This window comes from Bidens hawaiensis, unplaced genomic scaffold, assembly GCF_021521415.1.
Source record: "Bidens hawaiensis isolate Kalapana, Puna unplaced genomic scaffold, B.hawaiensis_p1.1 tig00016564_1, whole genome shotgun sequence".
Classification (NCBI taxonomy): domain Eukaryota; kingdom Viridiplantae; phylum Streptophyta; class Magnoliopsida; order Asterales; family Asteraceae; genus Bidens; species Bidens hawaiensis.
The window spans coordinates 434,321-506,409 of NW_027492519.1; the positions used below are offsets into that span (position 1 = coordinate 434,321).

The window sequence follows — 72,089 nt, forward strand, 5'->3', positions numbered from 1 at the left end:
CTGTGGATTAGTGCGCATGACTCATTTTGAGTTCATGTGCAAAGCTCAGCGCGAGAAGCCCACCCCTCTGCGCTTTCAATTTTTTATAAGCCGAAAATCCAAGATTCTTGGTTCTCATTCACACCGCGCAGTCAGAAGGTTAAGTGCTGCACTGTTACCTTCAAAAGCCTTCATGACTGGGCTGAAAAATTCTTTTATGTCAAGGCTGGTGTTATTCCCATTCGTATGACCATGCGCGCGATTACTTCCGCGCCCGCGGATGATGATGTTCTTAAGAATCCATCTGGCGCGTGGGTTAAAAAATTAACTGCTGAACCATCCCCCGCCAAGAATATTTGTGAGGAAGCGTTGGTGGGGGTTGGTATGAGCAAGAGGTGGACTGACAGCGAGACTGAACCTGTCATCCATGTTGATGGCTCAGGTGGGTTGTTTGTTCATTGCATTAATTTTGCGCGAGTATAATTCGTTTTGCTGATATCACTTGTCTTATTCTATGCAGAAAGCAAGGAATACATCCACGCCGCCTATGACGAGCATACAGAAGGTGGCTCTGTCGCCCTAAACGCTGGGGAAGTTGCTTTCCCTGATCGCTTCGATGATACGTTCATCCCTGTCGACTTAGAATTTTGCTTTTACAGTGATGCGCCTGGTAAGCCCTTGTATTTGTGTTTAGGCCCTTAGAATACCAAATTTGGTTTTAACATTTCTGTTGCGCGTATTGTAGATGCGCTCGCTAATTATGAGTTGGAGCCTGTGGAAGAGGAAAGGGAGGAGGAAGAAGCTGAAGCGCGAAAACTCAAGCGCAAGGCTAAAGGCAAGACTGGCGCAGGGGCCAGTAAAAAACAGAAAAAAGATGATGCCTCTGTTGCCCAGAATCTTCCCCCTACTCAAGTGAAAGGACTTGAGAAAACCAAGGGTTTTACTTCCAAGTTTTCCTCGTCTTCTTTGCCTCAAGGTGTGGGCAGTCCTCCAGTCCACACGAGGTATGGTGCTGCCACCTCATCTCTGCGCGCGGCAGACAAGGGAAACGGTGCTGCGCTTGCTGTTTCGTCTTCTCCAACAGGTATACTTTGTTTATATTTTGTGGTTTTATGAGCGTGATTCCGATAGAGTTATTAATGAAGCTTTGTTCACTCAAATGTTTGTAGAGCCGGCAACGTTGGTGGCTCAACCTCAGGCGCAGCAAGGTGCCAAGGCTAGGCCAAAAATTGTTTTGAAGTCCTCTGCTTTGCCCTCAAAAAGGGGGAAAATGGACTTCATGGCGATGCTTAATTCGCGGACTGCGGTGCGCCAAAGTATTTATTGCGCTTTGATTGTCTGATTTTTTCCTTTAGTTCAAGTCATGAATCATTTCTCTTTGTTGGTTTTTTCATAGGAATTATAGCTGGCACACAAGCTGCTGGTGGCACTGCTAGCACTGGCGCCGTTAGTTCTGCTCCTGCTCCAACAAGTACTGAATCTCCCCTCATTGGGATCACTAAGGAGCAGGAGACTATATTTCGCGCTACTCTAACAGCGTCAAGACCTCCCTCACCTCCTCCTGCGCGCAGCCCTCCTCGCGAGACTATTTTTGATTCTTCCAAGTCGCAGGAGAAGAGACCTGTTATAGAGGATGACGAGGAGGTTAATTTTAAAAATTCTGATGGTGGCTGCGTAAGCCCTATAGCGCCACGAGATTTCGTGGCGCAGCCTTTTTCTCATGGGGCAGGCAGGAGCTCATCAGCTGGCGTTAATCTTTCTGCCGGTTCTCCTATGGTATAAGTTTATTTTGCTCCGCTGTGCAGACTTCCGAGTTAGTGTTTAGATAACTAAAACGTTTCTTTGCGTTGCTTTGTGTTTGTAGGGAGCCGATCACATATACCGCCCGAGCTGGAGTATCACTGAAGAGAGCTCATTCCAATCCTTGGGCGTATGTGAAGACTTTTGGGCTCACTCTGTTCCTCCAGCTGAAAGGAGGTTTCAAGAGGACCGCTCTCGCGTGGATTTGCTTAATGACCACCTTTTTGCTGGGTTTGCGTTTTTTGCTGCCTCCCAAGAGCTTTGCATTGATTATATAAAGGTACGTGACGCCCTTGCGGAGGCCAAGCAAGAGGCTAAGATTTCTGCTTGGAATCTTTTTGATGCCCGAGAGAAAGCTGAGAAACTCCAAGCAGAACTTAGCGAGAACCGGGCAAGTTCCAACGCTGCTTTTGTGAAGCGCGGGCTTGAGCTGCAAGCTGCGCGGGAGAAACTGCAAGTGGCAGAGGCAGATGCGGCCAAGTACGCGCGTCAAGCGCGTGACCTGGAGTTGGCAGTGGAGGCGCGTGACCAAACTATTGCGCAGGTTAATACTGAAAAATCTTTATTGGAGACTGAGGTTGCGCGCCTGAAGAAAGAGCTTGATGCTGCGCGAGCGGAAAAGAATGAAGCCTTGGCGGCAGCAGCGTCTGACAAAGAAGAGCTAGAACAAGTCAAGGAAACTGTTAAGTTATTAAACTCTCAAATCCCTGCTCTTGAGACGTCTGTTTCTTCCCTCGCGCAGGACCGTCAATGGCTGATTTCACAGGGTGTGACTCGTTGCGCTTATGCCATGAAATACTCAGACGAGTTTCAGACCCTTGTGATGGACTGTAATGCGGCGTCGCGCTTGGTGGGTCGGGCTGAGGGGTTTAAGGATGGTTATGAATATGGCATGCTAAAGAAGAATCCATCCGACTACCATTATCAGTTCGACGCTGTCTGCGCTGACATGGCTAAGGTGGGGGAGAAGTACTTGAATACTCCAATTCCCATCCTTGAGCAGGTATTTTCACCTTAATGAGTTTACTTGACTTATTTTCATAATCTTTTGTACTGATACTGTTTCTTGTGACTTGCAGATAGCCGCGCTTGCTGACCAGCCCGATCTTGGCGCTTTAAAGAAATTACTTGATGAATGTGAAAGGATTGGTGGCAATGATGATGGCGCAGGCAACGCTACCTCTGCCAGCGGCTCTGGCGTGGCCAAAGGACCTACTCCTGACGCTATCATGACAAAAGACGACTATATTCAAGACGAACAGCTTGATTATGGTAAGTTTGGAGATGACGAGGAGCAGGCTGCGCCAGATGCTGAGGGAGGAAATAATGATGAGGAAGATGAAGATGCTGATATTAACATAGAGACTTGAAAAGCCCTTCTTGTTTTTTTTTTTTTTTTTTTTTTTGTGTTTGTAGTTTTTACCTCATCATTTGTAAATTTGTAAACTTCTATGTTTCGGAATGAAATTTTGTTTTTCCCTTATTCGCATTTTGCGCATTCCCAATTCATCTCTTTATATTGCATGTGTGTGCTTGTTGAATATAAGGTATGCTTACACATTGAAACTTGAACAAGGTTGTAAGGAAATTATTTTTACTTAATCCTTAACAGTTGTCATATTTCAAGTTTTTTTTTTTTTTTTTTTTTTTTTTTTGCGATATTCTGAATATGCTGACACGTGCCTTGGCATTTCATTATTCCTCTTTTGCGCGACGTTATCGTGCATTTATTATAGGGAATTATGAATGAGTTTTTTAGCCTTTACGTGTCAGTATGTGTTACTCTGCTTATATCCATTATAATCCCATGCGCGGCCCCGACTTGAGACCTTAACAACTATGCTTTGGCATGTGCTTTGCCTTAGTTGTGCTTAGGTATTTTTATGGTCCAGCTGCGCAATACGTAGGATGGATGCTATGAGTAATTTGAGCTAAGGCTCATATTATTGGGCTAAGGCCCTGACGTTTTAGAGTTAAAACTCGTTAACGCGTCTGAGCTTGAAGCTCGCGCATGTATGTTTTACTTCGTTTTATTTTTAGTTTGATGTCAATACAATGTTGTCATATTGCTCAAAATTAATAAAGGGAAGTGTGAAACATGTATGCAAAAGGTAATAGAACGCATATAGAGCGCATCATTATTCATAATGGCTTAAAAAGCCTTGATTACAAACTTGACAACTTTTACATGAAACATTTTCTAAGTTGTGCTGCGTTCCATGTGCGCGGGATCTTCTTTCCATTTAAATCTTTTAAAGCGAATGCGCCTTTTCCCAATTCTTCCGAGACTTGATAAGGTCCCTCCCAGTTGGGAGACATCTTTCCCGGGGGTATTGCGCGACTAGCTTCATTGTTCCGAAGGACAAAATCATTCTTCTTTAAGTGGCATTCTTTCACGCGCTGATTGTAGTATTTTTCTAGCTTTTTCTTGTATTTGGCTTCACTGATGATAGCCGCCTCTCTGCGTCCCTCAAGCAAATTGAGATCCAACCTCCTTTCTTGCTCGTTATCCGTCTTACTCATCATGAGCACTCTATAGGATGGGCATCTAATCTCTGCTGGAATCATAGCCTCCGTTCCATAGGTTAGGCTGAACGGGGACTCGCCATTACTGGTTTTGCTTAATGTCCTGTGCTCCCACAGGACATTAGGTAACTCCTCGACCCATGCCTGGGACTCTCCCTCCAACCTTTTCTTCAGCCCATTCAGCAAGCTTTGGTTCGCGCGTTCCACTTGACCATTCCCTTGAGGGTGGTTTACTGAAGTGAAGACCTGATTAATGTGCAATTCCTTGAACCAACTGGATATCTTCCTGTCAGTGAATTGTTTGCCATTGTCGCTCACGATTTCCATGGGCAGGCCAAAACGGCATACGATGTGGCTCCAAATAAATTGCTTCATTGCCTCGGCTGTAATTTTTGCCAGTGGCTTGGCTTCAACCATTTTGTGAAATAGTCTACTGCCACTACCAAAAACTTTACTCGCCCTGGCGCTTGTGGTAAGGGACCCACAATATCGATTGCCCACTTGTGGAAAGGCCATGCAGAGGTTACCGGAATCAAGTTGTTCTTTGGCCGCATGGTATTTGGCGCATAGCTCTGACACGCTTTGCATTTTTGGATCTCTTTTAACGCGTCCAAGTACATGCCTGGCCAATAGTAACCTGCGTTCATTGCCTTGGCGACCACCATGTGCGGGCCAGCATGTATTCCACAGATTCCTTCGTGTATCTCTCTGATCACATAGCTTGCTTCCTCAGCGTCTAGGCATTTCATGAGTGGTCCAAGATAAGAGCGTCGATATAACGTACCATCGAGCATTTCATAGTTCTGCGACTTATGTCTTATCTTCCTCGCCTGTGCGCGATCGTCTGGTAACTTTCCCTCCTTCAAAAATTCCATTATTGGAGTTATCCATGATGAAGGTGTTGTATGAATTACAAGAACGGACTTCGTTCCCACCGACGGGTTGCTCATTACTTCCACCCTGACATCTTTGCCAAAATGATCGAAGCTGGTTGATGCCATCTTGCTTAGCGCGTCGGCAGACTTATTTTCACTGCGCGGAATGTGTATGATTCTGAAAAAGTCAAATTGTTCGGTGAGTTTCTTCGCCTGCTCTAGATACAGAGGCATGGTGTTCTCCTTGGCATCATAAAGGCCATTGACTTGTGCTGCTACCAGGTATGAATCTACATGAGCCTCTAGCTTTTTAACTCCGAACTTGTGCGCGATGCGCAAACCAGCCAGCAGGGCTTCATACTCAGCTTCATTGTTGGTGCTCTTGAAATCCAACCTGATTGCGTAAGTATAATCATGATTTTCTGGATCCACCAATTTGAGGCCTGCGCCGGACCCTTCGTTGTTTGAAGCTCCATCAGTGAATAATCTCCAAACGTTTTCTTCATTATTGGCTTGCGGAGGGTCTAATTCGCGCTGAGTCTCTTCGACTTTTCCTTCAGGGATTTCTGCGATGAAATCAGCTAAGACTTGTCCCTTGATTGCTGGACGAGGCTTATAGGTGATCGTGTGCTCCCCTAATTCCAACGCCCATTTTGTCAGCCTTCCTGAGAGCGCGGGACGTCGCAAGACTTGCTGGATGTTGTAATCAGTCAGGACTTCAATAGGATGACCATTGAAATATCTGTGAAGCTTGCGCGACGCATGCGTTAGTGATAAAACTAACTTTTCTATGATGGTGTAGCGCGTCTCAGGATCTGTCAGCACCCGACTTACATAATAAATTGGTGTTTGGATTCCCTTGCGATCCACCAATAATACTGCGCCAATGGCGCGCTCTCCTGCTGACAGGTACAACGTTAAAGTTTCACCAGGTAGTGGAGCTGTGAGCGCAGGCAGATTTATCAGACATTCTTTTATCTCACTGAAAGCTTGCTCGGCCTCAGGCGTCCACTTGAATTGGCTTTTCTTTAAGCAATTTCTCAGTGTGTTAATGAATGGGGTAGATTTGCTTGCATGGTTTGCTAGGAACCTGTTAATTGATACCAATCTACCATTCAACTTTTGAACTTCCTTCATGGTGGATGGTGAGGGCATGCCGAGGATAGCCTCCACCTTCTCTGGGTTCACCTTTAAACCATCCTTGGTGACCATTACACCGAGAAATTTCCCTTCTTCAACACCGAATGTGCATTTACTCGGGTTGAGCTTCATGTTTACTTCCTTTAGGCGCCGAAGGGTTTCTTCGATGTCTTTGAGCATTTGTTTTTCCTCCCTGCTTTTAATCACCAAATCATCCATGTAGACTTCTAAGTTTTTTCCAATCTGCTCGTTGAAAATTGCATCCATGAGTCTTTGGTAAGTGGCTCCTGCATTCTTCAAACCAAATGGCATTTTTGTGTAACAGAAAACACCCTTGTCAGTTTTGAAAGCAGTCTTGTCTTCATCCTGTGGTGCCATTTGAATTTGGTGATAGCCCTTTATAGGTATCCAGGAAACATTTGAGCTTAAATGGCACCACAGAGTCCACCTTCATGTCAATGTTTGGGAGGGGGTAACAATCTTTTGGACACGCCTTGTTGAGGTCCTTGAGATCAATGCACATTCTCCATGACCCATTGCTCTTCTTTACCATCACAGGGTTGGCTACCCATGTTTGATATCGTATTGAGCGAATGATATTCGTGCGCAGTAGATCTTTTACTTGCTTATTCATGGCCTTTGTCTTCTCGTCTCCCATGACTCTTTTCTTTTGAGCAATTGGCTCCACGGACTTGAATGTGTTGAGAGAGTGCTGCGCCAGGTCTCGCGGAACCCCAGTCATATCAGAATGTTGTCACGCGAAGACTGACATATATGTTGTGAGCAATCTTTTCATTCTCACTCTTGTGTCATCTGATTTCGTAGCTCCGATTGTGATTGTTTGTTCTGGAATTTTGGGTTGAGAATCCATTCCTCTGGCGCGTTGTTTGCCACTGGAAGCTTCATTCTTCCCTCTCGAGGTATACTTATTACTGCGCATAAGTGATCTCGGTACACAAATGTTACTCCTGTTGGTGTTGGGAACCCCAACGCGCCATGCGCTGGTGACGGTATGGCGTTGAATTGGGTAATCGTTCCTCTACCCAATATCATACTATGGCATGAAGTGGTGGGCAAGACCAGGAAGTTGACAATTTCAGCTCGCTTGTGCTTCTCATCCCCCATAGTTAGTTCGAATTGTATCTGACCTAGGGGGTGAATAATTTCATTTGAGACACCCGAGATTGGTGCACTCACAACTTCAAGCCTTGCTTGGTCTTCTGGATCCAACTTCCTGAAACATTGCTCATACATAATGTCTGACTCACTACCGGTGTCCACCAGGACTCTTGACACCTCATAATGAGCGATGTGTGCAGTGATGACTAGAGGGCTGCTGATAGACGGGCCTCCTCTGATTCTTGGAAAGATTACTTGTTGCTCGCGCCAATCCCCTTGGATTTGCGCGCTTCTCTTCCTCGATCTTTGCCCTTGCCTTCTTCCTTCAGCTACACAGATTCTTTTGAATTTTTTACTGGCTGAGGCTCCGTCTGGTTGTTCGTTCTCTGGTCTTGGATTTTTTACCAGGTGAGCTGTAACACCCCGTAACCGCAGCGGAAACGTAAACGGGATGCAACAGACACCTCTGATATCAACCACATTGTTTATAAAGAAAACCGAATGCATTAATATACTTCAAAATTACATTATCTCATCTTTCATTACCGTCTAGGTGATACACACATCATACAATACGGTTCATAATTCTATCTGTTATAATGTATCCTAACGTCCAGCACGCAAACCTTACACACATCAAGCACTTAGCACGTAATCAATCACTTTATCTTAGTTGTACCTGAAAAGCATGTGAGAAAACGGGTCAACTACGAATAGTTGGTGAGTTTCACAATTTTAGTAAACCATGATAATTCCATATCATAATATAATATTATATGGGGACACTGTTAACCCATAAACACATTTAATAACCTCTGGGGACATTGTTGACCCAGAACACTTCAATAACCTCTGGGGACACTGTTAACCCAGAACACTTCCACTAACCTCTGGGGACACTGTTAACCCAGAACACTTCCAATAACCTCTGGGGACACTGTTAACCCAGAACACTTCCAATAACCTCTGGGGACACTGTTAACCCAGAACACTGTTGCGGGACCTTTCAATATAAACAACTCAGACAATTACCATTTTAATACATTACCGTACGATTCCCGTACAATAAACATTATATAAATACATTCATTTCCATGCGATCAGCATGTACTTAAACACTTTAATAAAAACATGTTTTCCGCCCCGGGAAAATATTTAAGACAGTTCAATAAAAAGGGGCTCGTGAAACTCACCTTAGCACATGCAAGCAGGTAACAACAATCATTATCAATTAACACGTCCAATCTGTAATATGATCCCTAAGATCGTTATTATACACTTATTGTTTATATAATCTTTTAACCGTATCGGCTGGTACATCTGGAGACACTGTTAACCCAGCACTGTACCCGTTCTGGGGGCAAGGTTAACCCAGAAACACTTCTCCGGACTCAGAATGTGATGTCGTTTAGAGTTCCATGGTCACAACTACTATTAGTCGTTTTTCTCGTTTTGCGTGCCTAGCACGGTTATCCGTTTTTATGTTTCAAAAATGAGTTTGGTCACACACGACCCGAAAATAGTGGTTGACTGATAATTTAATTAAAGATGTGAAATTATAGCTCGGTTTAGACGTCCCGTTTGGCCGCGGGACCCGTTTCCGTCTTTGGCGTACCGGAAACTGTTAAAATAGGTTAAAATTACTCAAATCATCCGAATTACTTTTGGATGATTTATTTTTACTTGTTTAACTCGTTTATATGAAAATCGTTCATTTTTAGGGTTTTTAAACACCAGTCAGCTCGCTTAAGCGAACTTCACCGGTTTACGCGTTTTAACTTTAAAAGTTTGATAATTAGCACAAATACTTATCCGTTTACTCTCGGATCTTGAAATTTTGCACAAATCACTTTTTAACAGTGGGGAATTTTATAAAAATATTTCCAGAATTAATTCTATATTTAAAATTTATTTATCTATTTTTAAACACCATTTAAACACTAAATATGTCGTAAATACCAATCGACCTTAGAAAAATCCCAAATTTGTCCTGGATGTCCCCTGCCATCCACATAGTCCCCTGTAATTTTTCCAGAACCAAAATCTTCTTTTACATGCCCTTTTTCCAAAACCGAGCTAGAAATCCCTAGAACTCGTTTAACCAAAAAGCCTACTTAGACTTCTCCAACGGACCTAAACTTTTGTGTGTGACTTATACATGATATGAAAAGCTTATCTAAAATTTTCCAGAATTTTTCATGATATTTAACTATTTTTAACCATTTTTGGCCAAAACCGAGCATTAAATTCACCAAATATTCATCCTTTATCCGAAAATTACCAAAAATTCACAGAACTCATATTTTCATGTGTTTAACACCTATGTAAAATTTCATGACCTAACTCTAAAGCATCCACAATCTGTCCAAATTTCCCAAAACCGAACATAACCGAATATACCTTTCGTTTTCCGCCACTACAAGCTACAAACTCGTCTTTCCGCCTTATCGACCACTAAATACAGAGCCTACAAAAAACATACCACAATACCAAGCAAGTTACACTCACGATCAAGCCATTTCTTTCATGGTTACGGTTATGATACTAAAACAAAGATTTAACCGTAAAAATTCGTTTTTGATTCGTTTAACTCCTTTCTTGGACCAAGATCCTTTGTATAACCCGTATACATCACTTGATCATGCAAGAATCGGTTTTCATCATTGAAACCTCATTTTCTTGCAAACAAACTCAAGAAACGAAGATGAAAACGTATATAATTCGATCTTACCTCGGTTTTTCTTGCTAGAATCTCGGGTTTTAGTTCAAAGGTTGAGAGGAATTGAAGATTGTTGAGTTGTGTTGGATGAAAAAAAGAAAACAATAAAGGGAATGAGGACCTATGGTCCGATCGGTCCAAATGGGGAGGTGGGGTGGGACCCATTTCTTCATTTCTAGCCACTCATTCCGATTTCCGTAATCTGGATAATGTTTTGGATAATCTGGTCCAGTTCGTTCTTCGGTTAATGTTTAATTCGGCTTAAAACGAGGCTAAAACGGTCGTTTTTCGGCTTAAAAATGAAATATATATAAAACCGATTTAAAAACTTAAACCATGACATTTATTAACTTAAAACATCATAGTATTAATAATTGTGCATCTTTTTCGGCTTGATCGATCGTCTCTTGCTCGGTTTGGTAATAAAGGTTTCGTTTAACGTACCGACGTACCATTAAATCGAAATCCTTTTTCTGCGCTTTAATTCACTTATCCCGAAGCTTTAATACTTCGTAACATCACTAAATATCATATATCTCGTCTATAATTGAACCCTCGATTCATTCGGGTTTCAATAACTATCGATCGATTGATCGCATATTCAATACGGTGAATTATGTATTCACGTACAATCAATACAATGAACCATGTATTCTCGTATGATTACTATGGTAATTCATATATCCGACATTAAATATGACGTAACTATTATCTACCAGTTAGGGTATACCGGGTTTCGTCGGAATCGTTACATGAGCCAACTTGCCTGATTTCACATCTTTTTCGATCGCGTCATTCAAATGATGGCATGCATCAGTGTTGTGCCCTGTGGATTTGTGAAACTCACAATATTTGCCACTGTTCGGTGGTCCCTTATGGAGTAATGGCCTGGGGTTTTTAAACTGGACATTCTCTGTGCTTAACACTTGCGAAGGCGTTTTGGTGATGGGAGTCCATATTCTTGGTAGAGGTCTGTTAGGCTCTCTGCCGCCTTCCTTCTTGTCACCTTCTCCGCGATTAAGAATATCTTTTTGGGGTTGGGGTGAACTTTGTTGCGCTTGCTTTTCTGTAGGAGAATAATTGGTTTGTTGCAACCTGGACCATACCGAGTTTTGTTTGCGTCTCTTTTCATTGTTGCGTGGTGCTTCTGTTTGATGCCCTTTATCTCTTGCTCTGTCTTGGGCAATTTTTTTTTCATTTCGCGCGAAGACTCGCGATGCTTCCATAAGCTTAGCCCAAGTGGTTGGCATGCCTTCTCTGCTCACGAGAGCTCTGCGGAGTTGATCACTGCGCGCACCTTGTATAAAGGCCACGCGCAAGAGTTGTTAAGTGATGCCTCCAATTGCAAGAGATTCCTGATTGAAACGAGTTATGTAGTCTTCAATGGTTTCATCATTCCTGCGTACGCAGTGCATGATGTCATCGGGGTCGCGCGTGTGTCTGCGCTGCTGTACAAAGTGAGCCTGGAACTTTTGCAATAGCTCTTCGAACCCATCGATTTGTCCTGTCGGCAAGCTTTCGAACCAGACACGCGCTGCGCCCGTGAGGCAGCGAGCAAACATGTGACACCATGTTGGCATCGTCCAGCTTTCTAAGTTTCCAGTGTTATAAAAACCTTGTAAGAAATCATCTGGATCTGTTGTACCATCGTACTTGCCTAAACCACTTGGCATCTTGGTTTTGTGTTGAATGGGAGCCTTCGCAATGCGCTCAGCGAACTTTGAATGTTTTACCAAGATGGCTGGCCTATATGGTGTGGTTACGTCCACTTGCTCTTTCGCTTGTGGGTTGTATGGTGTGTATAAATCCATATCAGCTTTGGCTCCAGGTGCTATGTACATGTGTGCGCGAAGCTGTGAACCTCCTGCATGAGTATCTCGCGTCTTCTTCATGCTGTGCACCTCTTCCTCATCACTAATATCAGCTTGTTCGGTGTGAACAGAATGACCGTCTTCCAGCGCGCGCGTCTTTTTTGTTGTTCCCTGAATGGTTTGTTTATCAAATGCGAGCCTTTGTGTTAAATCGGCTAACTTTTTGTGTTTTACCAACTCATTGTATTTGTCCATTAAACGCCGTTGTTCGTTTATGAGCCATTCTTTAGGGTCATTGGTTTCAACTTCCGGGCCCATTGGTCCTTTTTGTCTTGCACCAGTCAGATTTTGGAACGTGAGATCGTCTGGGGGAGTTTCAGTTTAACTATGAGGTGTTGTGTTGAAGGGATGGTTACTGGTGGTGCGCGCAGTGTCACGCGGCGCCCTCAGAACCTGATGTCCCTCATTAACATCCTCAAGCTCATTATCCTCCAGAACTTGATCATTGTTTCGAACACCGGAAACCATGGTGAAGAGAAAATTAATGAAATAGTAGTTTTGTTGCCGTTGTAACAGGTGATGGCGCCAATGAAGAAGCGTGTATCGACTTACTTGTATACGATCAACGTTCCTCGGGTACGAGTGTGCTATATCACCGATGGTTTTCCGAGATACGAGTTCTTCCACCGACAAAACGAACAGCACCGTGAGCTTACCCCTTAGAAAGGGACAGATGGGTCCTCTTTGGGGTAACCCTCCGGTGTGAGAATCAGGTATTGTAGGAGAAGATAATCAGGATGTAAAAATGAGTAAAGGACTTATAATATATTTTCTTGCCTCCCTTTGCACTGTTGAGGTGGTGTGGTATTTATAGTATTAGGGTTTCCAATGATTGGGCTCAGACCCAATTAGGGCCTTTTTGGCCTCCTCCTATTGCTTCGCACCACGTGTACTTAGGACACCTGGTGCTTTTTTATTGATTATTCTCTGACCAAGGTATTTTACCTGACCCATGTGCCATCACGTGGTGGCACATGGGCTTTGCTGAGTTGTCCACCCTTCATTGGCAGCTGTCAACATCAGCACATTCTTTATTCCTTAAAAGATACCTTCTGGAAGGTTGTCTGATGAGTACAATCATGGTTGTCCTTATCTTTATTTGGATTAGACTATTGTCTCATTTGTTGTGTGTCGCTTACGCGCGGCCTTTATGCGCCTATCCCGGGGATGCGCAAGGTCTTCTCTTTATTCTCACAGATGTTTCATGCGCTTGCGCGTATGTGATATACGCCACGCGCAGATGTTTCATGCGCTTGCGCATAGGTTTTGGCTTTGTGTCTTCATGACATCCTGATTTCAAGCCTCTTGTCTATATCTTGTGGGTTGACCCGCCCCGCTCGATGTTAAGGCGGGTGCATACCCCTTCAATATGCAACGCCCCAAGACTGTGGAATTTAAACATTGTGGTATGTATACAAGAAATGATGTCAAACAAGTCTTCAACATTTGGTCAAACATTGTCAAAGATAGTTACAGATCACTGCTAGAAAATTGCTCCACTTCCTACGTCATTTTCCGTTGGAAATGCATAGGAAATCATTATTTCCAACACATTTCCAACAAAAATGAGCATGTGAAAAAAATTTATACGCATTTCCAACTTGTTTTTCAACACATTACCTACAAAAAAAGAAGTCGTTGGAAGTTTACAACCCATTTCCAACACAAATAATTAAAACATATATTTTTATTTTCTTACAAATTTCCTATGCATATTAATATACTTTGTTACGTATTTCCAACACAATTTTATTATTTTCTTTTTCGTTTTCTTTATATTTTGCTACTCATTTCCAATACAATTTTATTATTTTATTTTTTATATTTTTCTACCCATTTCCAACACATCTGAATAGTCTTTGTTTTATTTTTCTACACATTTCCAATGCAATTTATCATTACTTAAAAAAAAATCATTTTCAACCGGTCAACCAATTGATCTACTATTAGTTTATTTTTTTCTACAAATTTCAAAAAAAGAATTAAAAAACAAACCGCAAGTATGTAACTAAAATTAGTGCAAAAATAATAAATAAATATAAATAAAAACATGTTTCACAAATCACCATAAATACAATAACTTGTATCAAATATTTCACAATTAGCACCGGTCTTAAGAAATTTTGATTGGAGACTAAAATTTTTTAGTAAACGTTTCAAAGTTTAACATCCTTTCTTCAATCTTCATGTTCCATATGTACATTTTTTATTTGTTTCTTTCGATGTTGAAATTATTCTTTTGCCTTTCAATTCTTTTCCAAATATTCTTTCATTTGGGCTTGAACTACGTGTACCTACTAGGCTACAAATTTGCGAAAACATATACGATAATTAATAAGACTAACAATATACAATAATAATCATACTCAACGTCAACCTGAAGAAAATACTTGATATGTTAGAAGTTGGAAGTAAAAGTTTTTTTCTCTACTTCATCTTCTCAAATAGTGACCACGATCATAACACAAAAAACAATTACTTGCACTAAGCTTGAAATTTAGCAAATAAACAAAATCTAATATACTAAGAAAGGTTACTGATTAGGATTTTCACAAAGGTAATTAAAATTTGTGCACATGATTTCATCATCGGTATGATTCTAATCGTCAAAATAACCAATAAAAACAGTATGAACAGAGTATGGAAAACATTTTTATGATAGATGTGTCTACTTGATATTATGAACAGAGTATGGAAAACATTTTTATGATAGATGTGTCTACTTGATACTAGTATTTCAAATCTATTAGGTTCAACACTTTTTATATTAAAATAATAAGCATACTGATATGATATGATATTGGCTAACGCTAGTTATGAATTCTTCTTAATTAGATTTGGAAGATAATGAAACAATTACCAACAAATGCAAACATTATAATTTGGAGGACAATTCACATTGTGATTCATGCTTCTAGCATGCAAGCATATGCCTTATTTTAACACCTCTAATGAATTGGATAAACAACAATAGATTATTAGACACAAATAAACTTAACCTGCAAAAGAATATTACATCAAATCAAACGGATGTGTAAACTCAAGTTATGAGGTTTTTAATATTTAAGCGAGTTGATATGTTCATAATCTGACTTCGAGTGGGGAGTCGGGTTCTGAACAGTACACTCAAAATTTAACGAGGAGCAAAAAAGTCTTCTGGCCCGAACACTAGTTTTTACCAGAAGATTGAGTAATAAAATAGTCAAAGAATTTGACTATTATGCCTTTAAACGAGCCGGAAAGCAGTTGACCGACAAAACCACATCAGTCAGTGAAATTGATTTAGGGCTTTTGTTATTTAGATAAAAACCAACATTTTTCAAGAAGACAACTTACCCGGAAAGATTACAAAACAATAAGAAAACAGGAGTCAATGCATCTTCAAGCTTGAAAGTCAAACGATATAACATAGATTATTGAAGAAGAACACCAATGGAATACCATATGAATGAAATTGAGATGGAGGCTGATGTTTACAGATTATTTTAGGGTTTAGGAATAAATTTTGATTAAGTATAATACATCAAAATTGTTTATTTGGTAATAGTTCGTTTAAAGAAACTGAATAATCAATATGACAAATCGGGTATAATAGCATTGGGATTTTGACTTTAACAACAAGAAAACGAGTTTAGACCTGCTATAACATTTCTTGGAGTTTAAGTTTCGTTAATTTAGTCGAAAATAGGAAAGATTTAGCAAAATTAGTCCCTTTACTTCCATAAACGCGATTTGTAGCTGTTTTAACCGATTTTTAAAGGTTGTTTAACATGATTAAAGGACATATTAATATAAAATGAATTTATCACCAATAATTACTAACTAAATGCGTGTTTTAATGATAATGAAAGATCCGAATAAAATCCCAAATTGGGTTAAACATAAACGAATTCAAACACGAAAAATCCAAGATGTTACACACATACACACTAACACCTAGACACATGCATGCGGGCATGCATTGGTACGTACACATACGCATGCAGCTTCATATACACACATATACATACAAAGGCACGCACAAATACTAAAACGTACACACACATACACACATGTACAAACACAAATACACATACACATGTACATACATACAAATACGCACATACACATACAAATGCATATACATACACAAACTTACATGTATACATACATACAGAAACGCGGACACACTATTTAGCATAATTATCAAAATGCCATCATGTTTTTTTTTCATTCGCTTCGAACAAAATATCTCCTATGTATTAGATCCAATTCCTATTACATACATACATACATACATACATACATACGTACGTACATACATACATACACACGCACACATACATAAATAATAGTAGTTATTTTTATATTAATCGTATAGTTACTACAATAATAACAAAAAAAATTAAGTTTTTTTCCAACAAACACATATCATTTTTTTTCTCTTCTTTATTCCTACGCGTTTATGACAAAATTTTATTTTTTTTTAAACTTAAAAAACAAAAAATTAAGATTTTTTTCATTAAAAAAATCATAACCTCCATAGTTAAAAATTAGCATCAATAAGATTTGTGTTGGAATATTTTCTACGCATTCCAACCAAATCTGTTATTTATTTAATTGTTTTTTTTGTTACGCATTTCTCATGAAAATGTTAAGTAAAAGCGTACGATAATCTTTTTGTTAGAATTGTGTTGGAATATTAGCTACGCATTTACCACACAATTAATTTTAGTCACTATCTTGTCACAATTCTGTTACAAATTTATGGTTATCTTTTCTTGTAGGAATTTTGTTGGAAATGTGTAGGTAATAGCGCTCGTATGAAATGCGTTGGAAATTTTTGTAAGAAACATTACTCTTTTCTAGTAGTGGATTACATATGCATGGTTCATTATTTAATGAGTTAATCAAGTGTTCAGTGAGGAATGGAAGGTCGGTGAGGTTTTGGGTCAATACATGGATGGACAAGGGGAGATTGATGGATACATTTCCATCTCTTTTTAAGTTGGAAGAGAGAAAGATGTATTTGGTTTATGACATTTTAACTCGGGAGGATATGATTACTTCGGTTAATTGGTAGTGGAAAAAGGCTCTAGAGTCGGAGATTGAGTTAAAGGAATCGGAGGAGTTGATGAAGGTGATTCGATAGGTCTCTCTAATCAAGTGTGTAGATGATTGGAGATGGGGATAAAAAAGGGTGGTTTTTGGTTGCTGTGGTTAGAAGGTGGTTAACCGGAACTAATGTGGATAATGGAGATGTAGTGTTCGAGTGGTGTTAGTGGTTATCGAATAAATGTAACATCTTTATGTGGAAAGCTTTGTTGGATCGCCTTCCTACAAAGTCAACGCTAAGGAGAAAGAATATTCACTCGGATAATGCATTATGTGTTCTGTGTGAAGATGGTGAGGAATCGGTGGATCATATGTTTACCGGGTGTGGATTCTCTATAGGGGTGTGGGAATGTATATTAAGAAGGCGTGGTCTACCCATGTTTTTTTTTGCTTTTAGCTTAAAGGATTTGATGGAGATACATAATATGTATGGCTTGTCTACTTTTCAGAAGGATATTGTGAGAGGGATGGCCATTGCGTGTTGTTGGAGGATCTGGAAAGCTAGAAGCGAGCAAAATTTTGAGAACAAACGATGCAAGGTGGTAGAGATTATAGCAGATGTAAAGGCTCTTACTTTCTTATGGTTTAGTATTATGGTTTAGTAACAGGCACAATAATAACGATAAAGATTAGAAATCATGGTGTAATTTGTATTTGATGTAATGTTGTAGGTGGCCTTTTCTTTCAGTCTTAAAGATTAAGTGGTTTTCGCTTGTGGTTTTAATGAAGTTCACTTAAAAAAAAAGAAGTTTTCAGCGTCCTTCAAGATCAGTGGGGATTTGTACAAAGTCCAAGTAAAAATAATGAGCGATGTAATCTATGTATGTATTATAATGTATCTATAATATCTATAATATATATAAACGAAACCCCTAAAATTCTATGTGTCGCGATGTGGTCGTTCCCCCCTTTTATGGAAGCCAACAAATTGCTTAGTTTTTAAATTGAGACCTCTCATTGATTTAACCCAAATTTATGGGTATGGGTCTTACAAAAACCAGATTGCTCTTAAACGGGTTATAACATCTCATTAAATTAAAAATTAATCTTACCAATTATTTGATATGAAAATCCTATAAAATAGGGATATACTAAAATTTAATATCTATTTATAATTAATAAACAATTTTATAGTAAAAACCATAAGCGGGTCATGGATCACCAAATCAAGGTAGCTTTTAAACGAGTTATAACATATCATATATTTATGAAACCCTCTTATCATCAAACCATAAGTATATTATTAACTTTCTTACAATTAAGAAAATTAAAATCCAAAAACCAAATATTAAAAAAACGAAAATGTAAAACAATCATTCTCTCAAGCCATCAGATTGTTTTATTTGTAAATGAAGACTTCTCAATCATTTGACCCGAATTCACGGGTAAAGGTCTCACCAAACCCAAATAACTCTTAAACGAGTTATAAAATCTAATTATATTAAAAATTAATCTCATCAAATAGTTGATATGAAAAACCTATAAAATAGGGATATACTAAAAATTAATATCCTATTTTATTTAAAAAAAGATATTATTTATAATTAAGAAACAATTTTATAATAAAGAAAATAAACGAGTAATGGGTATCACCAAACCAAACCCAGATATCTTTTAAACCGGATTATAACATATCATTTATTTGGGAAACCATTTCATCATCAAACCTCAAGTATATTAATTATTAACTTTCTTACAATAAATAAAATTAAAATCCAAATATACATATATAAATATTAAAAATAAATAATGTAAAACAACCCCCGTAATACGGGGGATAAAATCTAGTAATGTGAAACCCCTAAAATCCTACGTGTTGTGATGTTGTCGCTCCCCCCTTTTATGGAAGCCACCAGATTGCTTGATTTTTTAAATAGAGGCCTCTCATTGATTTAACCCAAATTCATGGGTATGGGTCTTACCAAAACCAAATAGCTCTTAAACGGGTTATAACATCTTATTAAATTAAAAATTAATCTTACCAATTATTTGATACGAAATCCTATAAAATAGGGATATACTAAAATTTAATATCCAATTTAAAAAGAAAAATATATTATTTGTAATTAATAGAAAATTTTATAGTAAAAAACATAAGCGGGTCATGAGTCACCAAATCCAGATAGCTTTTAAACGGGTTATAACATATCATTTATTTATTGTAACATCCAACTTTTGTTAAATAATACGTAATAGAAAGTTTGTTATTAACTGTGTGTCGTTAAGTTAGTCGTGTGTTAAGTATTTGGATATTATTGGGAGTAGGAATTGGGAATGGGCGGTGGGACCCATGAAACCCCCTCTATATATACCCAACTACTTCTTCCTTTCTTTTCTTTTCTCATCCAAACACACACACACACACTCAAGAAACACACACATACTCTCTCTCTAGCACTCGGATTTAAAATCCAAGGCAAAGAAGGGTGGAATCTTGTGTTTAACATCATCAAGCAACAAGAATCACGTCCAGATCCTTTAGTTGTCAAGATCTGAACTCGAACCCGCAAACAAAAGGTGGGTTTTAGTTTAAAAATGGTTAAGTTTTATGGTTAGAACTGGCATGCAAACAGATATAATAATAGATCGGTTTGTGAAATGTAAGAAAAATATAAAGTTGGTAAGTTATAACCTCTTGGGTGCACTTTAAGATAAAAAGGTGGTGTTTGGACTTTGAGAGATGGGTTCAGGATCAGGTGCATGGGGTCAGAATGTGTCGAAAGGTGGGAAAGAGTAAAAATCAGGTCCTGAGGAGGAGCCACAAAGTAAAATGGCTTTAAAATGGAAAAAGCGAAGAAAGGAAGGCATTTCGCTTCGCTCAGCCACGAGAAGCGAAACAGGCATTTCGCTTCGCTCGGCCACGAGAAGCGAAACAGGCATTTCGCTTCTCGGCCACGAGAAGCGAAACACGAGAAGCGAAACAGGCATTTCGCTTCGCTCAGCCATGCGAAGCGAAATAGTTTCATGCGAAGCGAAACAGTTTCACGCGAAGCGAAATTCCATGCATGCCAAAGCGAAATTCTTCCATGCGAAATTTTAAAATGTTGTAAAACGTGACCCGATTCATTTTTCTGATACGTTTTTGATAAAAGACCTATTAATGAAAATAAAATTTTTCCGAGCTAACCTGGCAGCTTAACCCCAGCCAGGGGCGCTGCCCCTTGGACCCTGCTAGGGGCTGCCGCCCCTAGACCCCGCTACCAGGGGCGCTGCCCCCGGGCCCCCGTTAGTTGAGGGTGTCATTGACTTAGATATAAGAAGTAGTAGTAAATGGATATTTGACACTCGTAATGCGTTAAACAGTTAGTCGTGCACAGCTAAAGAAGGGCATTACTATTAACGGCGAGAGAAACCGACTTCAGGTGAGTTTCTAGCCCCTTTATCCGTTATGTTTTTGGGGCTGTGTGCATACTCCTTTATGATAGTTGTTAATACACTTAACTTAAGTGGTAATTGTATGATATGTGTATGTTATATGTATGACTAAGTATTGAATTTTATTATGGAATGTTTATACGAATGAATATGTACATATATGTATATACATGACCAGAAGATATGTAAAGTATGCATGAATGAAAATGAATGTATGATCGAGTGACGTGACAGGTATGGTTATTGGAGACAAAGGGACCAGACCCTAATAATATCTGAGACAGAAGGGACCAGACCCTGATAATATCTGAGACAGAAGGGACCAGACCCTGATAATATTTGAGACAGAAGGGACCAGACCCTAAAAATATCTGTGATGGTAGAGATAGAAAGCCTATGGTAAATTACAAGGCCTTATGAAAGAAAGTATGTAAGCGCGTGTGCATGTATATAAAGTTGTATGAAAGAAGTAAGAGTAAATAAGGTATGAATACGTATCTTAGGATACGAATGAGTAAGGGTATGAATATATTGTATGTTAAATGATTAACTAGAACTCACTCAGCGTAGCTGACTTTTAGTATGCATGCAGGCAAATAGGTTGAGGCAGCTGGCTTAAGGAGGGACACAGGGCATGGACTGAAGAGACTGGCATCCATGGTGAAGTGTTATGACTGTTTTAATTAATTAAATATGAAAAGACAATTTGTATGTTAAGACAAGAATGAATGTTTTGTAATGTGATGTTTGAAGTCTTTAATTATTCCGCAAAGTTTTAATTAACTCTGATTTTAGGACTTTGTTTATGAGTAAATCCAACACCAAAGTAGGGTTACTGGGAACGGGGCCTCACATTTATGAAACCCTTTCATCATCAAACCCTAAGTATATTATTAACTTTTTTACAATAAAGAAAATTAAAATCCAAAAAATAAATATTAAAAAACGATAAATGTAAAACAACCATTCTCTCAAGCCATCAGATTACTTTATTTGTAAATGAAGGTTTCTCACGCATTTGATCCGAATTCATGGGTAAAGGTCTCACCAAACCCAGATATCTCTTAAACATGTTATAACATCTCATTATATTAAAAATTAATCTCATAAAATATTTGATATAAAAATACTATAAAATAGGGATATACTAAATATTAATATCCTATTTTATTAAAAAAAAGATATTATTTATAATTAGGAAAAAAATTTATAATAAAGAAAATAAACGGGTAATGAGTATCACCAAACCCAGATAGATTTTAAACCGGATTATAACATATCATTTATTTATGAAACCATTTTATCATCAAACCTCAAGTATATTAATTATTAACTTTCTTACAATAAATAAAATTAAAATCCAAATATGCTTATATAAATATTAAAAACGAATAATGTAAAACAACCCCCGTAATACGGGGGACAAAATCTAGTGCCTAATATAACTAATATAGGTGATGAAGGTAATATTATACTTACAAATAAATCACCTCATTAATTATTCATGAAATTTAATCTAATTCCTTTTAAGTAGTAGTATACGTTTGACAAATCCACAAGTATCGTATTTTGAATTTTGAAGATGTAGTGACAAAACTACCTTAGTTTTGAAAAATCCATCAAATAACTATAAAGATTCCTCCGCTGAAAACCTAATCCTAAACCGCCGCCGCCGCTATTTTTTCCGGCGAAGGTTGAAGGATCCAAATGGCAGGTCAGGGTCGGCCTAGGCCGGAAGTTTGGTATGATGTTCCTGTTAGGAGGGGGAGAGGAAACAAGGGAGAAGGAAAACAGAAGACGAGAGAGGTTTTTACGAAATTCTTTGTGTCTAATCTGCCGGAAAGATGTGCCTCCTCAGATCTGATTGAGGTTATGAAGGGTTTTGGGGAGATAGAAGGTACCTATATTGTCCGGAAACGTGATAAACTTGGTAAACAGTTTGGTTTTGTGACATTCCGAAACACTAGAGATGTGTCAAGGTTGGAGTCCGAATTAAAAGATATTTGGATTGGTAGTTATAAACTGTTTGTTGTTCTAGCAAGATTTTTCGATGGAGAGAAGATGCAGAGGTATCAAGAAAGGAACCTAGATCGGGCTAAAGATCGTAAACAAGGTGTCGTCAAGGAAGCAGAGAATCAGGAATATGATAACATGGGAGAAAGAAACTAGAATGGAGATGATGGGATGACCCAGAATTCCTCGAGTCCAGTTACGGGAGGTGGTAAATCATTTAGAGATACAGTTCTCAATATTCCAAAGGAGGTGAGATATGAATCGATTAATATTGACAATAATGTGGTTGCGTTTTCAAATTGGTTTGAAGTGGCCCTGGTTGGGAGGGTGGTGGATTTTGAGACTCTTACAGGGCTGAGGAACATGGTAAGGGCTAAGGGGTACACAAAGATTGAAATCAAATACATAGGAGGTTATAATGTTTTGCTGGTTTTCATGAACCAAGATGAGGCAAAAGAATTTTTAGCAGACAAAGATACCTGGAATACATGGTTTGAGAAGCTATGTAAATGGGAAGGGCAAGTGGTGGAGTTTGAGAGGATTTCTTGGATCAAAATATATGGAGTTCCTTTACACCTAACTGTTGATCCAGTTTTCAATATAATTGGAAACCGGTATGGTCGGTTGGCTCAGCCGGCAAAGGTGAATGAAAAAGATTATGATTATTCATTTGTTTGTCTCGGGATTTTGAGTAACAAAGTTGATAGGATAGAAGATAAGGTGAACTTATCTTGGAAAAATATGAATTTCTCGGTAAGGATAGAAGAAGAAGTTGGTAATTGGGTTTCGGATTGTGTGGAGGAATTTGAGGTCAAGGAGGTAATTTTGGACAGAGAGGAGGGGGAGTGGAGGGACGACATGGATTTTGGTAATGAGGTGGAAGACGAAGAAGGAGTGGAAGGTGTAAATCCGATCGGCGAAGGTCAGGTCGGCGGTGAAGCATCTAGTGAAGGCATTAATTCGGAAGGTATAAACGGAGAAATGGAAAGGGTTGACAATTTTGCATGTAATTCAATTTCTGGCGGGATGATGGGAGGATCAAAAAGAAAAAAAGTTTTTTAAAAAGAAGGTTGGTTCTAGGAATCGGAAGTCTGTATCGCCCCAAGTCCAGGAACGGCCTAATAAAAGGCCTAGAGAAAATGAGGACCCTTTTGATATTGATAGGTTCATAGGCATTTTAAATGGGGGGCCCAAGTAAGGAAAACATGGTGAATGGTACGGAAGGCAGCCCAAGAGATGGTTACAATCTGGACCTGAACAACGATTTTATATCTGAGGATAGAGGGGAAGAAATTTCTATGGATAAAGTGCGATTGGGTAGACAGAATTTCTCTAGGGCTAACGATCATGTGGAAAAAAACCGGAATTTTGAGGTGTTCGAGACGGTGCAGCTGGGTGTTGCCTTAGGCGCTAATAATTTAGAAGACTTTCAAGCTAACTTAAACAAGGTCATTGATGATGAAGGTTTTCAATTAGGTCCGAAATGAATTTGATCTCTTTAAATATTCGTTGACTAGGAAATCAAGGTAAAAAGGACTGGGTTCGAAATCTACGGGCTCTTCATGAGGTTAGTTTTATTATGATGCAAGAGATCCAATTTGCGTCTCTAGATGGTGTAAATCTGGATTGGTTTTGGGGGGGAGGATAGGGGAATACCGTAGTGAATGGGTTGAAGCTACGGGTCGATCAGGAGGTTTAATTTCCTTGTGGGACCCGAAGTTGTTTAATATGATGTCAGTGGTAAAGAATAGATATTATTTGTTAATTTCGGGTGTTTGTAAAGGCAGTGGGGAGGTGATTAATTTTCATAATGTATATGCTCCTCAGCAATCCGCAGTAAAAGAAGATCTTTGGGTCGAATTGTCAAGATTGATAGCGGGCTCGATGGGGTATTGGGTGGTGGGGGGTGATTTTAATTGTGTTCGAAGCAGAGATGAGAGGAGAAATTCTAAATTTAATGTTGTTTCGACTCGTGAGTTTAATGATTTTATTGAAGATGTTGGGCTCCATGAGTTTGCGCTTAAAGGTAGAAAGTTTACTTTCTGCTCAGGTGACAAGCCCAGTCGTATTGATAGAGTTTTAGTATGTTGGAGATTTCTGAATGATTGGCCAAATGCTGAGTATATAGCTTTTGCTAAGGAGAAGTCAGATCACTGCCCTATTCTGTTAAAAGTTGTGTCAAGGAATTTTCGCCCGAAGCCGTTTTGATTCTTTAATTCTTGGTTAGGAAAGGAAGATTTTGAGGAGGTGGTGATTAAAACGTTATCAGATTTCAAGGGTGTCGGGCTGCTGGATATTATGCTGCTTCAAAAATTTAGAAGTCCGCGGAAAGCGATTATTGAGTGGAGGAATAAAAAGAAACGTTTGGAAATTGAGGAAGAAGTGAACTTGAAACAGGAGATATAAGAATTGGAGGCGGTAATGGAAAATAGAGATCTTACTGAAATTGAAGTATGGGTTTTCGACGAATCAATGAAAAAATTATCTGAGTTGGAGGAGTTTAAGTATAAAGATTTGAAGCAAAAGGCGCGTGTGAAGTGGGCGAAGGAGGGTGATGAAAACTCAAGGTTCTTTCATGGTGTTATTAATAAAAGAAGGATCAAGAATTTGATCCCGGGTCTTTTGGTTGACGGGCGGTGGGAATCTAAACCTAGAAACAACAAAAAAGAGGTGTATAATTTTTTTAAAAACAAATTTGTGGAGGAGTTGGTAGTTCGTCCGAGATTGGATTGTTTTGGATTAAAGAAAATTGGCTTAGTGGATGCGGAGGGGTTAGTGGCGGTGTTTACAAAGAATGAGATTAAAGATGCGGTGTTTGAGTGTGGTGATGATAAATCCCTGGTCCAGACGGCTTTAACTTCCGGTTTATAAAGCATTTTTGGAGGTTTTTTTCGGAGGACTTCGGGAGAATTTTTAATAATTCTTTTGAGTCGGGTAGTATTAATCGAGGAGTGGGATCGTCGTTTATTACATTGGTGCCGAAAGTTAGTGATCATGTCACGCTTGGAGAGTATCGTCCGATTAATCTCATAGGGGTGATTAGTAAGACCATTTCCAAAGTCTTGGCTAATAGATTGAAGGGGGTTATGGGTGGTATCATCTCTGAGTCACAATCGGCTTTTCTATCGGGTAGATATATTTTGGACGGCCCTATGATGATCAATGAAATTTTGTCTTGGGCAAGTAGGACGGGGAAGGAATTATTTATGTTTAAAATTGATTTCGAAAAGGCTTATGATAATGTTAATTGGGAGTTTTTGTTGTCTATTATGCGACAAATGGACTTCCCTGAATGGTGGTGTAGATGGATTTTTGGAGTGGTGTCTTCTGCTAGATCCTCAATTTTAGTTAATGGCGCACCTACATTTGAGTTTGATTGTGGTAAAGGTTTACGGCAAGGGGACCCCATTTCCCCCTTCTTGTTTATTATTGTTATGGAGGCGTTATCTGGTCTTATCAATAAGGCGTGCTTGATTGGGGCTTTGAATGGGGTGGTGCTAAAGAATGGTGGTCCAGTCCTGTCACATCTTCTGTACGCTGATAATGCAATGATCATGGGTGAGTGGTCCGATTTTAATTTTTTGAATATGAAGAGGATCTTGAGAATCTTTTACTTATGTTGGGGTTTAAAGATAAATATTCATAAGTCAACTCTGTATGGTATTGGTAAAAGTAAGATTTAGGGGAAATTAAAAGTGGATATGTTGGGGTGTTGCTTTGGTGAAGCCCCGTTTGTTTATTTAGGGATTAGTGTGGGTGCTAACATGAATAGGGTATCTAATTGGGATCCGGTGGTAAAGGTTTTCAAAACCCGACTTTCTAAATGGAAAGCTATCACATTGTCTATTGGAGGTCGGGTTACGTTAATAAAATTAGTGCTTGAAAGTTTGCCCACGTACTACTTTTCAATCTATAAGGCTCCGATTGGTGTTATTAAGAAGCTAGAGGTGTTGATCAAAAAGTTCCTATGGGGGGGTGGTGGTACGGAGGGGGATAAAGTTCATTGGCTCGCTTGGGATAAAGTTACTCTTCCAAAGCGAAGTGGTGGGCTGGGTCTTAGTACACTAGATTTGTGTGATAACGCTCTCTTACTAAAATGGATGTGGAGGTATCGAGACGAATACGAAGCGCTCTGGAGAAAGGCTATTGATGCAATTCATGGTTCTAAAAGAAAGTGGGACACGGTTCCATGTAATAGAAGAATACCAGGTACATGGAGTAGGTTGGTGGCTGCTGTTTACAGGCTGAAGGTTCAAGACGAAGATGTTTACAATATGTTTCGCGGGATAGTGGGGAATGGAAGAAGAATTCGTTTTTGGATTGACTCTTGGGTCACCCAAATGCCGCTAAGGAGTTTATTCCCGTACCTATTTCGCCTCGAAAAAGATAAATGGTGTTTTGTAGCTGATAGAATTGGGCTAAATAATGATTTAGTTGTTGTGTCTTGGTCTTGGAACAGGTACCCCACATCGGATGATCATTGTCGTGAGTTGGTGGAGTGTCAAAGGTTGGTCGATGGCATACGTTTGTCTAATAAAGAAGATGGGTGGAAATGGAATGATGGGTCAAACGAGATCTTCTCAGTAGCTATGGTTAAAAAATGGCTGAAGGGTGAGGAATTGGTAAGTATTAGGAACGTTTTTAAATGGTGTAAATGGCTCCCACATAAGTGTAACATATTTATGTTGAGGGCCTCTTTAGACCGAATTCCAACTAAGATGACTCTTTGAAGGAGGAACATTGATGTAGATGATTCCTTGTGTGCTTTTTGTGGCGAATATGAAGAGACAGCGGATCACCTTTTTTCGACTTGTGCGATTGCTATTGGGGTTTGACAAGGTATAGCGGCTTGGTGTGGTATTCAATTTCCTTTTCTGTTCTCGGTCAAAGATGTTTTAATTATTAATAGCCAAATGATGGTCCCGAAGGAGAAAAGAAGGACCTTATACGGCATTGCTATATTAACGTGTTGGCAGTTATGGAAAGCTAGGAACGAGTTAATTTTCTCGAGCAAAAGAAGAGGTGTGGTTGAGATAGTTTCGGATGTTAAATCTATGGGGTATCTTTGGTATAGGAGTAGAGTAAAAACGACTTTGGTAGATTGAAAGGGTGGTGTAACTTTAATTGTTTGTTTGTTTGTTTTTGGCGTCCCCTATTTCTTTCTTGAAGATAAGGCGCTTGGTTTTATTGAAATGAGTTTTTCAAAAAAAAAAAAAGAGCTGAAGTTGTTAAGTCATTTTGTTTTTACTCATACCCTCATAACATAAATTCAAAACCTCTTAAATTGTATCGAACAATCGAAGTTCTTTTCAAATTGCTGATTTGATATTTTTAATAATGTACCACACCAATGCATTTGAGACGTAACACATGCGTTTGATTTAAGAAATTAAAACAAAATAAATCTTATGAATTATATACTACCATTAACATAACTTACAACAACATATTCATATCAGAAAAGGGGTGATTCTTTCAAACTTTAGTGGAATTTAGAGTAGATCGTGTTCTGAAAACCGGAAAGCCCATTAGGGATACAAAAAAAGGCGAAACCACGACAATGATGATCAGTCATATACAAGTCTCTAGATCTCATGTGTTTTAAGTGTCACGCCAAATTATGTTAATTTTCAACTACATGCGATGGTTGCCAAGAAAGTGGTTAAAATCATGATGTTGGACGCCCAACTGTCTCAACCACGAATCAGCCACACTCGCAAGTGAAACTAGCTTCTTTTGGTCATTACCTGACATCCAAATGTCACCATGCATCCGATAAGTTGCCAATCCAAACGGTCTAAGGCAGATCCCTTCTCCTTGTTTACTCTTTCTGATTAATGATCCTCCATTTTGGTCTTCAATATCCAAATCTACATTCATCAATATATTAATCAAACGATAGTTATGATGTTACAAACATCGATCGACCATGTTGCGTACCTTGAAATGACGATGAGAGGGTGTGGTATGTTAGGAAACATGTAGACAAGTCTTTTATTGTCTTTCCCATGGGAATGTGATATATTGGGTACCTTAAACACATCAGTCAAACATTAACTCTTTTATTAATTTTATTTTGTTGAAATTGAGGTTAACTTAGATTCACTCATTTAACATACCAAGCAACCGCCATCCATGAAGCCGGTGAAAGATCAACGCTTCTTAGTGACATGAGTCCAGGATACTTTTTAGATAATGAACATACCTTAAAAACAGGAAAATACAAATTTTAGAAAAAAAGGGAGAGAAGATGAAGACTAGGTGGTTAAATGATGTTCATAGCATACTACAGGGTGTATAAGAGCATTCTCATCACACCCTCTATCTAACTTACACTAAAACTCACTTTATTTTCTCTCTTTATTTCAATTAAATAATACTTTTTATACATTTTATCAGTAGTTTTTTTCTTTCCTTCACTCACAACCAATTTCAAAATATATTAAAAAATTGTAGGGGATGAACAGTAACTTTTCAAATATACAGTAATATCATTACTTTTTCTAAAATATAAAAACTTTTCACTCACAACGCCCTGAATCACTCTCTAAATTATAAAAACACACCTCACATAATATAAAGAGTTGGATGAGAATGTTTTAATAAAACGAAAATAATAATAATAGACACATTATATAAATAAGTTTTTCAAAATAAGCATTGATCAAATAATAAACAATAGCTTTATCGGCCACATCGTTGGCACGTCAGCATGGTGAACGCTGGAAAGTGGAAACTACCCTCATTTCATATGTGATCAGACAATACAAGCAAAGCAACAACCAACAAGTGAACAGTTCAGAAGAAAAACGTGTGCACTTGAAATCATGGACGCATGTCTTTAAGAGGGCAAATGGGTCATTTACTTCATGACACCGAGGAAAACTAAAGAACGTACTTCCAAAAATGTACCCAGGATGATCATGATATTAAAAACCACGGGCCGATGGGCGTTTTAAAAGATGAAGTGATAATGTAGTTAAACTGTAACTTGAACTTTATGGCAAACATATTCCATATTTGTGAATTAAATGTACATGTTGAAAACATAACAAGAATATTTTTGTCACACAATGAATTAAAATGCCAAATTTGTCAATTAAAATGCTCATGGAGTTCGTTACACACATATCATTTATAGTTGCGTATTAAGAGCATCCATAATAGCTGGTCCTGAAACAGGCTATACGCCACCGTTTTAGGAGCGCGCATTCTCTCACTACTCTCACATAACATACTTTATTATTTCTAAAGAAAAAACAATCCTAAGAAGTAAGACCAACTAGATCATTTTCTAGTAAACCAAATGAAACAAGGACATGTAAATACCTTATCCACTAGGGGAACCCTTCCATATGGAGTTGATTTATCAAAGTACTGAAAGTAAAGCTGACCCAACCGATGATCATGAAACTGCGTATCGTGATTGAGCACACCTTCGTCCGATGAACACCCGTCCCACCTCGACACCTTCTCACTCTCACTCTCCTCACTAAACGTATCACTGAACGAATCCCGTGTTTCTGAATCCGTTTCTTCCCTATAATAATAATAATAATATTCTTAACATAATATTGGTTCTGAAAACACAAGGCATACCGTGAATAGTTTAAGGCTGAATTGGTTGTAAAGATTTGGATAGCCGAGAGGTACGGAACATAATACTGAATAATGGTTTCATCTTGTGCATCATGGACCTTAATCGGAACTCCGGCTCCATAAGCACTCCATTCATCAAAACAACTCCATAGATCTCCCAACGTGAAGAATTCCACCATCTCTCGTTCCCATGGGTGCCATAGTCTATTAAGGTTCATAGCCTCACTCTAAAACCAAACCAAACCAAACATTAATAATCGAAATGACCGTTTCATTAGATCGGTGATAATTAAGAGAAACTAACCTTTGAAAGAAACTGAGAAGGGACTATTGGGGTTGTGGAGTCCAGAAAGCATTGAAGGTTTGATGATCTAGTTGGTTTTTTGTATACAACCATTTCTAAAGACACAAATGAAGTACATATATTTTTTTCCTTGTAAAAAGAGAGGATGCCCTAAAAGACGAACAATAATATATATATATATATATATAGAGAGAGAGAGAGAGAGAGAGAGAGAGAGAGAGTTTTATAAAGTTTGATTGACTTAATGCATGTGTGGTGTAAATGGAGGAGAAAAATGGTAAGACTTTGTAATTTATATCTTGAACTAGAATAATAATGTTTAGAATATGTTATACTTTTATATTGACTAAAACGATAGAATCTTGGCCATTAATGAAGAAGATGAAAATCTAGTTGTTGTGTCGGTGACGGGATGTCGCCGGAAACTGCGGACTCCGGCGAAACGGAGATCTAAATTTAACCGCAACTTTCACTCCAAGAAAGAAAACAAAGAAAAACCTGGCGAGAATTGAAAGCTAATCAAAGCCCCCCAAATTCAGCATAGAAAACGACTGCCAGCTAACCGTAATCCCGGAAATGTTGCGGAAAACACTCCGATCGGAAATGATTCCCGGAAGGTGAAGGTGGGATGGACGCGGGTGATGGGAATTCAGCAATTGAGATTTGAGTGAAGGTGGATGAGTAATATGGCGTCTTATATATGTGGAGAGTTTTGTTAGTGCCAAGACGATGTTTGTTATGGGAAGCAGTAGTCAACATAATACGTTAGTTTATTTCAAAATAACGTGGTCCTCGTTACTTATTTAATTTGTTATGTTAAATTTAGTGAAATGTGTCAGTCTAGGCTTAGTTAATGTTTAATAGGTGTCTTAATTTTAGGGGTAAAAAAACAGTCTTTTTATGCGTAATTCTAAATCATACGACTCCAATTTACTTTATCAATTCTCCCTTTTAAAACACTTTGTTTCTGCTGCCACAAAAAGCTATATGATATATGTTTGTTAATCAAACATAGGTGCAAGGGATGTAAAGGAATAAAGTCATTCATGATTCACTTAATATCACAAGTTAGAGCTTAAATTGGAGACAAGTTAAAGAATGACCAAATTGTAACATTTGCTATTTTTAATACCCGAAACTTGACCTGTATATGTTTTTTTTTCTCTATTATTATTCGAACGTCCGTTACTAAATAAATTATCGCTTTCGTTTAAGTATAGTATTTATTTTATTTACTTATATATTTATTAATTATTGATATTAACTATGAATTATGTACAAAAACACCCCCTAAACTAACATTTTATCACTTTTCCACCCACCACCTAAGTTCAAGAACTAATTTGCAAAATAATCATAAACCAAAAACTCTTTCCTTCTCTTCTCTCCCGTCGACAGCCCACCCCCTTTTCTTGAACCTTAATTTTCGGCTTAAAATCACAAAATTGATCTTACCAAATCATTGTTTGACCTTAAACACGTCACACCTACACTTCAATTATAGAAAACAATATCGAATTGACAGCTAAGTTGATTAAATACGAACCGCAGCTAACCTTGGACTCGTTACCCTATAAATACACAATGAAAATGCAATTAAATTAACCCACACACTCCTCTCAGCAACGCCAAGCAAATTGATAAAATTTCATGTATAATTGGATATTATCCTTCTTTATCATTGTATGTTTCAATTTTCGTTTCTTAACTGCGTATCCGTTCTGTTAACCGTTTTACTTCTAATTGGAATTGATTCCTGTTAGAATCCCTAATTGGTTGTTGATTGATTTTTTATTATAATTCACATTTGCCGATTGATTCTTCATCTTCTTCTAAGTTACAGAGATCTTTTTTCCCTTTCGACGTGGGATTGTTTCTAGGATTCATATGGAGGAAGATGCAAGGAAGCTCATTAATCATTATGGTATGATTTGCTGTCACTATTTGTATTAACATCACTGAGATAATTTGTTTGTAGGATTTCATATTCATGATCTTGGTGTAATGGTATTTAGACATAATTACTACTTTTGAGTATTTGTTCGATGATTTTTTCATTTAATAAAAGAACGGACATGAAAAAAAACCTTTTGTTCATTTTGTTAACGAATGAACATGAACACACATTTTATGTTCATGAACATTCATTCATGTTCGTTAGTATACATGTGTTTAAGTTCATTCGTTTTTTGTATTCCTATATAATTCTTAGACCCACTTCAACTTAGTCGAGTTTTATTAACTTTTACGCATGACGATATCATCAAACAGCTTGACAAATAGGGACGGTTGTTTTTTTGAATTATTACTAGATGTTAATGTAATGTTAATATTAGTAAGATTAGTTATTACATATAGTTTGTGTTCACTTTTTTTTATTGGTAATCCTTATTTGGGTAACACTAATCAAACATTTGAGTATTGACGCTGCTATAATAATATTAATTATTCAATAATTTTTTAATTAATAAAGTTTAATTCAGATTAATTCTTATCTTGAGACTTTATATCATTATTTAATCATCTTCTTATATTTGGAAACACCTAAATGTAACTTATAAATGATTCTAATATATATATATATATATATATATATATATGTATGTATGTATGTATGTATGTATGTGTGTGTTGAAATCTTGAATCAGTCTATATTCTATAATAAATTATCATTTTTATATATAATTACAAAATAACTAAATTGTTATACTTATAAATCAAATTAACATAATTGTAAAGCAAATAATGGTTGATAAAATAAAAATACGTTTTTGCCTTAAGTCCTTAACTTATGCATATTATTACTAAAATTGAAACAGTTGACTCTTATTTTTCCTTAATTTATGTTTATTAGTCTTAAAATCAAATTATGTTTCAAATAATTTCTATGTTTACCAAGTTTAACAAAAATAAACTGCTAATTACATCACTATATAAGATCACACGATCAGAACATACTCTTCATCAATTCCATCATTTCTATCGATGTCAGAAGCTACTATGTGAAAGTATGTAAGTTCTTCAGCTATTTTTTCAATCATTTAATGATTAGTTATTCAATATGAAATACCATTAATTCTTATAGAAATCGTTTCATCTTTTAGCATGTCAATGGAGAATCAAAACATCACAGTGCTTAATGAAATGGACGTACTTTGAACATCTCCATGCACAATTAAGGTTCGAATCTAAAGAGTGTGGATCGTGAAGGATCGTAAACATACCGGTGAGGACTACTGTATTGAAATGGTTTTTATGGATGAATCACTAAGATTTTTAATCTTGGTTTTTTTATTTTTTTCTAAGTTTTTATGATCCTTTTTATGATCCACACACCTGTTAGTTTCCATTTACCCCTTTTATAAGTTTGTTAATAATTTTTTGATAGAAAAATAACTTTTGGTTCAATATTACCACAACTTGTGCATTTATTTGAGTGTGACGTTAATCTTTTAACCCATAATATTTAATGTCTAAATAAAATGGTTATTATGACTTTAAAATTGTAACCCCTAAACATTAAACGTTTAAAAAATGGAAATTATTTTGTAGTTAAATGGTTATTATGAGTTTAAACTCCTAACTACAAGTTTATATGTTTAATATTTTGATAACTTTTTTTATTTTCTTTTAATGTTTTTTGTTAAATAATTTTTGGAAATTATTTATATAAATTTGAAATTATATAGTGGTAGGGCAGGTTTGGTCCATCTATAATTGTGTTTGGTTGGTAACTGGAGGTATTGAAATGTGAAATCTTCCTTCAATTAACGGAATTCACTTTCCTTCCATTATGTGATTGAATTATAAACATTCTATTGGAATATGGTATGAATATTTTTATTTTTAAAATAAATCAAACATGAAGGTTTGGTTTGCAACTTAAAATTAATAGTGTATAAATAGTTAAGTATATCAAAAACTTATTAAAAAATTCATAAATACAAATTATTATATGAAATAACTGAATTTACGTATTACATATAATATTTTTTTTACTTTTATTATATATTCAACCGTGTGTAACACGGGCTTTAACCTATTGCATACATATAGAAACATTGAAGAGGAAGCAAAAATAAAATTGTGTCATCGGAGCTTGAACTTGCACGGATCACAAAACAAAGGCTATTTAGGACACCATCAGCCATTAGACCAAGTGAATAGATTGTTAAGATTCTAATGTTAATTGCTTAAAAGGTCAAACATAATATCCTAAAAATTTGTGACATAGTCATTTGATTTTTATCTATATAGATATTTAAGATAAAATTTTAAGGAACTGAATTTAGTATTGTTTTTGTGTTATTTTAGTGGAAGCATTTATTTTTCACGCAAATATAATTTCGAAGTGCGGAGGAGGTGATCAACTAGCCCGGCCCCTATGTTGAATAATAAAATTCAGTACGTATGCTGAATTAACTTCAATTAAGAAATACAAATATCTTCTAAGTTAAATAAAATATTAAATATGTTTAAACTTTTAAATATCTTCAAGTCGTAGGTTTCATCAAGCTCAGATAGCTTTTAAACCGAGTTATAGCATCTCATTTTTTTAAATTATCAAATCCTAAGTATATTATTAACTTTTTTATAATAAAAAAAATTAAAATCCAAAAAAATATAAAAATATTATAAACTAATAATGTAAAACAACCAAGAGATAAATGCTAGTATATATATATAATCAAACATAGGTGCAAGGGATGTAAAGGAATAAAGTCATTCATGATTCACTGAGTATCACAAGTTAGAGCTTCAATAGGAGACAAGTTAAAGAATGACCAAATTGTAACCCCCCCCCCCTCCCCTCACACACGTGGAGGGATTGAACTCTGGCCTCTCATGGATTGACACACACGAGGGATGAGCTCGACCGGTATCGATCCCGACATTCGGAAATAGTTGGTACCGGTATCGAAATGTTCGGTTCGGTTCGGTACCGGTATTTTGTAAAAATTTCGGGAAATACCGGTACCGGCGGTACCGTACCGATACCGAAAACTCAAAACTTGGTACCGATTCGGCACCGACAGTACCAAATCGGTACCGGTAGCAATCGGTAAGCGTACCGAAAACGCTAATCCCTAACACACGCACATCATACACATATGTTATATGTGTGTAGAGATTTCCAAATAAAATCACCTTTAGCTTGAAAACTTGTGAAAATTTTGTAAACACTATTTTTTTTTAGTTTTATTTTAACGTCTTATTAATCTTTCCTAAAACAAAAATAAATGGGAAAAAGATGTAGATCGCCAAAGTAGTGAGATAAATATATGTAAATTACGAATTACATAAATGTATTTTCGTGAGCTACATTTATATTTGTTTATTTTTTTATTTATTTTGATAAAGATTAATAGCATAAAAAATAAAATTAAATAACAAGCGTTTAAAAATGATTTTTATGAGTTTTCAAACATTTTAATGGTTTTTATTTGAATCAACTGTGTATGTAGCCCGTGGCAATGGACTTGGCGTCATTCATTTGAGAAACGAGAACAGATTCATTAGAAACTCCAATTTGGTTATGATACCACAACGACAAGAATTGATGTGTATGAAATAATTAGGAAAGTAGTTGCATTTAATCGACAAATATTAATAAAAAACATATATATTATCATGTATAAGTCTATATTGACTCCATGAAGCAACTTATCAACAATCTACATCACATAGTTAAAAGTCAACTTTAGCATTTAAGAAAACCAAACGGTTGGCTATATGATACTACTAACAACCACCAAGTACATATGAAGTGATAAATGATCAATAGACGTATGTTCAAAGCTTTCTATGAACCATTTATGAGGTTAGTTGCTTAGTTGATTGAAACGCGTCTATATTTTCTTCTTCTTCTTTTTTTTTTTTTAAATTTCCATCTACCACCAAAACCACTTTTATTTTAAACATAAACATTAATGGTGTGTTTGGTTCATGAGTTGAATTTAGGTTTCAAATAATGAAAACGGTATTCATTATAGATGTCTACTTATTTGGTTAGTAAGTTTGGAATGAAGAGATAATAGTATGATACCCATAGACTCTTAACAGTCAACAGCATGGAAGGAAGAGTATGTCCCATGACCCGTTCCTATGTTTACATACTCTCTCCTATGATACCCATGACAATAATTAATATTTATTAGTACTTGTTACTAATAAATAAATAAATTAGTAATGTGTCCAAAGAGTAAAGATGAATGCGATATCGATAGTTTAAAGTGTGTAGCTTATAACTTGAACATTTGAGAGCCGCTTTAGTATTTTGGTGGTTGGACCAGGTACTACGACAAGTGTCAACGTGAGGAACGACCTTGTGACAAGTGTTGGTTGACCTAATGAGTCAGCACGCCATGTGTCATGACCAGGGAGTCTGTGTGCCACAGCATGCCATGTGTCTTGACTGAAGTTGAGTCAACATGTCAGGTGTCATCTTCTGGTGGCCTGCGCACCACACGCTGCCACGTGTCTTGTGACTCATCACATGAGTTGCTATATATAGAAAGCTCGGGTGAGCAGATTTGGACACCGGAAAAAACCGAGACCTAGTAACATGACTACGAATTCGGTCACACAATCAACCATTAATTCTCGAGATTCGTTTCCAGCTTTGAGATCCTGAACTCTCGTTACAAATAAAGTTCGGGTGCTAGGGTAATCTCGGCAGTACATACTGCTTCGGCTGTTGTACCCTGGGAAACAGACGGGCTTGCGGAGGTTTCCCGATATCTGTTTTAAGAGACCTCTGTTCAACATAAATCCTCAGCAACAACCGAGAACCACAGCTTGTTCAGTTTTGCAGCTAGAAAGGTGTAGATGCCTTCGGGTGACCAAGACAGGTTAACCAAGCGAAGGGGTGTACAAGAAGACATGACTCGGATGTGATTCTTGGGTCTCTGTAAATACGAGCTAGATGACGTGAGCGCGGTTACGGTGCAATTTCAACACGATGATCAACTCGGCTCCGGTCCGGTTTTAACTCGTCAAAGAATCCGGCGTTCGAGCACAAGTTAGGGAGTTAGGGACTTCGGTATGAATCAAGACATGTATATATGTTATATTTGTTGTTATTCTCGTTTAAATTTGTATACGATATATGTACTACTATTTCCCAAATTTGTATAAAGAGATTACTTATTTATTTTATTGATATTGTATAATAAAATCGTGACACATGCCCTACTTTCCTATGTTATATGAATTGTTAAAAACAATGTGTTGTTTATACATATAATCACAATTGCAATTTGCATCTTTTGTGGTTATGGGTGGACCATATTGCGTCGCTCAAAAGAAAACTGAACCAGTTGAGTCTTTGTGGTTTATGGCCTGACCAAATGCGTCTCTTCGTCAAAATTCCATTATTGTGTTTATTTGAGGGGCGGGATGGACATTTCACCCTATGTTAAAACCCTTCACCCCTTCATCTTTCTCGAAACAAGCATTCTGCATCCCTACGCTTTCCCTCTTCCTCTTGCCCCGCTGACCACCACCCCACCACCATCACCTCTACCACCCTAATTTTATCGATGTCATTACACCAAATTTTGTCAAATTCCCCCTAAATTCGTTGTTTCCTGTCCTCTCGATTGATTAGTCAAACACTCATTTCGATGTAAACCTCTTTGTCTCTTCAATTTCACTATTAGGTATTCTGAAATTAGGGTTTCGGGATGATAATCAAGCATAAAATGAAATCAGCAATGCCAAGTTTGAAGCGGTGTCAAGTTATTGAGTCTGTAGGTGGAAACGAGAACGACTCGACTTGCCAGAAAAATGGAGTAATATGCTTCAGTCCGAAGCAAAGCATCAGTCTTTTTTTTACATATTTAATATTGATTTTACCACTTGGCGGTGAATCTCTTCATGTGGATTTCACAATGCGTGGATCTTAAAACTAACAATTTACAACTTTATTATGGAGTGCACACTACTTTATGTTAATCTAGCATCTCCAAATCTCTAATCCTCTTTTTTATGAGCGACCCACATGGAATTTTGGACTTTTCCAAGAACTACCGATAACTCTATAAACGCGTACATGCTTGGAAACAAGGAAAGCATTTTTACGAACTGTTTCACAAAAACAAATTCTCAAATCTATTAAGTTTTTACAACAAATTGCTTAAGAAACCACTTAAACTCGATATTTTAACGAGTCTACATGATACAAATTGGTTAGAAACTACCTAATATTAAAATTTGAAGGGGAAGATTCTTCTTTTTTTCATTATTGTATATATATAAAAAGATGTAAAAGAGATAATTAGCTAAGTTTCTTTCGCCATGGATTAATAGTCATTTCCGGAGACTCTTTTAGCTCAAAACCATGTTTCTAGTGGTGGCATTGAAGATGTAATTGGGTTGAATAATGGAGGGACGAAAACCCATGCATGCAAAGGGACACAATTACATTATCATAAAAGGGCATAAAAGCCTTTTCAGAAGATTTTCGCACAGAAAATAGATGGAAGGACTTATAATGATCCTTCCCGAAAACCAAAGGACTCAAATCGCTTCATTTTTCTTTTACGAGACACAATGCCCCCCCCCCCCCCCCCCCACCCCCCAAAAAAAAACACACACACAAAATAAACCATCGGGTCACACATTCTCTAATCTTAATAAACAATGATGTTTTTCAACAAGAATAAGTTTTGATTAAATACAATTTTAATCAATTAATTCAGGAAAGAATAAAAGCAGGAGTATGTCTCATGAATCATGTGCAACACATAACATCACATATCTTACCAACTAATGCTGATTAGGCTGGTCAATTAGGTGTCTTAATTAATTTCCTTACAATCATAGTTTATGCAGTGTATTTTCGATCTCTAGTCATCCAACACTTTAATAATGTACATAGATCTTGACAAAGTCCTAACACAACATCAATTTGGCACTTCATGTACTCTTCAATGAATAACACAGGGGTCTTCAACAATAGAGACTAAAGATGACGAATCACGAGTTAAGAAACCCTGGATAAGGATACCCCTCGTGTCCTTAACCTCAACCACCTAGTATTTATGCATAAGCTCTTCACTCAAGTTTATTTGGTGTTCTTTTCCATTTTGAGTTGATTGATTTTTTCTCTTGTGTATTTGCCCCATGTACTAAAAATTTATGTATTTGCCACATGCAATTGTGTGTATGTTTACGGCTATTTGCACACCCTCTAAACATACTTTAAAATCTACATTAGTGTCCATTATGAGACTATAACCCTCAACCACTTGGTGGAAAACATATTTACTACACACCTTGATATCGTTAGACTAAAAACCCTTTAGTAACAAGCATTATAATTCACAAGTTTATGTGTTTATATAAAATATGTCATTATATATTGATGCATGGATTAGATGTTTGATATGGGTTAAATTATATATAAATATATAAATATTTCTTAGACTTTTAAGTGCTTTTGAGCAAAGTGTTTATTGAATATTATTAATATTTGGTTCATAATATGATTTTAATGTTTTTAAAAAACAACGAGCTAAAACGATAAGCCATCAAATTTCTTAACATAAAGTTGCGTATTATAATTGTCACCCTAAATCAATATAATATAATAATAATAATGAATAATAAGAAATCAATTAGAATCTGTGATGTCACGTGAATATGAACCAAGTTATATAATTTAAATGAAGTTACTTTGACCTTTATTTTGAATTCTTTCAGAGTTACAGTGAACCGATCAAAAAAACAAAAAAAAGGTGGGCTCCCCTAGATAAACAGGAAATCAAGAAATTGTAAGCCCATGTTGAAACGAGAATTAAATCATGCCATTAGGGGTTTTTTTACCCTACTGCCGTGCAAAATATATAAAAAGGACAGCCGTGAACAGAGAGGAGGAGATAACAAGGCAGCCGTAAGAAGAAAAAGAAGAGTGAAGTACGCGTTGGTTCCATTAGAGAGTGTTGGGGCTCAACACCTACTCATTCATAACACTATTTTCTGGTTTGAATTTATTATTTTCATTATGAATTCAGTGTTTGAACCTAATTATTATGTTTTATTCTTGAGTATGGTTGTTGGCTAAACTCCTAGCTACCTAGGTTTTGGATGAATACTTTATGATTTGAGGATTTTTATTGGTTTATGGTTTCTAGTGTTGGATAATACTAAAGTAAAGAATCTTTTTATAATTGATTTGATATGTTTGCATATATAATTTTGATTTATTATTTATCTTTGTTCCGTATGTGTTTTGTTGAAAGTCTTTCAGTTATAGACGCATATTTAGGTCGCTTACTGTGTGTTTGTGATTATTTTATGGTTTTACTAAACGTAGTAATCCATAGGAACATTTATTGGTGATTTATTAAGATTTTATATTCTACCTATCTAGAGACTGAGAGGTAATAGATAGCCGGGTTGTCGTTGGGATTAGGTGTTTAGGCTAGAACACTCTGACAGTAGGTTTTTCTAGATTTCCCTAGTTTCATTGTAATTCTGTGTCTTATCGATTGTTCTTAGATTACCCCTTGCACTTTAGGGTGTATTGAGATAGTGAGACTGACAGGTAATCTATCTTTTAGGGTACTTTAGCATTGTTGGAGAGACTGAGAGGTAATCCAACCAACCGGTAAGTTTACACGCCCCTTAAGGTTTCCTTTTAGGTCACACCCGGAGAATGATCAGGGATCCATAGGTTGCCTAAGGGTGTCGTATTTTAAGATCCCGGTTCCATCATAGTTTTTAATGCCGAGTGTAAGGCCCCGTTCCCGGTAACCCTACTTTGGTGTTGGATTTACTCATAAACACAATTCTAAAATCAGAGTTAATTAAAACTTTCGCGGAATAATCTTAAAACTTCAACCATCACATTACAAAACATTCATTTTTGTCTTAACATACAAATTGTCTTTCCATAAACATTAATTAAAACAGTCATGACACTTCTTCGTAGATGCCAGTCTCTTCCGTTCATGCCATGTGTCCCTCCTCAAGCCAACTGCCTCAACCTATTTGCCTGCGTGCTACGCTGAGTGAGTTCTAGTTATTCAATTAACATACATAACATTCATACCATACTCATACGTGTCCGGAGATACGTATTCATACCTTATTCACTATTACTCCTTTCATACATACTTTACATACATGCACACGTTCTTAAATACTTCCTTTCATAAAACCCTATGGTATAACATAGGCTACACCATCTCTACCATCACAGATATTTGAGGGTCTGGTCCCTTCTGTCTCAGATATTATTAGGGTCTGGTCCCTTCTGTCTCAGATATTATTAGGGTCTGGTCCCAACTTCTTGCACCGATATCGTAGAGTCGGCCACTCTATTCTTGCCCAGGTATTAGAATGGCCTGCCACCCTGACTCTTACTTCACATTCCTTTTAGTTTCTTACAAACATGTTAAGTTAAACAACCAACATATACAAGTTCTAACCTCTTTCTTTCATTCTTTCATTAATCACATAGATAAGTATCTTCCTTTCATTCTTGCATTACTCATTCACGTTAAGCACATAAGTATACATATGTTACTATTTTTACAAGTATGCACACAGTCCTGAAGCCATCTCAAAGAGAAATAGGGATAGAACTCACCTGGAGACGATTTCTCTCACTGTCAATGGTAATGCCCTTCCTTAGCTGTGCACGACTAACTGTACAATACATTATGCGTGTCAATTATCCATTACTACTGCTTCTTACATCTAAGTTAATTAAACCCGCAACTAACGGGGGTCCGGGGGCAGCGCCCCTGGTAGCGGGGGCAGCCCCTAGCAGGGTCCAAGGGGCAGAGCCCCTGGCTGGGGTTGAGCTGCCAGGTTAGCTCGAAAAACGTATCAGAAAAATGTATCAGAAAAATGAATCGGGTCACGTTTTACAACATTTTAAAATTTCGCATGAGAGAATTTCGCTTCGCATGCTTTTTCGCTTCGCATGGAACTGTTTCGCTTCGCATGGAACTTTTTCGCTTCGCATGACTGTGCGATGTGAAATAACCTTTTTGGCTTCGCATGGTCATGCGATGCGAAATAACCTTTTTCGCTTCACATGGCTTATGCGATGTGAAATTCTTCTTTTTCTTCGTTTTTACCATTTTATTGCCATTTCACTCCACGACTCTCGCTTGGGACCCGATTTAACCCTTTCCAAGGGTTTTGGGTTGTATCAACTTTGTATACTTGCGTTTTATAAGGTCCGAACATCGCATATTTACCATATAACACTCTCGTGGGGTTATAACTTATCAAGTTCATGTTTTTCTTCCATCTTACACCCCGATCTCTCCTTCTATCGGTTTGCATGTCGAATCCGACCTAAAACTTAACCTTTAAAACCAAAACTCACCTTTTGTTGGTCTCGGGTCTGGATCTGGACAGATCCGCGGAGCTTGGTGGTGTTTCTTGTTGTTTTATGGTGTTTACATCCAAGATTCTTCCTTCCTTTTGCTAGGATCCGAATCCGAATTGCTAGAGAGAAAGTGTGTGTTTTCTAGTGTGTGTGTTGTGTAAAGAAATGGTGAAAGGATGGGGGATGGCCTTATATAGGGAGCCATGGGCCCCACTATCCACCTCCATTCCAATCTTATCCAAATACAAACAGCACACAACCAAACTAACAAGACACCGATAATAATAAAACTTTCTGTTATTTATTAATTCTCAAAATACGGATGTTACACTGAGAGAGATCCAAGATTCACAAGTAGGATTCTAAACCTAGGTGGTGCTTCTCCTATCTTTGAGTTCATTTAAGTAATCACGTTAAAGTCAGTTAGTGTTAGTTTTAATTTAAGTATTCTTTAGTTTATAGTTAATAAATAAAAAACACAAAAAACAATTAAATCTATTTATTTAAGTTTTTAGTCAGAGTCTAGTTTAGGTGTCGCTAGTGTCCTTTGTGTTCAACATCCGGACTTCATTAGGCTTTACTACAATTGATAGGTACACTTGCCTGTCTAGTGGTCTAGCATTAGGATATTCTAGGTTTATAAATTTAAAACTAGAGTGTATAGGTTAGGTTAATATTTTATAGACCGCTTTCAGCACATCAATGTTTATATGCTTTGTGAACTAAAACACACATTTAATGGTTATCATATTTTGAAATGAGTTACTATTTGCAGTGTAGTGGTTGAGATTTCATACAAATACGAGAATTCCAACACAAAGGAGCGAGCACATGTCACCACAAAGGAACAAACATGCGTCAAGACATATATTGTGCCACTCAGCATATTGTGATGTGCTAAAAGTAGTCTAATAATTATTAACTAAATTACGCTAACTTGGACACTAAGTAATACTCTAGACTCTATAAAACTCGGCTAATATACTAACCGGTAAGTGAACCGGTCGAATATATTATAGCTAAGTAAGTCCGGATATCGAACCCATAAGACTCTTTTAATTACGTTTGAGTATATAAATTAGACTAAACTATAGACACGACTATTTGTTTGTTTGTTTGGGGGGTTTTATTTAAAATGTTAAGGATTAAACTAATATTATAAACTAATTAGGAAAAGGCAAGTTAATTTAAACGAAAGACAATTTAATTGATTTGAATCAGATGATAATGAAAAACTACCTAGGCTAGCATCCCCTAAGTTTCAGTTGTCAAGTAACCGAGAAAATATTTTGATATAGAACTAGGATTATAAAATAGACGCTTAAAAGAAAACTCGAACAGGACCCCTGACCCTTTTCAAGAAGACACCTATGGGTTTCTAATAAGTATTAACGAACACCAGTTTAGAAATCAAGTTTCCTTATGGTCATCTAATTAATTATGCACTAGTTCCTTTATACGAAATCCTACCTTATAGTGCGGAAATCAAAGGAGGTCTAATATATTCAATTAACTCAATAGACAAAATTAACCAGCCAAACCTATACGGACTCCTTACGAAAAACTAAATCTAGCAAGTTTTATAAACAAAGACCTATCAATAACCTATCACCTTACAGCTATTTAGGTTAGCTGCACACTTAGGTTTATTTGATTCATAATTATTATTCCTATGATTTTATTGAAATCAATCAGAAAATAGTCAAAAACACAAATAGATGACCTAATAGTAACATATCGTATGACAAACAATAATCAAGGCAACTATGGAATAATAACAATCAATCAAACAAACATAAGCACACGTATGCATCAATTTAATACAATTAACCTTTTAAAAAGTTCATAAACCCATTAAACAAATCCTGAATCAAAAGAAAACATCAATAAAGGTTCATCACACCAAAATAGTCTATAGCGTTTAGCCAATCATTGCAAATTCAAACAAAATAATGTTCAAAGAAATTATAGTGAAAATAACTGAAAACGGAAGAAAATAAGCGATAAAACCTGTAATCTTCGTCTTTGATCGATAGGCACTTCACCGGATGATTCCTAGCCTTCAAACTCAACAAAACATGAAATCCTAAGCTCTGGGAAACTCAAAATTCGGCTCTGGTTCGCAGAGTATGATCAGGGTTAAGTTTATAGGTGTTTATATAGGTTTTCAAGGCCCAAAACTGATAAATTCGTAGAACAATCTGGAAAAAGGGAGTGTAGGCGCCGCGCGACCACTACAGGCCCCTGTGTTCGTGTGTCGCGGCGTGTCAAAGGGGGAGAGGTTTGACCGGCCCGGTACGATTCCGGTTCTCTGTTTTGGCTTGTTTAGCTTGTTTTTCGCCTTTTTTAGCCACGAACAAGTTTCGGGACCTACATTATACAAATATGTTAGTAGTAGACAAATTCTACATAAAATCGATCAAAAACTAATAAAATATTATACAAATATTCCGAAGCTGTCCTTTTATCCAAAACGATCAACCAACTCTTATTGATATTCGCCTGGTGGAGTTGAGAAGTTTCGATGTAATTGTCAGTATGGACGTAGCTAAATACAAGACGAAGTAATAATAAGGTACTTAAAATTCCCTTTTCGGATGATGAAACGATTATGGTACAAGGAGAGAAGTCTGGTACAGTATTATCCCTTGTGTGTCATCTTAAATTTTTAAAGTGCTTATGCCAAGGGTGTATGGCACATCTGAAAAACGTAACCGTAAAGAACCCCGATGAAAAACTTATAGAAAATATTCTTGTAATGCGTGAATACTCCGATATCTTTCCTGACGAACTATCCGGAATACCATGACCCGACAAGTTGAATTCTGAGCTGACCTAATCCTAGGGGCAACTCCCATTGCCAAGGCACCTTATCGTCTGGCACTCTCCAAAATGTAAGAACTATTTAGCCAGCTACAAGATTTATGAAATAAGGGTTCTATACGACCTAGTTATTCTCCGTGGAGAGCATCGGTGTTGTTTGTAGAGAAGAAGGATGGAAGCTTTAGGTTATGTATTGATTACCAGGAACTAAACGAAATCACCAAAAAAAAAAAAACAAATATCCCCTCCCACCCATGAATAGACGATTAGTTCGATCAACTCCAGGGAACGAATTACTTTAAGAAAATCCACCTTCTACCCGGTTACCATCAAGTTAAAATCCAAGTGGAAGATGTTTCTTAAGCAGCGTTTCGAACTCGTTATGATCATTTTGAATTCTTAGTTATGCCTTTCGGGCTGACTAATGTACCCGCAATTTTCATGGATCTCATGAACCGAGTTTGTAAGCCGTACCTCGACAAATTCATCATAGTGTTTATTGATGACATATGATATTTTCGAAAACCAAGAAGGAACACGAACTAAATTTACGAACAATCTTGGAGTTGTTGAAGCAGGAGGAATTGTTTGCTAAGTTGTCCAAGTGTGAGTTTTGGCTACAAGAAGTGCAATTTTAGGGCACGTTGTTAACCGACACGGAATTCACGTAGACCCGAGCAAAATAAAAGCCATTAAAAATTGGCACACACCAAAGTCACCGAAAGAGATTCACCAATTTTTGGACTAGCTGGGTATTACCGGCGCTTTATTGAAAACTTTTCCTGTATCGCCCCACCTGTAACCCTCTTAACCTAAAAGGACCGAATTTATGATTAGGGAAAAGAACAAGAAATGGCTCTTCAATTACTGAAACAGAAGCTATATTAAGCCCCAATACTAAGTCTCCCAGAAAAAACGAGTGTCCTGGTAGTCTATTGTAATGTATCACGAAAAGGTTTACGATGCGTACTTATCAAACGGAACAAGATTATAGCATACGCTTCTCGACAGTTATAGGTGCACGAGAAAAATTATACTACCATTAACCTAGAATTGGGAGCGGTTATTTTTGCACTTATGATCGCGAGACCCTATTTGTATGACACCAAATGTACAGTTTACACTGATCACGATAACCTACAACACATTTTTAACTAGAAATAATTAAACATGAGGCAAAGAAGATGTGTGGAATTATTGAATGATTGTGATTGTGAAATTTGTTACCATCCGGACAAGGCTAATATAGTAGATGCCTTGAGCATAAGGGACAAAATTAAATCACTGAAAGTACAAGCACTAGGAATGATTGTCCAAACTAGCATTACCGAATAAATCCGTATCACCCAAAACAAAGATTTAAAAGAAGAACACTTGGAAAACAAAGACTTACACGGGAATGAGCAGAACTTTGAAAGAAAAATCGATGAAATTATATACTTCAAAAATCGAGTTTGGATTCCAACTCTTGATAACTTACGGGACTTGATCATGGAGAAAGCGCTTAAGTCAAAATATTCCATTCATCCAGGTACTGATAAGATGTACTAACCACATATGTCGGTAAATGCCTGACTTGTACTAGAGTTAAGGCTGAGTATCAAAAACCTTCGGGAATGTTACAACAACCTGTAATGCTCCAATAGAAGTGGGAACACATTACAGTGGGCTCTTTGTACATATTCCTAAAACATCCCGAGAAAACGATGCAATCTAGATAATAGTTCATTGACTGACCCAATCCGTACACTTCCTTTCGATTTGTAACAACTACAGCACTAAAAAACTCGTTTTATGTTAACGAAATCATATCTCGACATGGCGTGCCTATTCCAATTAATTCAAATCGAGATAGTCATTTCGCCTCTCATTTTGAAAAGCTGTGAATAAAGCTTAAAAATCTGAATCGATATGAGCACGGCCTACCATCCCCAAACAGACGGTTAAACTGAGAAAACTATTCAAACACTAGAGAAGTTGTTTCACACCTATGTACTAGACTTGGAGGAAATTGGAACAATGTCTCCCATTATCATAATATTATGCAAGCAACACTATATTTGGTACTATACGAGAGAGAATATAGATCACCACCTTGTTAGGCCGAGAGTGGGTGATATCTAAATTAAAAAGAATCCGAGCTGATTCTGAAAACACAGATAAAGCTCGTATGACTAAAAACAAACTGAAAGCCAACTGACAAAAAATTGTACTGATATACGTAGGAAATTGTCGACTTTTGAAAGAAGTTACTTGAGTTGAGGAAACCAATAAATTGACGTCAAGATGCACGAAACCGTACGAAGTTGTCTCGAAAATTAAACCCATAGCATATCGACTGAAATTGTCTCTAGAGTTGACTTTCACTCACGATTTTAGTCCTACTAACGATTTCCTATATATCGAACCTAAACAAGTGCCTTATTGACGAGGCGGAGATAGTACCACTTGAAAACTTACACATAACTAAACTTTTTAAAGAACCCGTATAAATAATGGACGGGAAAACCAAACAATTACAACTCATCAAAATTTCATTGGTCAAAGTTCGGTAAAATCCACAACGGGGAACCAAATATATTTGAAAACGAAAACAAATACTCCTGTTTGTCCCTAAGAAACGTGTAATTGGCAAATCGAATTTTGGGGATGAAATTTCCTAACTGGGCAAGAATGTGACATTCGTGACAAAACCGGCTACACCTTAGTATTCACATATTGAATAAGCGATTAACCGCTTATTGCATAACAAACAAACGAAAAACCAAACGAGTATGGTTATGACCCGAATATTCCGGGGGGGGGGGGGCACCTATAAGTGATATACGTATATTATAAGCAAACACATTGATATTATGGCCTTAGTACAATAGCAAACTAGTTAAACGAAAACATACTTTTTCGTGATCTGTGAACTAGTTAACTACCCGCTATGATTTTAAACGCGAAAGATAGTTCCAAAACAAGCATTGTATCATCCGTTAAGCCGAAAAAGACTTATAAAACATTTATTTGAGATGTTTTAAGTGATCTGTGAAAATATTTTGAATTTTACAACCTAATAGTATGTTTTTCTAAATTTATAAGAAATTGGTCGAAAAACACTCATTTTCGCGCTGTTTGTCGCACCTGATATATTTTTCTAGCAAAAAACTGAACCCAAAATAAACTTAGACTCAGGATTTCACGTTCATACACGCAAAACGAGACTCATTGGCTCAAAGGGGGACCAAAAAGTCCAGCTCGCCAAAGTGGCTACCCCCCCCCCTTTATTTTTTTATTTAAACCATTACACGAGACATTTTGACATCTTCTCTTTGCAAAATCTAGAGAATACTTCTGGCTCCTTCGAACTTGCATAAATCCCAAGGTAAATAAACATATCTTGATCATTTAAACTTGTTTTAAGCATAGTTTTGCATAAATATTGGTCTTTGGTTATCAAATACCTACCCTACCATGTAAAAACTCTAAATATTGTCCAAAAACATATTTTGATCATACACATGGTTATGAATGTGGTTTGATAAGTTTTTTGGCCATAACACGGATTAAGGAGTTTAAATCACGTTTTTACGGTTCAAAAGTTCGGTTTAAATCCCTAACCGAATCCTAAGTTTCAAGGCTAATCTTTTGATGATCCATGATTGATTTTATGATATAGGACCTATAGTTACCCTACTTAGAAGCACAAGAACCTGTGAATTTGAAGAAAAGAGTTGAAACGAGCTAAAACCGCAAAGGTAATACCGAAACACTCGTTTAGGGGCTGTTTAGGATTAGATTGTGACATGCTTATTGTTTGATTAAAAAACTTTGCAGGGACATCAGGGACCATATGAATGAGTCTCTAACCAAATTTGATAATTTTTCGACTATCCAAGAATATTTGGCGAATTTATTACCGATTAGGGACGTTTATTTGGGAAAAATACTTATAATGCTTGGGAAATTATGAAATTTTGTGTATAACTCAGGTATGACATAATATAATCATATAACCCTAGCTATGCTTTTTGGATTCGCGTTTATTCGAGGTTTTATAGTCATTTTTTATCTCGAAAAGGTAACTTGGCAAAAGTGTTAGGCTCGAAATTTTACAGAGTGTTTTGGGAAGTATTTGGATTACTAGGTAATTTTATTGGAATTTTCAGAAATCGTTTGGTATAAACGGAAGATTTACGGGTTAAATATAGCATATAAAATGAATTTTTATAAATCAATAAATCAGTAAATAATTCCAGAAATATTTTTATAAAAATCTGCATATTTAACTTGATAATGTCATATATTTTCATTATTTAATGATAAAAGAATAATTAATTATGCTAATTTGAAAGTTAAACAAATTCAATTCTGATAAATACTGACGAATTCGTGATTAATGAACATGTTGGAATATCATAACATCAAGAGTAACAAAAATCATATTTTTGGGTTAATTAAGTACAACCAAACTTTTTGTGAGAAATCCGGGCAATTTCGATGAATTGTGCGTTTTTCTACAAACCAAACTGAATAAACGAAAATGAGCCCCGTAGCGAATCCAGACATCTAATATATGATTTCTCTTTATAAATTTAATCATATTATCAACCAACATATTTACCCGAGTTTATATGGTCGTACCTGTTTTTCATTCGCGTAAACGATCAACTTGGCCCAGCAGGTGAAATGGGGAAACTGAGCCAAGTTCGGTTTTAAACATAAGACATTGAACAACGTCAAAATCTAAGCCTATTGGCATGTTCTGGGCGTGACAAATATACCCAAACTAGATTACAGCCCAGTTTAGTACGGAGTTTATAAGAATATTAAAATATTAATATTGTTATAATATTAGTTATAGGATCTGAGTACTAGCAAGCAGAACGAACCACTGTCCGATACCGTGTTGAATACCTACTAACAGTGAGTTTCATGACCTCACTTTTAAACTGTTTTTACGAACTTTTTGGGTGAAAAGCATGTTGATATATATCTATATACTTGGAATTGTTTGATGATGTGAATTATCTAAGTGCTAACACATAAAAGTCCCCACCAATACAGTGATTAACTTCGAGCTGATGGCGTGTGAATAGTACTATTGGTTTGACAACCCAAACGGAGACCGCACGGTTTGCCGAGACATAACACCATTTGCACATGACCGTAATTACAGAAACACGCTATGTAGTGTTAGACATAGCTACTCGTGGCATGCTGTGGACGGAAGGGGGGCACAATGGTTGAATGAGCGTGGGAAATGGAGACACGCAGCACGAACGACAGTCAAGGCTTCACTGTAGCTTAGCATAACTATATCATAAACATACAAACAAACATACTGACAAACATACTTACATACATACATATTTGCATGCGTATCTACAAACTATGACTTGTGATAACGCATAAATGATTTCTTGAAACTCGTGAAACTCACCAACTCCTGTAGTTGACCTGCTTTAAACATGCTTTTCAGGTGTACTGGATTTGGATTAGAAAGCTAATGTGCTACGTGTTGGACTTGCGATCAATGCTGGGTTAGTTGATGCAAGTGTGCTAGTATGAAGTAAAGCAGCTTAACGGACTGGTCTAGATTTGTATCATCTAGTTTGTAAAAGAAGTTAGAAGGATGTAAAATATTGTAAATTAGTTTGTATTTTTCTTTTATAAACAATATGGTTTATACTAGAGGTGTCTGTTACATTCCCGTTTAATGCTTCCGCAATTTACTAGTCAGGGTGTGACACCTTTATATAATTTCTCTCATCTACATATTCACTATCGTCGATTTATCCTCTCAATCACCAGTTTACTTATGATTACCACCTACCATCGTCAACCTCCCCTCTCATGCATCAACCTCCATCGTAGCCTACATTTACCGCCCCTTTTTCATAATACATATAGTTGTGTTCATGTTTGTTCGTTTTAAAAAAATCAGCATGTTTGTGTTCGTTTATGTTGGTTCGTTAAAAATCTAAGAAACCTACACATCTCAATTGGAAGAGCCCTAACGTTAAATAAATACAATTAACATAACAAACTACTATATACGTGTTAAATTAAAACAAAGCTACGCTAAAAAATAAAACAAATAATTACAAAATATAAATATCGCAAAATGATTAAAAACAAAAACCTAAATAAAACCCCCGTAACACGGGGGCTAAAACCTAGTATTTTATATAAAAGAGTATAATTAATCAGAAGTAGTTCAGGCTGTTTGTTAAACACTTGAATTTATTAACTTTTTATTTAGTTTAGGTCCAAGAAACATTTAACCCCCCCCCCCCCCTTTTAACTATACCCATTCATCAAACTAAACTTATTAGGGGTCTATTTTTTTTTATTCATTGGACCCCTAAACTTTTTTGATGAACATGTTTTGTGAGATTTATATTGCATGAAATGATTGTGTGAGTAGATGTATTGGTGTTTGCTTGGGTTTGATGATCTATAGTGAGGGATAAGAGTGACAAATAGAGGTCATTTATTAATAATATTGTTTTATTGTTGAGCACGTATTGTGATTAAAGTGCTATTATTTGTGGGAGAATCTTTTAGCAAATTCAGAATAGGAATCGAAGAATAACACAAAAATGAATTTGATAAACTTGCACTTAATTGATAAACTTGTTCGTACAATTGATCGATCAAATTACAGGCCCTACTTGGGTTTTTATAAGCATACTAATTACATACTAGACCCCTATACTTTACAAATATACATACTAGACATAAATTATACTTTCTAAAATGACTAAAAGACTCTTAATATTTAGTTTATATTTTCAACATTCCCCCTTAAACTAATGTAGGTCCCAACGCGGGTGGATCTAACAACTATCTTTGGATCAACCAAACTTAGTGCTAGCGGAAATCACACTAAGTCACCTAAGTGGTCTCGGATCTTGAGAGGTTTATGTTCGGGTTTAGTGAGAGAGAGAGAGAGAGAGAGAGAGAGAGAACGTGAGAAAGAAAGAATATGTATGAGTTTTTGCAAAAGGTTTTATGTTAACAATTAACTACCTCTCTCATGGCATGCTACTCTATTTATAGAGAAGCATGCATGAGAAACAACTTACATAACATGCCCAGTGGGCTTCTTTACATTATTTCCCTTAGGGCGTTTCCCTTGGGCCTAGATACACAAAACAAACTTCTAAAGCCCAAAACATAGAAATACAATACAAAAGACTAATACAACAAAATGGGACCTAACAATCTCCCTCTAGTCTTTAGTATTGGAACCCGTCGGTGTCGTAGACCAAGCATTCGTCCTCGGATAATGGAAGTTCAACAAGTCTTCGGACGAACTTGTTGAAGGCTTCAACTATCCGGTCTGTATTATGACGACCTAAATCCTCGACGGTCCCAAGAGGTGAGTTGTAGAGCTTCTTCACATCCTCAATGTGTAGCCCCATAAGCTCATGCTTATCAAACACTCGAATCTTGTGCATGTCGTGGAAGTGGATGACGGCCTCATCAGTTGTATTGTCAAATTCCTAACCAGTGAAGTTCGGAGGGTATTGAAAAGATAGGGCTCACCATGATAAATTTCGTGACAATCCTTTGGCGCTTTATATCTCCACATAGTTCTGGGCTCTCCGGTGGTTGGGTCTCTCTCTTGGGTTCATGTAAGTTCGACCCTTATTGAACTCAAAGTCTTTGTAATCTAACTTCGATTGACGAAACAGGTGAGTGGTGACACAACCTTTGAGTGTATCATCATACTCATCACGTCCCAGAGCTTTTGATAGATAGCGGAGGTCTAGCTCGGGCAATGACTTCAGCTGGTGGTGATCGAGATAGATCAGATCTCTGCTATATCTTCTAATTGCCCAAACACTTTTCCGCTTATCATACTTCGCATAGACAATTAGCGAATCATCATGATAAGGGTAATTGAGCACGCGGGCACACGCACAACTTGACACAATGTGCGTCTTCCTCTTCTTCTTTGGTGGTTTGTGTGTCAAGTCGGTGGCTGGATTGGAGACGGGATCTGTTGCAGGAGCTTCTGAAGCTTAAACTTGAGCGGGAGGAGTATCTGGATTTGGCGAGTAGTTGATGTTGTCATTGTCTGCTGCCTCCTCCGTATGTTGTTCAATAAGTTTCTCCAAGTTCATTCCAGCTTCAATGAAATCATCCATGATACCTGCAAAATCATCAGAGAACAAATCTTTATACATACTGTCAATCACAGAGTCGTGCTGCCTAACTTTGCCAGCCGAGTCGTGAGCAGCAGGGTCTTGAATATCTTGTTGAGTGTGTGGAGGTGATTGAGGGTTAACTCCACCTCCACCTCCTGCTGCCCCGGCCCCTCCATCTCCTCCATTTCCACCTTCACCATCATCATCATCATCGTCATCATCAAAAACTATCATGGACGTTGTCATCGTCATCGTCTTTTTCATCATCATCATCTTCGTCAACACCATCATCACCTTTGTCTTCAACACCAGCTTGGACCTGAGGTTGTGCTTGTTGTTCAGGACCCAAGCTGGTACTTACCCCACTAGTGGCTTGGCCACCCTGTTGTACCAAACGACCAACAGTTGCCTCACCCTCAGACGCCACAACCCTTGCAGCTCGCAAGGCCACACTCGGACCTGCGGTGGGTTGGGATCCACCAACCTGAGAAGTCTCACCAGACCTTCTCCATGCTCTAAACACCGCATCAAGTTTGCCCTCCAGATTATGAAACTCATCATCTTGCATACCCATGAGGTCTGAGGCAGCTTGATACTTATTCACCAGATCTTCATTTGTTTTTTGTTAAAGCTCATGTAAGCGATCATGCTCCTTGACTTTGGCTTGAATAGCCTCCATCTCGGTTCCAGTGTTGCATTTTCAGCTATGAGTGTATCGAGGGAGGCGGATGATGCTAGCTGATTCTCTATACTCGTGACTCTAGAGTTTGTAGCGTCGCTCTCAACATCCCACTTTCTCATTGCATCCTCGATCTTCTTATTGAGACTTGTTATGAGAGCACTTGCACCTGGTAAGTTTCTCTTGAGTGTAGCCAGTCTGTCAACAAGCCTGGAGTGGTCTGCCCTCAGATTAGCATTTTGAGAGGCTTCGTGGTTCAACAACAATTGTTGATTCTGGACTCTGGTGTGAAACGTGTTGATCAACAATCTTTGATTTTCCAATTGAGCCTCGTTCACCACCTTCTCCTCTTCCAGAACCTGTACCTTAGATTTCAACTCCCCTTTTTCTTTTTCATCCTCAAGCCCCTTTTTCTTCATGTCTTTATAAAGGTCAGGAGCACCATCTCGCGTTTAGCCCTTTTCGCATTAGATTCCTCCAATGCGATGATCCTATCGAGGATAGGGTTAGCGTACACTTGAGGTGTCGAAGACTTTCATCGGGCAATTGGTTTGGGTGAAATGATAATAGATGGTGGTGTGATGGACAATATGGGTGGTGAGGTTGCTTGCAAAGGTAGGGTAATGGATTGGGTAAGGATTGGTGAAGTTGTAGTGGTGGGTGGTGTTGATTGTTTGGCAGGTGGTGAAGATATGACAGTTTGGCTCCATAGGCTTGTGGTTTGTATTGGTAAGCTAAATATAGATGAAGTGAATATTGAGGTGGGGGTTGGAGGTTAGGTGACAGGTTGAGTGGGTGATGCAATGGTTTGGGATGGTTCTGGTTGGGTAGGTGGTGTGGATGGTAATGTTTCGGTTTGAATTTGTTTAAGAGGAGTGGTTGGTTGTGGTTGTGATTGAGGTGGGGATTCAGGTAATTTGGGTAGGAAGGTTGATATGGGTAGATCAGTTAGTGAGGGTTCGGGAGAAGAATCGGGTGAGTCATGAAGCATGGTTTTGGTTTTCTTGGCTTTGGCTTTCTTTCTTGATTTGGGTTTTCTATAGGTTGGGATTTGGATTTTGGCTACATATAGGTCTCTAAGTACTTAGGCTATGGTTTCCTTGGTGACTACAGGTGGGGTAGATGGTTTACCTGTAATGGGAAGCTTGATGATGAGCTTGGGAGCCTTCTTGGAGTCTCCAAGCCTCTTGATACGCTTCAAGGGCTGAACGTCCTCTTCTACTTCCTCTTCCTCAACAACGACCTTCTCCTTGCCTGAAGCACTACTAACAGAAGGCTTGTCAGTAGCCTTCTTCTTCAAGTCATGCTTTCCTTTGGTTCTGCCCTTAGCTGGTTCATCTGATGACACTTGTTCTGCTTGGACCTCAGGATCAGAATCAACCACTTCTCCACTTTCAATAGAAGCCTCACCAACATGCTCTGTTTCTTCAAACAATCCAAACTTCGGACCCGGCCTCGGTCCCTGATATTGATGTCCCTTTCCTTTGGTGCTCAACAACACACCAAAAATTGATAGCTTGATCTCATTCACATGATAGGGTTCGGGAAGGCACTTCTTGTCTTTGGCTTTCTTTGACCCCGGCCGTGGAACATCTGGAATCAAATCATCTAATAGCATATGTACAAATCTAGGGTACATGAGCCAGGTTGCCTCACTTCTGATATTTCCCAACATACACAAGAATATCCTCCGAGAGTAGTTGAACTCTTCCCTTCTTGTTAAAGCGAACATAATACGAACCCAATCGAATCTCATACTATCAAACCCTCCACGTATGTCTGCAAAGCAGTGAGTCACGATATGGGAAAAGAAATCTCCAACATGGTGGGAGATGTTTATTCTCTAAACTCCTCCATTCCGTGTCGTATCCCATACTCGTCACGAAATCCTCCAACTTCTTCCTATCACCCTTCTCATAAGTATAATTAGGTTCATCAACAATCTTTAACACCCTTCTAATATCCCCTTTCGTAATCGTCAATTCCTTCCCGGAAACCTCTGTGGTAAAAGACAGAGAATCATCAGCAATCTTGGCAAACGCCCAGAAGTGCAAAACCCACTTGTAATAAATAGTTGGGTTGGCTGTGATAGCATGTGCAAGGGGTGATTGCTTAAGCCCCTTGACCATAGACGTGAACACTTTATCTGACTTAGCCTTTGGTAACCCGAGAGCACAAAAGAGATTGTGACCCTGAAATTAGATCATAAGATCATGAGAATCATCATTAAATAAAAGCAAAATAAGATAAGTTATATACATATGCCTTAAGTATTTACATATTATTTAACTTAAATAATTACTTATAGTTAATTAATTATGTACATTTAGTTTTAATAAATTGATAGGTTGATTTAGTCTATTTACAAATTATTAAGTCCAATAAGTAAGGTTTACCAGTCCATAGTAGTCCAAGATTTCAAATAGTCCATCAGTCCAAAACAGTCCAGTAGCTAACATTCTTATCCTTCTGAAAAATTTGCTTAGCGTAAGTTTTTCGCATGAAACCTATTTCGATACGCATGGGATGCGAAGTGAAACAAAGATTCGCTTCGCTTCGCATGGCCAGGCGAAGCGAAACAAAGATGCATTTCGCTTCGCATGACCAGGCGAAGCGAAATCAAAGATGCATTCGCTTCGCAAGAACAGGCAAAGCGAAATCAAAGATGCATTTCGCTTCACATGACCAGGCGAAGCGAAATCCCATTTTATGCGAAAAAATTCCTTAGCTCCAATTTTAGATCCTTTTTCTTTCTTGTGTGACGCCTAGACACGAATTAGGTTTCTGGAGAGTGTGGTTCAACACCCCTCTGGTTTACATGGTCAATCGGACCCATAACCTTTGAACAAAAACCTAGATCTACAAACTTTGCACAATAAGCAGTTAATGCGGAAAAATATCAGATATCGGTCAAGGACCAATATCTGATATATCGGTTATCGCTGTGAGATATCAGTGAGATATCGGTAATTTTAATATCATATAAAATTCATATATATAGCAATTTAACACTAATAATTCAGTATAATCTCATACCATTAACAAATTAACCTTTTACAAATTGCAAAATACTAACAATCGTAGCAAGTAAGGATTGATTAAGACTTAAAACAATAGCACTGAACACTAAATGTTGATAATTAAGACTTAAAACACTGATATTGGGAATATTTGTGATATATCGGTCAAAAAGTAGTTCAATATCGATCAAATATCGGTCAGTATCGTTGATATTATCGGTACCGATATTTTGAACCGATATTCCGACTTATATATCGACAAGGGACCGATAACCGATATATCACTGATATATCGGTGATATATCGGCGATATCGACTGCATAGCACATTAGAACTAACAACTAAAAATAATGAGGATAAACATTAAATAAAAGCCTAATCGAAGGTTACTAAACATGAAATCAACACAGATCTAGAGATAAGTCCTTAGATCTAGCCGACGGTTCATAAGGACCGCCGTCTCGATCCATGAGAATCCAGAAACAAAGAGGAAGAGATGATCCACGGTGTTAATGAAGTTATACCGAGGGAGTTGGATCTGGATTCAATGTCATGTATGATTATGTGTGGTCGGATCTTAATGATGTAAGATGTAGATAGGGTTTGAAGTTAATGAGAGAAAAGGAAGTGAGAGAGTGAAAGTGAATAAGTTTTGGTGAATAGTGAATGAAAAGTTAGGTTCCCCATTTATATAGCGTCAGCCCATCTCGCGATAAGGTCAAAACATCGCGAGTATTCACTGAAAATACACTCTCGGCCCTCGGTCATTAAAATAATTTGCATTTTCAAACCCGAAAAACATTTACCCACATAATCCAAGCACATGTTTATTATTTTTATTTTCTTTTGTCGGTTCGTAACTTGTTTAACGTTTGCAAAAATGATCTCTTATAACAAAACAAAATAAAGTAAAGTAAAATAAAACAAATATAAAGATTAAATATAAAATAAAATGAGAAAAAAATAAAAATGAAAATAAAAATAAACGTAAAAATGAAACATAAAATATTAAAGTAACAAGATAACTAATATTTTAGAAAATAAAAACAAAACACAAATAAAAATAAAATGAAAATAAAATAAAACAAAGATTAAAACATATTTGAAAATAAGGTTAATATTGAATTAATTTACATATATATTTTCTTTGATTAAATTTGCAAAGAACGATCGCGACATGGAATCATATTGATTTGCAAAGCTCTAGATCTCGTTTCCATTTTGAAATTATTGTGACACAAATTCATTATTGACTGCAAATATTGTCCACTTATTAAACTTGACTAGTGTTTTAATGTTAATGTGATACATTTAAGGGTTCAATTTGGCACGATACTTATGTGGTCCCCACTTAATCAGACATGTTACGGATTCCATCATATCTCGGGCTTATTTTGTGTTAACATATCACCTCAACTTGACTTAAACCTTTCTTAGTTGATTACAGTACTCTTATTAACACACTTGACACTTCGTACATTGTACATTTGTGCTTTGCACACTTGACTCGATCTAGAAAAGTTAAAATAAAGCAGAAGATTCAGGGCCTTAACAATCAGGTCTTGGATAACTACAAACAGAGAAAGTCCAAGGCTTGAATCAAAGTAAATGAAGAAATAAAACATAATTTAAAATCCTAAATGACTCTTTTTCTTGATTTTTCATTTTGTTTTTCTGTTTTTCTGTTTCTTTTCTTGACTCTTTTGTTTTCCTTTTTCTTGCCTTTCTATGAGGCTTTTCTTGACTCAAATGAAAATTAAAATTGACACTTATTTCATAAGACAACTGTGATCAGGTAAAGAGAGGCTTGGGTATGATATGTGTAATTACATTTCATCCTTCATTGATATGACTTTAATGGAATCATGCAACCACTTCTTAAACGTATAGCCACTAGCAACGACAGTAGTTTAAGTTTATATCACCCAACACTTACTTGTTTGTCAAGCCTATTTACACATCAATGAATGATTTTGTAGCCTTTTGTTCTACTATTTTAACATGCTAGGATCAATACATACCAATGTACTATCACTTTCCAAAAGGTCAGATCAAATTCTTAATAGAAAATTTTTTAAATAACCGACTCCCTCTACAAAGGAGCTCCCTCTAAACGGGATAAAACTTTTAGAATTTTCTTAAGATTTTCTTAAATAGGTGTAAAGATGAAATTAATATTATATATAAAAATAAAAATCTTTTTGTTAAGTCAAGTGACTTAATTTTTGTTTTACTAAGAGTAAATTAAAAATCTTTTTGGTGAGTTAAAGTTAACTCATTTTCTCCCTCTAAAATTGTGACATATTTGAAAAATATTTACAATTTTAAAATCTAAAGATAAAATTTACTCAAAAGAAATCATTCCCAATGACTCAACGAGAAACAAAAAATCGGGTACGACTAAAAGCTTTGGTAAAGAGATCTGCAAAGTTAAAGTCAGTATGGACCCTTTTTGTATCGACAAGCTTACGATCATAACAATTACGAATAAAGTGTATTCGGATGTCGATGTGCTTAGTCTTTGAGTGCTGAATCGGGTTTTTAACAATAGCAACGGCCGCCTCATTATCACATTTGATCGTGGATCCATAGAAATTCAAATCGTAATTCAGCAGCTGATGCTGGATCCATATCACTTGAGAGCAGCAGCTGGATGTGGCAATGTACTCAGCTTCTGCTGTGGAGGTGGACACTGTAACTTGTTTCTTGCACTGCCATGAGATCAACCGATCTCCCAAGAATTGACATCCACCTGATGTTGATTTTCTGTCCAAGTTGCATCCCCCATAATCACTGTCGATGTAAGCATGAAGTTCCAACGGAGACTCCTTTGGATACCAAAGACCCAAAAGTGGTCTACCCTTCAAGTATCTAAAAATACGCTTGACAGCCGTCATGTGGGATTCTCTCGGGTTAGACTGATATCTGGCACACTGACAAACAGGGAACATGATGTCTGGTCTGCTTGCAGTGAGATACATCAATGAACCAATCATGGACCTATAAAGGTGTTGATCGACTGGTTTTCCTGATGGATCAGGAGCGAGAACAGGTCGCGTTGCGATTGGTGTCATGTAAGCTGTTGAGCCCTTAAATCCAAATTCCTGAACAATGTCATGAACGTACTTTTCTTGGTGAATCAAAGTCTCGTCCTTCTTTTTCAACTTGTAAGCCCAGGAAGAACGTCATCTCCCCTAAGGAACTCATTTCAAATCGCTTCTGCATAATCTCAGAGAACCCCTTGCACAGATTCTCATTCGTGGACCCGAAGATAATATCATCAACATACACTTGAACGAGAATCAGATCACCCTTGACCTTCTTGACATATAGAGTTTGATCAAAAATGCCTCTCTTGTATCCATTCTTCACTAAATGATCACCAATGTGTGGCATACCATGCACGAGGTGCTTGGTGAAGACTATAAAGTGCTTTGTCAAGTCGGTAAACATGATCAGGATGACTTAGATCTTCAAAACCTGGAGGTTGACTAACATAGATTTCTTCTTTTACTTTCCCGTACAAGAAAGCAGTCTTCACGTCCATTTGATACACTTTGAAGTTCATGTACGAGGCGTACACCATAAAGATGCGAATTGCTTCTAGTCTGGCTACCTGTGCATAGACTTCATCGTAATCAAGACCTTCACGTTGCCAAAAGCCTTGCACAACAAGCCGGGCTTTATTTCTAATGATCACCCCTTGTCATCTTTCTTATTTCAGAACACCCATTTCGTTCCGATCGGCTTCTTATGTTCTGGCTTCTTCACCAACCTTCAAACATTCAACTTCTTGAACTTTAACAGCTCTTCTTGTATGACTTCGACCTAGGAGTTCTCTTTCAGTGCAACTTTGTAGTACTTGGGTTCCACCTGTGAAATAAAACAAGCAAAAAGACATCTGTTAATTATACCAGAGGTGTTGCGTGTTTGGATGCCAGCGAATGGATCTCGAATGATATTCTCAATCGGATGTCAACGATGAATTGGTAATTGTAGAATTTGCTCAACATGCTCGATGTAAGGCCCCAAATCCCGGGAACCGTACAGCTGGTATTCATACAAAATACTTATAAAAATATTTAAACATGAAAACAGTTCATTCCATTAAAACTACCAATTCAGAGTATAATTCAGCGGAAAACATAAATAATAAAATAAGTTCCCAAGACCCGGGAATTAAGCCCAAAACCAATTTAAATGTGTTTGATAAAACTTTTTAAAATAAATGTTCAATATTTAAATCTTCCATCCATGTATGCCCTTCACCGTCCAAGTAGCTTCTTGCACGTCCAAGCGGTAAGGAATTCTCCTCCTAACCTGAAACTCACACTAACATGCACACAAAGTCAGCTTGAGCTGAGTGAGTTCAAGTTTTAAATAAATAACATCAATAATTAATAATCATAATAGTCATTCCAAAGGTTTTAAACTATAAAAGGAATACATCAGTTAGGTCATCATCTTCAACAAATAATCATCCTTATATATATATATATATATATAAACATCTTTATAAGTGCATCCCTATATATATATATATATATATATATATATATATATATATATATATATATAACATCCAAGTAATAACATCATGGTCGAGCAAACGTACAACCCAAACACGTAACATCTCATCAACGTATGCAAACACAAAGTAGGCATACGTAACATCCGTAGTCGATAACGACTACTAACATTGCCAAATATTGGCCATACAATAATACATACATACATACTATAACATCCCAAGGCCTACCATATACAAGCAAGCCTATATAAAATAGTTTAAACGTTTCATCAAGCAAAATCGTTTAGGTATGCATGCTAGCCCAAAACATAAAAAGAGTTAAAAGGGGCATCATGAACTCCCCTGAAGTCAACCAAACATCAGCAACGAGCTAGAGAATCTCTAAGTGCACCCTCACAAGTAAGAGCCTGTAATTTGTACACAACGCATTACTAAACTAGCCCGTAATAACACACTCGTCTAACGGACCGTCCAAACCCAATTGTTTAGACCCGAGGCCTAGCCCATACTCATTTTACTTTAACTCAGCCCTTAAAACCTTTCAATTAACCAATCCCACCCTACGATCCAGGTCGGGGCTAACCATGATGCACAATTCACCCGTTTGTATGCAAATCGAGTCGAATACGCGCGTAATAAATCCTTAAATCAATTGCCAAGCAAATCAGCCCCATATGGACCAAATTCCCATCTTAAAATGTTTATGTATCAAAGTTATGTCACACGAGTCGATATGGTTGGCAGTTCCTTTGCACAAAACTCAAATTAACATTTAAGAAACAATTCACGCACAACCGACTCGATTGACTAATCACCAACCAAATCAGCCCCGAGTACTAAAAAAATAATTTTCTCATAGCCCTTAAATCCATCTAGGGCTATGAAAACTGATTCGGTTGGAAATTCAATCGACTAACGCATCAAACTCAACATTTGATGGTTCTACACTCGATAAACCCTAGTTTTCGAACTAAAATCAATTGACCGACCTAAACACCTTCAATGACCCCGAAATTTTAATATGATGTAAATGTCTTACCTGGGAATCTTTTTATACCAGAATTCCTAATTTTTATCCACGGGAAGCGGGTCAATTGAACCCTAGCCGAAATCTGTCGTACAAAACGAATAGGCAAAATTGAGCATCAAAACGACTAGGATTGGACGAAGGGAGTGTTGGGGATTGTAGTACATACCTTGAACCACTTCTAGTTGCCTTGGAATTGATCAAAAGTCGAAGAACAAAGGAGAGGGGGCGGCTGCCTTGGTCCGATCGGAAATAGGGAGGGGAGAGTGGGGTTAGGGTTTATGATATAAAGAATTTTCACATCTAGCCCTTCAAGTTTTAAAGAATTAACATCTTGGTGGAAAAGTTAAATGTTTTAACCTACCGGGATGATGCGAAGGTTTCCAAGAATGTCGGTTAAATCCCGAGAATTATACATACTTTCCATGCTTTAAATCTTTAAACCGGAAATTAACGGGTGTTACACTCGACTGGTGTAGCCTCTAGCTGAATGGTCAAGCTCTCTATGGGATGGAAAGTAGTGGTCGCAGAGACAGGAGTACTTGGTTGAGGATTAATTTCACCTTCTTCTTGATCGACCAAGTGTTTTGGAGCAATGGGACCTTCCCATATGTTATCATAAAATGGGACAACAACGGTTGGAACAGAGGTTGAGTTGGTGTTATTAGAAGCTTCGTTTGGATTGGGTTCAACCTGCACATTTGATGCAGCAACCTCCATTGCAGGACCTTGATTATCTTCTTCTAAGGGAGGTGTGGTAACGGATTCCACCACACTAGTTTCTGCAGGAGGTAGCTCTGCTTGTTCGCCTTGAACATTGTCTTCGTTGTCAGCTGACACATATGAATCGGTATCTGAATCAGAGATGTCATCAACAACGGGCATCTCGGTGATGTCTGTAGAGGTCTGCACGTTATTTACCGGGGCTGATTGATTAGCCACGGGTTGTACATTAAGTACGGGTGCAGGAGCAGCTATATCAACATCTTCAAGACCTCTCAGAACGGCTTGCATCAAGAAAGATTGATCATCAGCAGGTTGAATTGGTGCAGAAACAACAGGGGAAACCGTTGGTACCACCGGAATCACATACATCCCACGAAACTACTTGAACAAACTTTCATAATCAAACATCCAGTTAGGACCATTGTGTGCGTCTGTAGGGTTCAATTCTTGTCAATCAATGTTGAAAGATTCCAAGATCACTCTAGTTTTCTTGTTGTACACCCGATAAGCACTTTTGTCAGCAGAATAACCAACAAAATACCACTCATCCGCCTTTTCAGCAAACTTGGAGTTTGTTCCAGCATTGGTTTGGAGTATGGTACAGGGACATCCAAACGTTCTGAAGAAAGTTACCCTTGGCTTTGTTCCATAGAAGACTTCATACGGAGTCTTGTTTAATTTTTTGTTCAGAAGCACACGATTCTGGGTAAAGCAGGCAGCATTGATGGCTTCACCCCAGAAAATCAATGGTAGTTTGGAATATGACAGCATTGTTCGAGCAGCTTCAACCAAAGTATGGTTTCGTCGTTCAGCCACCCCATTTTGTACGGGAGTGTAAAGTGCGCTGAATTGACAAAGTATTCCCTTGTTGTGGCAGAATTCATTCACCACTTTGTTGTAGAATTCTGTACCATTGTCACTTCTGATACACTTCACCTTCTTGTCAGTTTGATTTTCAACCAGCACGATAAACCTGAGCATAAATTGTGATGTCTCATCCTTGTGTCCTAACAGAAATATCCAATTGAAATGCGAAAAGTCATCAGTAATAACCAGACAATAGGCTTTTCGACCTATTTCCAATGGTTGAATTTGACCAAAGAGATCCATGTGCAACAGTTGGAGAGTGGAGTTTATGGAATTGAAAGTTTTGGGTCTGTGAGGGAGTTTGTGGTGTTTGCATTTAGAACAAGATAAACATTTTTCAGCACGGTGAAAAGATTTTACAGGTAAACCCCTCACATGGTCACCTTTAACCAACTTATTCAAGTTCTTAAAGTTGACGTGACCCAAACATCGATGCCATAAAGAGGAATCATTCTCCGAGGCCTTGGAAATCAAACAAGAAGCAGAACGCATGGAATAATTGCTTCTCATGTCCAGAATGTAGGCATCGTTGTGCCTTGGAGTACGCAACATGATCCACTCTTCAGGGACTTTAAAACCTGGTTTCAATATAAGACACTCATTTTCAGTAAACAGGGTTGAGAATTTCTTATCACAAATTTGAGATACGTTGAGCAGGTTGTGGTTGAGTTGTTCCACCAGATTGACCTCATCAAATGTCAAAGTACCATTTGAGACATTCCCTTGTTTCGTTATCTCTCCTCCGATATCACCGGCAAAGGAAACGTGGCCTTCCAGTCATGTGTCGGGTGCAGCCACTGTCTAAGTACCAAATACTGTTCACAGGCCTTCCAGGATGACCCTACGCACACGAACAACCAGTTAGTGAAGGGTTTCCCGAGACGCACTTGTCTCGGGAAAATTAAACACAAAATCACCAAGTTTAATTTTATAATTTCTGAAAATGTAATCTTTTGGTGAGTCAAAATCTGAAGAGCAATCCCTCGAGGAACTTGAATTACTATTTCCTTGGTTTTGAAACTGTTTTCTGGATTGCCTTCGTTTTGGTTTAGGCTTAACAACAAAATCTTCTTGATTAGCCTTAGTGAAAACCTTTGAAGGGTTCTTGGGCTTTTCAACTTCAGATCCCTTTGCTAACCTCTTCCTTTCCCTTTGGGTTAGCCAGAAAGGTTTCTTGGGTTTCTCAGTTCTTTTGGGTCTTGAATCTGTCTCACTGGCTGAAGTATAAGTTTGGTTAGACATTTTCTTAGTTTGAGCAGGAAACTTAGGAAATGTCTGACCAAACTTACTGTTGAAGTCTCTTTGTTGCTTATGCCAGTTCTTGCAATGTCTCGCAAGATGAGAAGGATTTCCACAAACGAAGCAACATTTTCTTTGATTGCATTTATAGACATCTTGATCACTGATATATGTGGGATAAAATGATGTTGTCGGGTTAACATGTTGATAACCTGTATCTGTCTGATAATGATGAACTTTTGAAAATTTTGAAGCAAAATAATTTGAATGCCTAGGTTTCTGTTGAGAATAGTAATAGGCATTATCAAACTGATCATAATATTGAGAACCTGTTGTTGTAATTTGTATTATGAGAAAATGAGGTTTTCTTAGGTGGCACGTATTTACAAGAAGTGCTTGGTTTTTCATTTTCAAAACTAGATTTCTCTTTAGTTAAGTTCTCAAAATGATGATCAGTTGATGAGCAGCTAGGACTAGTCTGTTCATCAACCTTGACTTCAATGGTTTCGTCAAAAACAGTTTCACAATCTGAATCAGAAGAAGAGCATTCACTTTTATTACAAACATTTGTACAACTTTCATCACTAGAAGTTTCAAAAAATACAGCTTTTGATCCTGACATCAAACTTCTTAACATTGACTCACACACTTTATTACAGACAGGATTGTTAATTGATTTTGTTAGACCCACACAAGACTCAAAACGGGGTTCTAACTCTCCTTTTGGCTTACAACCATGGTTAACCTTCCCACAATCACCATTGATTATATCACCTGCTACATAAGACACGTTGACGTTAGGCCTATTAGATGATTGAATTGGAGCAGCTGATTGAGAGGCAGCAGGAACGAATTTCACTGGTTTTGGTACTTTACCAATCCCAAAAGCCATATCTTCATCAGGAGAAGTATTATAGCTAAAGTGGGGCAAACTAGTATAATTATCATTCATTGGTGGAGGCACCGCTGAATAATCATATCCTAGCCCCGCTTTAACTTTATTACTTCTTTGTGCTCCGATAATATCATCCAATTGCTCAGATGACACTTCAAATCTTTCAACTTGTTTTTCCTTTTCTCTTTTATCAGAAGCATCAAGTTTTAATTTCTCAATTTCATCTTTTAACTCATTAATTATATTTTTATAATACATGACATCTTGCTCCTTTACAAAATTTTTAAGTTTAAGATTTGCCACATCATCATGGTGAGTTTTTATCTTTTCAACATAGATCTTGTCAGTTTTAACATATTCAGCATTTAATTGACGAAGTTTTGCATTTTCTTTCAAAACTTCATCCTGAAGATATCTATAATATGTCACTTTATCTATGCAGGCTTGAGTGCAAAGATTGTGATTTACCTCATCGATGGGTGACGCATCAGACGTTGCAGCTGTGGATGTGGATGCTTCATCGTTTGTTGTGAAATCCATGCTTGCCATGTTGAGAGGATTCTGTAGCTCTTGGAATTGATCATCCCAATCCATACCAACTTGGACCTCCGTTTGGGAGACAAGGGCCCTTGAGTTTGAGCTTGAATTGCCCTTGTGTGGATGATTGCCAATTCTTGGAGCTGAGCTGCTTGGCTTATGCACCTCATGCTTCTTTCCGGAAACTTTGCTGTTTTCTTCCTCAGTCACTTCGGTCACACGAATATCATTTGCTGGCTTTGATGGATTCGTGCATTCTCTCGAAAAGTGACCCATCTCAACGCAGTTGTAACACCGTAGCTTTAACTTGTCAAACTCGATCCTTTTCCTGTGTGAATCCTTGAAGCTGTCTTTCCCATACTTCTTCATGAAGTTTGTAGCTCTATGCACGGCCATTGCCATTTGGTACTTGATATCCGTCTTTTCGAGATCCTTTTGATTGATGTCTCTCATGTCCCTAATCTCAAATTCTGGTGGCAATAGATTTCCTTGCATCAGCTCTTCATGGCTTGAAAGAAAAGTATGAACTATTAAGATGTTTGAGTCATTCAACATGGGCAGTGCTTCACAGTAACTAGAGTTTTTGCTTGGCTGACTTTTTGATGACGATGAAATTCCATGGGCCTTCAATGCTTGCTCAACTACACTATCGACTGCCTTTTGAAATGAGCTAGACTCAGATGATCCAGATTGACTTCCCGTTGAGATAAAGGCAGTAGTTTGTAGAGGAACACTTGAGGAGTACTTTGAAGTGTTCACAGGGTATGCATTTTGCTGGGTTTTGCTTATAAAAGCAGTTGGAATTGTTGATGTAGTACTCATCCCAGCTTGATTAAGAGAACTCAAGTGATTGTTCATTCTCATATGTTCGTCCATTTTAAATGACTTGATAGTGGAAATCAAATCAGTGTTTGTCATGAAATTGAAATTTGTGTTTCTCTTGATTGTGACTGTATTGGTACTCTAGTTGTACGACAATGAATTCATTAACTTGTGGTTGATCTCAGAGTTTGGAATATTAACACTAGCAGCCCTGATTCTAACCATCAACTTTTCAAATCTCTTAACCAAGTCCAACACGCCTTCGCCTTGACGGTGGTTGAACATATTGAATTCTTCTTTCAACAGTGCTTTCTTGTTTTCTCTGATTTCAGCATTGCCCTCAACCTTCTCCACAAGTGCATCCCACACACCCTTTGCACTTCTGTGTTCACGTAAAGTCTCAGTGATCTCATTTGAAAGACAAACTGTCAAAATGAGATATGCTTTCTTGTCTTGTGCCAACAGTTCCCTACTTTTCAGGAGCCATTAGCTGTTTCCCAGCTTGTGTAACAGTCACGGGAACATGAGGACCTTGTTCAAAACATCACATTAATTCAGTTTCAGTCAATGAGATATAGTTCATGAACCTCCATTTAAAGTCGGCAAAGTTATCATCTAGGTTCATGTACTTAGGAGGTTTTTGAGGTGTTCCCACTTGGTTTTCTAACATACCCCTTCAATAGTTCGGAATCAGTGTTCGTCATGATCTCAGCAGTCTCAAACACTTAACAGTCTTGAATTTTGAAACAGACAACAATTTCACGAGAAAAAGTTTTTCAAGCAAAGCGAAAAACTTGTTTCATGTGAAGCGAAAAAGGTTTTTTTTTTTTTGTTTTTTTAAGCGAAGCGAAAAGGTTGGTGAACAGTGATGCGAAGCGAAAAAGTTTCCAAGCGAAGCGAAAAATGAAGCGAAGCGAAAAACCACGCGAAGCGAAAAGCCACGTGCAAAATCCCAAGAGATGCGAAAAACTTTCACGCGAAGCGAAAAACCTTTAGATGCGAAAAAGTTCATTTTCTAGAAGAAATCTTTCTTGGGATCTGTTCCACCTAACTTGTCAGTACTAGGTCAAAAGTTAGTACACTGATTTTCATGCCATGAGAAGCGAAATTTATAACTTATCAATTTGAACAATTTTAAAACCCGTAATCATCAATTTTAACATATTTAAATCCAAAACTTATGGATTTAAAGCTAGTACACTTGTTGTTTTTCACCAAGAACACATTTTAAAACATCTTATGAAGATTTAGGCCGAATCTTTTTGTATTTTTCTTGTTTTTGTGGATTCTCTTGTCAAGAACACTTCTTTTCTTCTTCTCAAGATCAAAACCCAAGGTTGTGATCCAAAAACCCTCAACTAGTGAGCCGAAGCTCTGATACCAATTGTAGGTCCCGACGCGGATGGATCTAACAACTATCTTTGGATCAACCAAACTTAGTGCTAGCGGAAATCACACTAAGTCACCTAAGTGGTCTCGGATCTTGAGAGGTTTATGTTCGGGTTTAGTGAGAAAGAGAGAGAACGTGAGAAAGAAAGAATATGTATGAGTTTTTGCAAAAGGTTTTCTATTAACAATTAACTACTTCTCTCATGGCATGCTTCTCTATATATAGAGAAGCATGCATGAGAAACAAGTTACACACATGCCCAGTGGGCTTCTTTACATTATTTCCCTTGGGCCTAGATACACAAAACAAACTTCTAAAGCCTAAAACATAGAAATACAATACAAAAGACTAATATAACAAAATGGGACCTAACAACTAAATATAGTTCAACGAGAGTCTTCAACCTTCTTGACTTGTGTTTACAACAGCATTGGTTCTTCATCTTCCAACATGAGATGGGCTTCTTGGTCCTTTAATTTCTCCTTATCTTTACGTCTAACGCATTCGTATGCGAAGAGACCATATTCACCACATTTATAGCGTTTTAGCTCGCTTTTGTCGTTTTTGTTGTTATTTCTTTGACTCATACTTCTTCCACGTCCTCTTCCTCCTTTAAAAGAGCTTCGTCCTCTACCACGATTTTGATAACCACACCCTCTTCCATAATTGTTTGAACTTGCCATTAAGAGCCTTCCTTGATTATGATCTTCCGGTTCATCTTGAATTTTGAGACGTTCTTTAAACGCCTTTACTCTTTCTACAGCTTCTACAAATGGCATCGTATGTATCTCTTGATATTGTTCGATAGATGCCACAATTGGTAGAAATTTCTTTGGAACCGAGATAAGCAGTTTCCTCACGAGCGCCTTATCTTTCAAAGTACCACCAAGAGTTTTAAACTTGGTTTGCAAACTGCTTAACTTTCCCGCAAAGTCGCTTACGGTTTCATTTGGCTTCATCTTCGAAGCCTCTAGTTCACTTCTCAACGTTCGTAAACGTGCTTTTTGAACTTGATCGGCTCCAAGATATTTGACTTTGACTGCTTCCCAAACTTCTTTTGCAGTCGCGTATTGTGCGACTTACATTAAAACATCCTCCAGTAATGTTTGGAAGATCATGGCTTTTGTGGTATTCATCTTTTTTTCATCCATAATTTCCGTTTCAACCTTTACATCAATTATTTCCCAAAGGTTCATATGCCTTCAACATTGTTTCCATCAACAAAGCCCAAGGCGTGCAATTTGTTTCATTCAGTTTGGGACACTGAAGTGAAATATTTCCTTGTTCATGAGTTGATGCTGAAACACTTTTTTTCTTTTTATCGCCTGCCATACCTTCTATGTTTTACCATGAAGGAGTTTTGTACCACGAAGGATTTTTATGTACCATGAAGGATTTGTGTACCACGAAGGAATTTTTTTACTCACCTTTTATTGCAATAACAACAGATAACAAAACGAATTGCTTTTGTTTTATCGTTTCCTTTTTTTTTTTCAAATCAGCCTTTCTTTTTGACTTACTTAAAATCCTTTGGTTGGACTCGAAGTCTCGAACAACCCAATGAAAACATATTTCAAATTCTGACTTGAAAATTATTGGATGACAATCTACAGCCTTCCAAATTCCTTTCCCTACTTTCAAGAGAAAACAAGAATTACAATCCCTTTGAACTTTTATATAATTTTAACAATTCAATTGCAGTATGTCCTAAAACAATCTCTTATTGCAAACTTTCGCATTTAACAACCAGATTTCAATTAGAGCGTATATGGTTCTTTATTCACCGCTTTGATCAGACATTAACCAAACTGATTTCTTGATCAAACGATTTTACTCAAATATTATGATTTGATTTTGGGTTTAGCAACACACAGGAAGTTGTCGATTTCTTTTCAATCCAAATGTACTTGTGAATCGAAGTTCACAACAGAAATTAATTGATAAAAAATTCCAGATTTCCAATTGCTAATCAAACTAATTGATCAATTGATATAATTTCCCTTTCTTTTTCGATCGTCAAATCACAAAAACAAAGACAAGAAAAACAAATCGATGTTAATACTTTCTTTCATTTCTTCCTTGATTGGTCGATCACCAATTGCACAGAGAACGAACCGCTGTTCTTTTTTCTTCAAATCGATTTTTACTTTCAATCGATTCTTCCTTCAGTCGATCGAACGTATTCTGTTCCCTTGGATCGATTAACTTTGCTTTGTTGCCACTGTAGCAAATTCAGAATAGGAATTGAAGAATAACACAACAATGAATTTGATAAACTTGCACTGAATTGATAAACTTGTTCGTACAATTGATCGATCAAATTACAGGCCCTATTTGGGTTTTTATAACCATACTAATTACATGCTAGACCCCTAGACTTTACAAATGTACATACTAGACATAAATTATACTTTCTAAAATGACTAATATTTAGTTTATATTTTCTAACAGAATCTGCTGTTCATAGTAGATCAAAAACACATTCACTTGAGATATCACTTATTGTTATTAATACGGTGATAACAGAGAAGTAGAAGCTTCAACTTCATCACATTAACGAGAAAAGGTTTTACGTGCTTGGAGTTTACCGGATCTACATGGTTAAGAGTCCAAACATGCCACATTA

General features: G+C 37.3%; 3 protein-coding genes across 3 annotated transcripts; 2 read left to right on the top strand and 1 right to left on the bottom strand.

The window, feature by feature from the left end:
- Nucleotides 1–17,182: 17,182 nt before the first annotated feature.
- Nucleotides 17,183–17,861, top strand: LOC143551729 (uncharacterized). The gene is made up of 3 exons (XM_077042104.1): nucleotides 17,183–17,285; nucleotides 17,328–17,706; nucleotides 17,795–17,861. The coding sequence occupies exons 1-3, from the start codon at nucleotides 17,183–17,185 to the stop codon at nucleotides 17,859–17,861; spliced, it is 549 nt and encodes a 182-aa protein (XP_076898219.1).
- Nucleotides 17,862–25,789: 7,928 nt separating this feature from the next.
- LOC143551730 (uncharacterized) lies at nucleotides 25,790–27,616 on the top strand. Its single transcript, XM_077042105.1, has 3 exons — nucleotides 25,790–26,069; nucleotides 26,256–27,133; nucleotides 27,488–27,616. Exons 1-3 carry the CDS (start codon nucleotides 25,790–25,792, stop codon nucleotides 27,614–27,616), a joined length of 1,287 nt encoding a protein of 428 aa, XP_076898220.1.
- A 501-nt stretch (nucleotides 27,617–28,117) lies between these two features.
- On the bottom strand, nucleotides 28,118–30,515 carry LOC143551735 (uncharacterized). Its single transcript, XM_077042109.1, has 6 exons — nucleotides 30,415–30,515; nucleotides 30,111–30,337; nucleotides 29,841–30,051; nucleotides 28,631–28,716; nucleotides 28,452–28,543; nucleotides 28,118–28,381 (listed from the first exon to the last, which is right to left on the bottom strand). The coding sequence occupies exons 1-6, from the start codon at nucleotides 30,505–30,507 to the stop codon at nucleotides 28,146–28,148; spliced, it is 945 nt and encodes a 314-aa protein (XP_076898224.1). The 5' UTR covers nucleotides 30,508–30,515; the 3' UTR covers nucleotides 28,118–28,145.
- Between the last annotated feature and the right edge of the window lie 41,574 nt (nucleotides 30,516–72,089).

Excerpts from the sequence above, each read along its gene's own strand:
- LOC143551730 (XM_077042105.1), top strand. The coding sequence starts at position 25,790 with ATGGACTTCCCTGAATGGTGGTGTAGATGGATTTTTGGAGTGGTGTCT. Across the intron at positions 26,070-26,255 it reads TGATAATGCAATGATCATGG|GGATTAGTGTGGGTGCTAAC; the intron begins GTGAGTGGTCCG and ends TTGTTTATTTAG. Across the intron at positions 27,134-27,487 it reads GGCTGAAGGGTGAGGAATTG|TTATGGAAAGCTAGGAACGA; the intron begins GTAAGTATTAGG and ends ACGTGTTGGCAG.
- LOC143551729 (XM_077042104.1), top strand. The coding sequence starts at position 17,183 with ATGATTGGAGATGGGGATAAAAAAGGGTGGTTTTTGGTTGCTGTGGTT. Across the intron at positions 17,286-17,327 it reads AGATGTAGTGTTCGAGTGGT|CTTTGTTGGATCGCCTTCCT; the intron begins GTTAGTGGTTAT and ends TTATGTGGAAAG. Across the intron at positions 17,707-17,794 it reads AAGGCTCTTACTTTCTTATG|GTGGCCTTTTCTTTCAGTCT; the intron begins GTTTAGTATTAT and ends GTAATGTTGTAG.
- LOC143551735 (XM_077042109.1), bottom strand. The coding sequence starts at position 30,507 with ATGGTTGTATACAAAAAACCAACTAGATCATCAAACCTTCAATGCTTT. Across the intron at positions 30,338-30,414 it reads CTTCTCAGTTTCTTTCAAAG|AGTGAGGCTATGAACCTTAA; the intron begins GTTAGTTTCTCT and ends GTTTGGTTTTAG. Across the intron at positions 28,544-28,630 it reads TCATGGATGGCGGTTGCTTG|GTACCCAATATATCACATTC; the intron begins GTATGTTAAATG and ends GATGTGTTTAAG.